This window comes from Rissa tridactyla, chromosome 2, assembly GCF_028500815.1.
Source record: "Rissa tridactyla isolate bRisTri1 chromosome 2, bRisTri1.patW.cur.20221130, whole genome shotgun sequence".
In the NCBI taxonomy this organism is placed as follows: domain Eukaryota; kingdom Metazoa; phylum Chordata; class Aves; order Charadriiformes; family Laridae; genus Rissa; species Rissa tridactyla.
In genome coordinates, this window is record NC_071467.1 from 4,277,977 (window position 1) to 4,350,065 (window position 72,089).

Here is a 72,089-nt window from a genome sequence, read left to right on the forward strand (position 1 = left end):
TTTTTTTTTTTTAAACTCTGTGTACTGCATGTTAAAATATATCCCACCCACGGAACAGGGCGGGAGGTTGAGTTTTCAGAAAAGAAAATAAAATGTGTTTTAATTTACAAATTCTTCGCAGTTCTCTTCAATCCCACTCTTCATGCCTTAATTTGACAGGTAACGTAGTGTTGCTAACAGTGAAGTCACCCAGAGTGCTCACTGTATAACTGAAGGCTTGATACTTGTTGTTAAAGAGAAGAAAGCGCTGTTACCCATACCTGCTAAAAATAATGAGATAAATGTGTGAAGTGTAACATAACTGATACTCGAGATGAGAACAGCTTTGCCTACCTACTTTACAACCTAAATAATGGAGAGAAAGGGAATAGCAGATGCCCCTTATCCATCCTTTTATAGAGATGGTGAAGGAAATGCAGCCATATGATATAGTTTTAATTGGATTTTCTCAATCCGTGTGTTCCAGTCAATAATTTTGGTGGGAGGAGAGGAAATCATCTCCTTAATGCTTTCATCGCTGTTAATCACAGCTCCTCTGTTTCTGCAGAGGCCAAAGACAAAAGAACTGGAAAGAAATTAGAAGCACCAGCACTTTCTGGGTTCAAGGAACAAATACCCTGGTGTTCTCCTTGCTCTACTGAACCTTTCTCCAAGTACTCTAGCAGCAGCAGGAAATTGAGGAAGCAGAAAAAGTACATAATTGCCATAAAGTGGGAATATCCAAAGGCATCTCACCAGAACTGGCACTTGAGGTTTATGCTCAGTGTGAAGATTGGATGGAGAGACCTGTCAATGAGCAACACTATTTCCCAAACTGAAAGCATCTGAATTCCTGAAATTCTCAAATGTATGTTAGTTTACAAGCACCTAACGTGTTTTCCCTGCATAAACCATATTATGTTGATTCATTGGTTCTGGAGAAACCATATGCTCTAAGCTTTTAGGATTTACTCAAGAATCACTTTTTACTATGAGATATGGACGATGAGTGCAGGGTGCTAAGGCTCAGCACCTTCTCTCTCTTTTTCTGTTCCCATGTGTCAGTTTTTGAAGCCGGAGTGTTACATCACATGCACCAGTACATTTACATGCCAATTGGTTTGCTTAACGAGGGGAACAGTTTGAATACAGAGCACAGAGCTGGTTGTCAGAAGCAACATGTTTCCCAAAGAGAGACGAAAATGAAATGTTATTTAGATACTAAGAGAAACAGCAGCAAAATGACATAGTTCTTCTGATATCTGACATTCATCAAAGGAATCAATGTACTTAATTGCTGGTATGAGAACTCCTTTGTTATATCATCTGCTATTGTGTGTTGGAAAGTACATAATGATTTAGAAAGGTAGGCTTTGTTCACTTCAGAAGAAAAAACATGCACGGACTTGCACTATATCCCATTAGCATCTTCATTCTGCCATTTCTGGCTAGGCAGACCCCCTCTTTCCCCTATAGAAGGTCTGCCTGAACAACCCTGCCTATCTGAAAGAGCTTGTCTACACTCAGAATCAGTCACTATCTAACCTGTTTTATTTATACTGCAAATATTTCCCCAGCCCAGAGGCCCAGTTCTGCTCATCATTTTGAGAAATGCATCCCACACTAATTTTATTGGCAGTTGCGCCTATACATTAGATCACACCCTAAACGTGCAGTGGATTTTAGGAAACAAAACACAACAAGGTGACCATGAATATATTCTTTTGGGAAGAATATATTCTTTTGAGTGACTGCCGTTTCTGTGGGAGGCGACCAAATGAGTTGGATAAAGATTCATTTGTGTGGACAAGCTATTGCAAAATAAGATACAGATTAAATTAAAATATAATAGGTGTTATGTAGCATTTCTTCTAATAAACAGTCCTGCACCATGTTGAGAGTTCAGATTCACCCCACTTAGCAGTAGAAACTTACCTGCCTAAGCAATGAAATCAAGCATCCGTTTGTCTCCCTGTGCCCTGTAGGGGAGAAATCAACGAAACATCTAAATCACCTTCTGCAGGAACCTCGTTCTCTCTACTGACTTTCAAAGGAGCATAGGGCAAATGTGCATCCCCTGCAGACCTCTCGATTAAGTGATTAATGTCTCCTTCCCCACATGTCCATTAGTCTAGGCAGAATAGGGTTGAATATGCAAACTCCAAGCTTTGATTACCTGGAAAACACCTAAAACTTCCTCGTATACACAATAAGAAACTCATCTTGAGGCCCTTCATGCAATTAGCTAATTCACCAATTTTTCTCAATGCACTTTAATAAGTAGATACTTATCACGAAACATGCATTGCAGGGGGATTGGACTAGATGAACTTTAAAGGTCCCTTCTAACCCAAACTACCCTATGACTCTATGATTCTATGATTCTATAGCTCAGGTGGTGGTTTGGGGATTTTTTCCCCCTTCTTCCTCCCCTAATTTTAATAAAAAGACCCCAAAAGCCTTCTGGGAAATGATATAATGACTTCAAAGTTCTCCATTTCTTAAACTGCTACTTTTGTTTGGTTTGTTTCCTTTTCGCAGTCACTGGCGTGGAGACTTCGACTTTCTACATGCCCATTGTAGGTCCTCATCTCTTCTGTTGTATCTCTTGCCCAGGTGCAAGAGGAGAGGCCAAGTGGCCTGCCATTTTGGGGTCATGAGCATGTCAATTTCCAAAATAACCCACATAGAAATGGCATTTATTTAAAAAGTGGGTGTTTGCCCCTTTGGTAAGAAGAGTTGAGCTCACTAAATGCCACATTAAATTACATAAGCTAGAGGGTAAGTTTAGACTATAATACATCGTCTCCTGTTCTATGGAAGAACAAATGGTGGGGTGAAAGAAATTGTCCTTGTGAGCTAAGGAGAGTTTCCTGGGATTTATGAGTCTGAGTCCATCACTGAAAGAACTTTACCTGGTGTTAGATGCGTATATCTGCCTACCCGGAGCCAAAAGGGAGGGCACAAATGAATAGCACTACATGCAACTTTAATGTGTATTGGCTTTGTCTCCTTAATGTATTTATGGTTTCTTCCCTTGCAGTATTTTTCATGGAGTTTTGTAGGTAATTAGGTGTCCTTCCATCTTTCAGTGCCTATGCTATCTCACTCCTTCCTTTTGCCCCATCAGCTCTGCAGCAGCAAACCCTAATGCCAGTTTAAACCACATTTGACAACGATGTAAATGTTTTGAAGTTATGATGATCCTATAAGTTTTGTGGAATTTCACAGCTGGACAAAAGGATGCATTAATTAATAAAACACATGCTTTTGGGACCTGATCTGCTTTGTATATAGAATCATAGAAATGTCTAAGTTGGAAGAGACCTTTAAGATCATCGAGTCCAACCGTTAACCTAACACTGCCAAAGCCACCACTAAACCGTGTCTCTTAGCACCACATCTACAGGTCTTTTAAATTCCTCCAGGGATGGTGATTCAACCACTTCCCTGCGCAGCCTGTTCCAATGTACTGAGATATTTGAAATCCATGAGATAGGTTTGGCCATAGAGCACTTATTTCTTGGGAGGTAGTACAAAAGGAGTCTAGACAATGAGATCATACATAAACATCTTCACAGAAGACATCTAAAGTTAAGTGACTGAATTCCACCCATTGAGCTTGAGCTACTTCCAGGGTAAAAGACAGTAAGAAAAGGCAGCACAGCTGCCCTGGGTTTCATAAGGCTTATGCCTGCACCCTCCTCTTCTCACTGGCCTACTGGGGTTTGATGCTTCCAGTTCCAGAAGCTACTGGTACTTCATGGTGAGACAAATCATCCCAGATCTCCACTGACTGCACTGAGTAGATCTCCATTAACTGTGATGGAAACTGAGACAGCCACATTTATGTGACAAACTTAGGCTGAATCATGCCCCTATGGCTCCAGTCAGTTGCCTAAAAAGAGGCTTTGTAGTGACATTTCAGACACCCCAATGTATCCAAGATCCCTGCAGTTGCTGTGCCAGTCTGATGTGATAAAGAAGCTGCACGAACCGAGCCCTGCTCAAACAGCAGCTGGAGGGAATCCCAGGAAATAATAAAAGGTACCAAAGGCTTATGTTTTGAAAAATTACTCTGGGAAGAGCAGAAGCAAATGACTCATGAACTTATGCCTTCACATGCTTTCCTTTCCCTTTTAGATTTTGTTTCTTCCCTAATGCTTGTCAGCTCACAGCAATGATCTGGTGGTGAGGTTTTCTCCCTCGCTCTTGCTTTATTCTTCTGCTCAGAATCAGGAGCGGATCTCCTGAGAACAAGAGTGCTATAGGTCTTTTTTTGCTCCACCTATTGCAAAATCTAACCATGACTTCACGAAGGAGCCTCCAAAAAGAAAGTACATGTTTCCTTATCCAATCAGACGAATTAAAAATGAAAAGTTTGAACGGTTCATTCAGACCCACCTCTAAATGTCTTTAATACAATTTTACATGTCCATTCAAGGAATTTAAAACACTCCATTTGGCTGAGTTGACTAGTCATGCAGCTACGGTGAGCGTCCAGGAGCAGATGCATGTGAAATCTGTTAGCATGAAACATTCATAGAATGTTTCGGGATATAGATCTTTTTTAAATAAAAAATAAAAAATTAAAGTGCCTTTATGAGCAGAAATAAAAGACAAAATTAATGAAATACATGGAACAAAACAAACTGTTTATTTTGTGTCAAATGATAGAAACAAGAAACAGCCTTTGAAGTTGGCACAATCACTTTTCTGCATGGTGGCATAGAGCAACAGACCCATTGAAATCGTGTGAAAAAGGCATCCCAATGGTAGTTAGACCTGCATATGTCAAATCTCATTTCTCCTACGGAACACGACTTTTCACACGACTAGCTTGGCAGAATAACCACCAAATCTAGCAGGGTAGGTGTCAAGAAGGTTCCCCTGAGACCAGCTAGGGAAAAGTCTTCTGTGAAGTGGGAGCAAGGGATTGGGATGGGATTATCAACCCTATAATTGGGGAACTCGGTTCTCTGAGACAAAAACTGCTGCAGTCCACTGATGTCTACTACAACTATATATTTGAATGTCAGTGGGGAATGATGTTCGTGGGCTGGATCCTCTGACTTGAGGTGTTTTCAGGCAGAATGAAGGTGACTTTTGACAGAAAAGACAGAAGGTTTTAAGAATTGACAAAATGTCATCTTTGCCTTCTTCTGAGGCATCCAGCCCTCCTTTATCAGGCTACAAAGAAGCTGAAAGGTCTTGTTCAACCACTCAAGGCTAGGACAGTTCCCAAAAGCCTTTTGCTTTTAGCTTTCATATATATTGTTTCCCATCCAACCAACCAAAGATCCGGCCATAGTGGACCATGTGTTTATAAGATTTGGGCTGGAACACCCAGGTTTACCATATCTGAAGTTGAATGTGAATACGATGAAAAGACTCCATCTGGTACATACTGCAACAGTGCAACGCTTCATGGCTCAGTCTGTGCTTGTATCTTGCAATTGATTTTTCACTGGTTCCTGGTGCCAGTTCAAGGTCTGAGTTCTGATTTTCAAGTGATTTAATAACACTTGTCCGGGGGACACCAAAAATTGAATTCTGTGCAGAATTCAAGCAACAGCTGTGATCCTCTGGGGCAAAATGGGTCATTTGGCGTAAGGTGAAGTCTGAGCATAAAGCATCCTTAGTTAACAGAATCAGCTTTGGGGTAATCTTCTAAAGGAGATCAAGTAATTTGGCACTCTTTAAGATTACATTTGGCATTGTCTAAGAAGCACCCTTAAAATTTTGTCCTCAAAAATTACTTCCCTTCAAAAACAAGGTGCAGGTTATGAGAGTTTTACGCCTTATCATAGTATTTCCTGACCAAGTGGGTATGTGAGCTTTGCCAAACTGAGTATGAGCCTAGAAATTATCAAAGGAGTCCCACAGAGAGTTTTGTACTTCAGTTTTCTTAAGCAAAAGAACAATCAGCACCTCAACCTGTTCTGCTTCACGCACAGGAGTACTATTCACTCCTCCAGGTTCATCCTTGCATGACCGCCACTTTCTGTTTAAAGAAGATTGGTGTCTTATGAAAGGAGCAAGTTTTTCTCCTGATGAAGAACTTATTCTCAAGAAAAGCTGGCTATGTCTCTGGGCCTCAGCCTACAGCCAGCATGGTACCTGCTGGTTTTGCCAACAAAGTCCTGAGAAAACGACCATAGCAAACTGTATTTGAGCATCTCCTGTGGTAATACTCAACTGGGCCATCTGCAACAGCACTTTACCATGTCTCTTGCCAAATGTCTCCTCCAAACATTTTTGTGGCATAACACAAAAGTGCCATCTGCTCCCTGCACAGAGCCTGAGGAAAAAGCAGCACAATTTGATTAAGCAAGAGATAACTGATCCTACATCAAAACAATTGCAGAGCTTCACTGCGATTGACAAGTTTCAAGGGACTATGCAGTAGAGTAACAGACTGAGGGGTTTTTGCCAGTTACACTAAGAAGTCATCCACTTTGAATGTGAAACCAAAAAGAAATACTACACCCCATCCAATGCCCAGCTTCTAGGACACAGATGCCAAGAATTAGCCACACCGCTTTCTATAATCCCTTTAGCACTTGACTCCTGATTGCCATTCACCAGCTTCATCTAGCACATTTAAAACACTAGTTATTTAAAGACATTTGAGGGCGGAAACAAAGATTTGAAGGACACTCTCCTCCGGTTCTCTGATGTTGATGGAAAAGTAGCATGGCATAAAAGGTAAAGGACCAGTCCGTCAGTGAGCAGTTCTGTGTTTAACTCTAGCTTATGTTGACCAATGAAGTTGGCCATTGATCTCCTCTTTGCTGCTCTTCCCACTCCAACTCTGTGCCTACTTTGTCTGTATAAATAAAGATGGTCTTCTGGACATGGAGGACTGATCTTGCCTAATCATGTGCATCCTTCTTTATACAGTAGTCTACAAGAGACACAACTACTCTACACAGTTATCCCTGTCTAATCATCAGGCCCCACCATATGCAAGTCATCTAATTTATTCTATATGTATTAAGCTAAAAATTCCACCCCCAAAAAAGTAGAATAGGCTAAATGTCAAATCGATCCAGACTATTCAGGCATTCCTCTGACCCAAATCACAATCAGAAATAGTAATTGATAAAAACAGAGCCCGCTTTCTCAGTGTGGGAAGAGAATTTCCAAGCCTTGGAGATTTACGTGGTTAAAACCTTTAACCATCTTTAGGTCGTGAAACTCTTTCATGATCACAGGTATAATATCTCTCAAATCCTGTGTTCTTCCTCCCTAGAAAACCTTCTTCTTTCAGTGTACATGCCTCAAACACAGGCTGCATGGAAAAAAATTAGGGATACTTTGCTCTTCAGCCAGCTCAGGGTATTTTCACTGGGGAGAGAAGGACGCACCCATCTATCAGGTGAGTGTCTTGTCTATCTGCACATCAGGATGACAGCCACTTTGTTATATTGATAGATTCTAACACAGGCTGGGAGTAGACTTACTTACTGGTACGATTCATTACACTTTAACGTATGATGCTCTCTAGCTGCTGTCTAGAAACATTGACTAAGTAGAAGTCCAGCATACTGATTTATTGGAGCTGGCAACTTGACTCCAATGAAGAATCCAATGCAGGGAACTTTTTGCCAATACACAGTAGCTTTGTTTACTCAATAGAAGATGTATCCATCTTTCAGTTGGCATTGATTGTTTTTACATTTTTTTCTACATGCCCAGGCTGTAAAGGGAAAAAAATAATTCCACCACAGAAAGTAATTTGTTTTGGCAGAGTAAAAAATGTTAAACCTCTTCACAGATAAACCAAACAGGGTAAGAAAAAGATAACTGTCCTCTTCTGTAGCATAAGGACTTTAATTTGAAGCACAGCTCACACAGTCGATTATTCCCCAGCTTACAATAGAAACATTCATTCAGACAGAAGCAAAATACCACCATTTTTCTTCCCTGAAAGGTTTTGAGTGTTGTAATGGAGGGACATGCAAAGGATGCCTGCTCTTCTAATGGCTTCACCTGTAGAGGGATTCACTTCCTTCAACATGAATCTTCACAAGTGCCACGGTCTAGGAAATGTATCTTACTGGAACATTAGAAAGGCTTATGGGGGATGGAAACCATGATCATGTACTGGCACACAAGTTGCCAAGTCAATCATGGAAGAAGGTATAAGGAGTCCATGAAAGACTTCATCTTTCAGATACCACTAGAGACAGCTAATATCTACGAGCCAGCTGGGGTAGGAGGAAGGGCCCAGGCATGAGGAACATCTAGTCTGCTTTTGGGCAGATAGTTTGTGCTCTCACATGACAGCCAGGTAGATTGCAGGGAACTGCCACAACCCTTTTCCTATCTATTGATGTTTAGTTCAGGTCAGGACTGTCCACACTTCATGTTTTAAAATCTTTAAAAACAATAAATAATCTATTAACCAATTCAGCTATTCCTCTGCAATATACTCAAAGAAAAATCAGGGATCTTTGGAAAGTAAACCAGAGACTGTCAGGAAATTTGAAACTTCAACAAAAAGTAGGAGAATGTTCTGTGATAGCCTCCCACAGAATTGTTTCCATTTTTCACTGAACTCTTCTGAATTACTATAGCACTCTATATCTGAAGAGCCTTAAGTGTTACACAGACAGTAAATAATACACCCAAGAACGCAGTAGGTTCAGTCAGGAGTTGTGTGTTATCTGTTCAAGAGCTGTTTGAGGCTGCACATTCAGTGACACTGGTAAGCTGAGTGGGGTTTTTAGTTTCCAGAGAAATAAAGTAAATCGTTGCTGCCCGGATTTTCTGGAAACTGGGTCATTTGTTTGCTTGCATTTATAAATGGAAGGTTAGATGCGAAGGCTGAAGAATCATTCAAGTACCAATTGACTACACAGAGCTGAAAAGGGAATAAGACTTGGCAGATCGTTTAAAAATCATTATTTTGGGCCAGAAATTTTAAATGTGTGTTTTACTCATATATCTATGAGTAGACTTCTGACATTTTATGGAAATTTCCTGGAAGAAAACATAGAAAATAATGTTCTGGGGGAAAGCCTTCCTGACATGGACCTGAGGGTCCTGGGAGACAAGCAGCTGCCTGTGAGTCAGCAGTGAGCCAGCCGCTGCAGCAGTGAAGGGAACTGGATCCATGGCTGCACCCACAGCAGCTTCAGAAGCAGAGAAAAGGGGCCTTAGCTGTTCCTTTCCTCTTCTAGCTGACTCTGCACCTGACCATGATTTTCATTGCTTGTATGGGACTGGGACAGAACGTGCTGTCCCTTTGGAGGAAGAGCTTAAAGGCATCTTTTGGCATTATTTTTTCAGGGCAGCTTTGCCATTTCCTCAGAATTGCACACCCTGAGCTGGGCTGAGGTAACAGAGGCCACTGACAGAGCGTTTCTTTGTGCTTATCTGCAACTTCTGCGACTTGAAAAGTCTAAGATAAGTCTCTTTTGTTTGTTAGTTCACGAAATACCGAAAGGACAATTTTCTGAACCTAATTCCTCAGGGAAGTTGGCTTTGAGCAGATTCACAGCGAGCGGCCAACAGGGGGGATTTTCAGCCTCACCCACGTTCTTGCAGTGCTTCTCAGGGCTCTTGAGCATTCCGGCTCTTACAACAACCAAGAGAAACTGTAGAAAGGCCTAATGCAGAGGTCGTAATTGATGTGGTGTAGAAGTCTGGGATGTAGAAATTTATAGCAACAATGCATCATTTATACCGTGAGGCATGGTGTTATGCTAAGCAGGCTACACATCTGCTGGGTCAAACTGGCTCGTAGTCACATCCCACCATGAAACACTAGGAGTCCAAGGGTTTAACTTTCTCTCCTCCGTTTGTTCCCAAGATCAGGATGGGAACGTGGAGAGGACACTTCCAGAAAAAGACAATCACAAAAAGAAACGGAAGATACAAGCTGAGGTTCTGCTGTCTTTCTTCATGCAGAGCAGCAAAGTTCTGTATAAGGCTTCAGTCTTGGTGGCAGATAGAAGACAAAGAAATAAAGTCTTATCTATAGACAGCTGTCAAACAGGGGAGTTTTCAGTGCAAAATCTGTCAACGAAAAATCATCAGACTCCAAAGGAGCTCATGTATTTTCTGGTAAACCATATTAAAGCAGCACCGTAATTCTAAATAAAGGATTCTCCAGCTCCACATTTCATTCTACATATATTTTGCTAATCTTTCTCTTCGCAAGTGAAAAACCCTCCCCGGGAACAAAGCAGAAAGAATCTCTTGGCATTCAACAAACCTTTAGAAACAGTAAATACTTGCTGCAAATTACACTTTCCACACGCTACCCCTCCTACACAGACAGCAATGAAGACTTAATGCCCCAGGAGTGCAAGGAGGCAGTTCCTCGTAAATGTTAAGTGCTGCCTATTGCTACCTTCCAAATGTCATTTCAAACAGTTGCGATTGAACGAGCAAGGTCTGTTGCATCCTTCCACCACCCGTTTTCCTACATCATCACACTCCGCACTGCATTCATACCCATGCGTAAACGTGCTGCGTTTCTGACAGCATTGTGGGGGTACTGATGGGACTCCACCTATGCATAAAAGTAGAGGGGAGAGTTCATGTGTCTGGAGAAGCTGCAGGGCAATTTCACATTTTTTTTTTGGTGGTGTAGGAGACAGACACTCTAAGGCTATTTTCTAAAACATTGTTGCGGATAGAGTGATGTGCTTCACTTGTAGAGAAAAGCAGCGATACATTTATTGATATAAAACAGGGATATTCAAACTAGAAGAAGGTAGATTTAGATTAGATATCAGGAAGAAATTTTTCACTCTGAGGGTGGTGAGACACTGGAACAGGTTCCCCAGAGGAGCTGTGGCTGCCCCATCCCTGGAGGTGTTCAAGGCCAGGCAGGATGGGGCTTGGAGCAGCCTGGTCTGGTGGGAGGTGTCCCTGCCCAGGGCAGGGGGTTGGAACTGGGTGATCTTTAAGGTCCCTTCCAACTCTAACTATTCTGTGATTCCATGATTTAACAAAGTTTGATAGCAAATGTGTTTTAACAGGATTCAATGACAAAGTACACTTGGTTATTTACTGCATGGAGGACAGGTTAGGACAGAGCTATCAGGGAGACCCTCCTGTTGAGTCGAGGTTCAGAAAGGACCCCCTTCCTTTCTAACCTCCTGCTCAGAGGAGTCTAGGTGCAGCTGGATCCAATCCTAGTCTCAGACTTGGTCAATGCTTTATGTCTAAAGGATTATATATGCACAATCAATCCTTTATATCACTTAGCTAAGATTTCAAAGTTTAGCATGCCATTTAGTCACTTACCGAGGATCTGTTGCAGCAAGGAATTTCTGAGTATCAAGGAGAACCTTCAGAGGTGTCCATGCTCAAGAGGAAGTCCTAGCGTGCAGCCTGCTGCTGTGCAGGAGAGCTCAAAGGGCTCTTGGGCTGTTCGCTATTTATGGGGGTAAGATGATTGACTTATAGTCATTTGCATATTAGCCACAGTACCGTGGTTTGGTGGGCGCATTGCTCAAGTTAGCTCTTGGCTATCGTATTGTTATCTGTCTCCCCGAAACCATGTTGAGCCAGATGGAGCCATCGCAACTAGATGCGCCCATTGTGGCCACCACGGGTGGTTATTGCTTGGGCAGCATCATGCGACATTAAGATCAAGTGGAGCACACCATCACAAACACATAGGATGAACTTTGACTAGAAGCACCCATTTTTTCCCCCCACTGCATGTAAAGACAGTGTAAGGAACCCGCTCGACGTTAGACAGGTGCACTGCAAAAATGTAAAACCTATCTTTAAAATTATAAAACTTGATTTTTTTCAGGAATATGAATTGTTAATTAAGTATTGACAATACTGCATTTTAATAAAAAAAAATCCATTAAAAGACATCTATGCTGTAGACAGATATTTGGGGGAATGGAAATGTGTAAGGCAATAACCATGAGGCTTATAGTCCCCACAAAGCATGGAACAGCTCAGTAACATCAAATCATCAAACACCAGAAGGAGCACAGCCCTGCTCGAACTTCAGCAGGAACCCTTTGCCTCTCTGCAAACACAGCCCAATCTTGTGCTCTGAGCACTATTAGAATTAGAAATGTTGGTTTTATGTAAATGTAATATAGTCCAGCTTAGCTTCCTCAGTACATTCAGACCAATAAAAGTATATCCTTAATAAATGCAGTAGAATTTTCAGATCTTTTTATTCTGAGAACTCTAGGTGAAAGTTTCCATATAAGCAATAAAACTACTGTAGAATAATGTAATGAAGATTATTTATTTAAAAAAAAAGCTCTCTTGGTGGCTTTTTAACCAACAAAAGAGGAGATTCTGATCAAGTATGGATACTTCTGGATAACTTACGTCTCTAGAAATTTCTAGTGAATGATGATTTTTTTTTTTTTACTGTGCTTTCTGAAGTGTTATATATTGTCTCTGAGTACTTTCAAACAGCTGCTTCATTCAGCTCAAGAGATTTTTGCACATTAGTGAAGGATGAGACTTACACATTTTTAAACTGTTTGGGGAACTTCCCTACATGAGCAGAAACTGCCATTCTGGGAAGACCAATGACCCATGCAGCCTGGTACTTGTCTCACAAACCACGTACAACACATAAAGGAATTTCTTATCATTCATTTGGATGTTTGTTATCAAATGGTGCCTAGCAGCATTTTTAATTGTATTTAAAAATCCATACAACTGTATTCACTACCTTCCTTGGCTAAAGGATTGTTGGTCTTCTTATGAGAAACTAATCATAAAGCTCAAGTTAAAAAATAAGAATAGAATAGCACAGCCCATTAAAATAGATTTAAAGGAGTTAAATTTTCCAGTTCTTCAAATATTTGCAATTGGCATGGTTCCACTACTCAGTCACGGTGATTTTTAGCAGCTGAGGGTCTAGGCATCATCCGAAAGAGAAAAGGAAGGCCACGGTGTGCTACGTATGCATAAATCCTATAGTAACCCTAGAACCAGAGGCACTATTTGGGATGGGTAAGGAGGGCTACAGCAGGGTGTGATGAGTAGAACAAGAGCACCTGGAATGTGAATCATAGAATTGCCAAGGTTGGAAGGGACCTCTCAGATCATCTAGTGCAACCATCAACCTAACTCTGACAAAGACCATCACTAAACCATATCCCTAAGCACTCGTCTTTTAAATACCTCCAGGGATGGTGCCTCAACCACTGCCCTGGGCAGCCTGTTCCAATGCTTGATAATCCTTTCAGTGTAAATTTTTTTCCTTAGATCCAGTCTAAAGCTCCCCTGGCACAACTTGAGGCTGTTTCCTCTTGTCCTAAAAGCTGTCAACGTACAATTCAGCATAACACTCAAAGCAATTAGATTTACAGCCAATATGCATGGGATCCCATAACTGACAGGAAAGTCAGTCGGCACCATTGCATTAATATTGCAGTGGTATGTAAACCTCCAAGCAGGATAGGGCTGGAGGAAGATACGACAAATATGTTCCTTGATCAGTATCATTTATTACAACCTGCACCCTAGACTCTTCTCTAAGAAGTGATCCTGACCTCGCCAGTTCCTCAAGAGCTCTCTTGGGAGCCTCCTCCACATCCCAACGATCAGTTTAAATAAAAGAGCAAATTTTAAAATAACAGCAACTCTCGAATGAAGCTCATACACAGTGATGGTAATAAACAATCTTGAACACCAAACCAAACTGTACCAAGAAACCCCAAACTCCTGTTGTGAAATGAACTCCTCTTTTTTACGTTAATTGCAGATCTCAGCAGGCACTGTGATGTAACACCCTGCAGGATACTTGTTAATAAACTCATATAGTTCCATTTTCATTTCTTTACCCATTAAATAGATGATCGCAATTTGAAAGAAAGAGAACAATTTTCAGCATAGAATGGTTTGTTATCGATTTGTCCCATCCTGGGTAGACTCCTTGTGGGGTTGGGGGCTAAGTTGATACCAAATTAACCAATTGTCATTTTGAACAGTGTTTGTTGTTCTCAGAAAGTTATTTCACGCCAGGAGGGGCGTGAATTTGCATTTTAATTCCTCATGGGTTACTGCAAGATTCTGGTCAGAAAGCATGCAGTTGTGTTTAGTGAAAACCTCATTAAAGATTAATCCAGCAAAGACCAGCCATAAACATTTACCAGTGAAATACTGTAAAAGTTAATGGTATCGGTAAACAGGGCGCTGGAACAAGCCAGGCTCCATGAGTTGTGGTGGTGGGGGAACAAATCCCAGCCTGGAGCAGCAGTTTGCAGTCGGTTGGCAGGACTTGCTTTGCATGTGGCATTCGGAAAGTGGGAATTGATCCCAGCGGGAAAGGCTGAAGTGGATTCTTTCTCTTGATTTGCTCAGGCAAATGATTGCTTACCCCAGCTGTTGTCAGGGAACGGCTCCCCGCAGAGAGAGGATCTAGTGCAAGCATCGAGCTGGCCCTTGGGAGGAATACGAGACACAGCCAAGTCAGCAGAGCAGCTTTGCTACGAATTTATGGTGGTTGATATCTTTCTCCAAGCAGCTATACCTGAAGAGGGAAAATTAATCCATCACCTGCATCCGGAGGGCAGATTGGAAAAGGCACTTAATAAATATAAACTAGAAAGCTGCCCAAATAATGATATTTGATGGCAGAGAATTCTCCTTCTTAGTGAGCAGAATCCCTTGTTGAATTTCAATTGAAATTGTTGCAGTCCCATTCATAAATAACATTTGTCTTTCCTTTCTGTTGCCACTGCTGTTGATAATTCATCGCATACTATTTATTATATGGTAACATTATGTACTCAATGGGACAGAAAGTCATATTTTCCCTTAGAAAACCAGCCTCAAGTGCAGACAATGTCATTATACGTATCCATACCAACAAGATGAATGCCAGTGCATTTATAATGCTTTATTAATCCGGAAAGAACTTTGTAATCTTTTAATACAACAGTTGTATTCCATTCAACTGCCCTAGAAAAAAAATCAAAGCTGAGAATGGTAAATAATTATCTAATCCATCAAGACTCTTCATATAATGAATATTGACTTTTTTTTTATTTTGGAATGTTTCAAAACAGTTCCTGACTCTTTCTCCTCCTACCCCATGACATCAAGTATAATATTAACAATGAAAAAATACCTTCAATTAACTTTACTAACATGTTAAAAGGCAACCCAAAAAGGTTGGGTTCAAACAGGGAAGGTTCAAAAGGACAGTAATCATTTTAGAGTGATACCATAAAAAGAATTTTAAAAAAATTAACTGCTACATATCAGAAAAAGCAAAGCAACATGAATTATGCACTTATGTAAATAAAGCTAATAGGCGATAACATTAATTAGTGGCAGAAAACTTTTGCTCATCATTCTGCAGATAGCAGGTATTAGTTTGTTAGGATTAATTTATATTTTAATTAGAAATTTACATATTTAGCAGCCTTGCCATGAACAATTAGCAACCCCAGTGCATTTAAGGATTTTCAATTTACACTAAACATACTGACTTTCAAAGGGTCACTTTGGAGCAATCTGTCTCGTTTCACAGTAATGGGGAGCTACACATTTCCTTCATACCCACCTGTTACCTTTGGATAAAAACTCCTAAGACGTAGTTTGTTAATACTGGAAACATGATTTGGCATCCTCTTCTAATTTAGTTCTCATAAAACATTTATGTAAAATATTAATTGATAGGGAAGGTCTCTATGGAGGCTGAGGAAGATAAAATTATTTGCGATGTAATGAATTTGGAGCGACAGTAAATCAGTCTTACGTGTGTTGTGTGAGTGGGAAAGTGACAGGAATGGTTGGATCCATGTGAAGTTAAGTTTTAGGTAAGAATAGTGAATCAGAGGTTAAATAAATTTCAAATAATTTTATAATGTGCTGGCAGATCAAACCCCAGCATGAGGTTTGATCTATATAGAAGCAATGAGAAGAGAAATCTGGGTTGGATGCTTCCATGACTTACTACAGGTAAACAGATGGAAAGATTCGCACGCTGCTCTCCATAACGCCAATGTGGACCAGAACTGCACCACAGACATGGTATAAGACATCTCCTAACCCACTAGATGTTTTCACATGATCACATCCATCAGAACCTGGCCCAAACAACTGTGCTGTCTGAGGTGGTGGTGGAATTTCACGTCGGAGGTGTTTCATTGTAAAAACTGGAAGAATTTTTTATTTCTGAGCAACCAGATGAGACTCAGTTCAGAAGGGCAGTGGCCTGGGGTATATACCCAGCTGACTTGTGCTCATTCCTCATCTTGCAACAAAAGGTTGGGCTTGAGGACCATACCTGGGAAGCAGAACTCCAGCAAAAGGCCTGTGCTGCACCTGAAACCTCATCCAGAGCTAGTGGGATGAGGAAACGGGAGTCCTTATCTGCAGCCTTCAGTTGTCATCATGCAACTACTGTTGCAAACAAGATAAAGAAATGGGGTGACTGATATCCTACGATGACTGGACACCAAGCTTGGCTAGGAGTACTCTTTCTGATACAGTATTTTTTTAATCAAGTAAAAATTTCCATCAGGACATGGTCATTTCCCGGAGTTCCCCTCTAAGACTGGTGCCGTGGGAACCATCGTGTGCCAGGAGCAGGGGTCAGCGGTTCAGTCCCACCAGCATCCCAGCTCCTGCATGAGGACATGCAGCCTGACACAAAGGCATGGCCTTCACAGCAACCCATGCAGTGTCTCGCATGATCCGAAGCAGGATGAGCCCAGAATTCATTGGAATTCCCTTTGATTCAGCTTCTCTAACTGGTTAAGATAATTGAATTCTCATTGAAATTACTGAAATGTGTTTATTTGAAAACTAGCAGTGAAAATTGATATTAACCTACCCTACAAGATTTCCCTGAGGCATAAAGAATATAACCAGAAGAGCCCTTAGATGGGAGGCTATCTAGTCCTGCCATCAGCTATAATGCTGGTGGGTTTTTTTTCCCCATTCCCAGTTCTGCTGATTTTTTTGGTACAGCCATGCCATGCTACGCGGGGCTTCTCTAATCTCTGTGTGCAAAGCTCACTGATAGAGTTTAGAGAAATTAAGCATAGAGGAGAACTCCAGAGATATTCTACTCCTGCTAGTACCTTCCCTTCCCTCGATATGTCCTTTCCCACGTCAACAGCAACTTTGCTCCTCAAAGCAGGGGGTGAGTGGTGTCTGTAACTAATAGCTGTAGCTGAAAACATCCCTCCTTTGAGAAAGTGAGGTTTTGCCAGCAATTAGGTAGCCAGCCCTTTGCTGGCTCACTGCCTTGCCGTGCAGGATGGAGCAGTTTTCACCTGATATTACCTTTCTCAGCATTTCACAAACTCCTCTGAATCCTTGAAATACCTCCTAGGCCGTTCCCGGCTAATTAAAGGAACACTAACTATCCTCCTGCACTTAGGCAGGCTCATCTGAGTGACCAATATTTCACTGACCAGCAAGAAGGTATTAAAATATAAGCTCTTAACTCTTGGCAGTTGGTGCACAGCCCTAATCCGCTACTGACACCTGTACCGTTTCTCAAGGTATTTGGTAACCTGGGGATAAAAATGGGCAGTGATGGACAGTCCAAGCATCGCTTCCACAGGCACTCCATTTTTTTTGCTGATCTTGCCAATAGAATGTTATTTTTTTCCTAAAGGCTGAATGAGATCTTTTTGTCCTAGTCAGAGTGTAGAGAATCGTCCCCTCTTTCAGTCCTCTCTTTTATAATTGAACCAATCCCATTATTCCCACCCATCCTCCTCAGTCATGGTTTTCTTTACCTCCATTCATTTGGCTATTTAGCCAAACATTTGTCTTTTTCCCTCTTTTTCTGTGCTACAATAGCAGCTTGAAGCCCCAGCCAAGACGAGGGACGTATTATGCTGGGTGCTCTGTGTTTGCGATTACACACATACAAGCACACACACTGTGGGAACGGTCCCTGTCCCCCAAGACTTGCATTTAACGCAGGAGGGATAAAAGGCCAGCGGATGCTCAGGGGGAGATTAATGTCACCCAGAATCTGTGTCACAGATGGAGAATGAACTCAGGTTTTGGGTAGCATCGAAGCCACACACAGCTATGTTTCCATTCACAGCCGTTAAGGGATTTGAAGAAAAGTGTCTGGCAGCCAGTGGCAAAAAAGCAAAACAGAAAGGGGGCAGAGGGAAGAGCCCTGCAATGCAGATGAACTTCTCTTACATCAAATTATTTCTTTTCAAAAGAGATACAGAGGAAAAAAAGACATTAATATCCTGTGAGTCCCTGCAGGTTCTTCACAAAAGCTGTCCTAGCCAGGACTGACTTGAAGCTGTGCAATTATTGATCATGATTCCGTCATATTTTTGCCTTGGAAGGAACCAGATTTAGGTCCATACAAATTATGCCTTGTATTTTTCCCCCGCTGTTACGACACTATCATTTCCCTGCCCTGGAAACCACCCATACCAGCCTAGCTGCATTTTTCATTCAAGCGAACTGAAAATATCCCAGACGCTGCCCCCTGTGCCACTAGCTCTTTTCAGAATATGATGATTTCCAGAAACAAATAAAGATAAAAATTCACAGATAGAAAACATTGCTATTTAAATAAAAAAAGAAAGAGATACAGACCCAAAGGTACCTTTTGTCCTGCATCTATTAACCATCTCCTTTAGCACTGTATGTTAATAGAGTATTTTCATACTTTTCAGACAAAGCAGAAAGATCTGCTTCATTTAAACCATCTTTCTACGAAAGGAAATGATTACTCCATTCATTTGGTACATCTGTGAGGTACGGTAATTCTCTGCTAAATATTGCATGTGGTGGAGGGTTCTGGATGTTTAAGCAACAAGCCGCACTTTGGGATGTGATTAATTCTCACACCCACCATGGCAATTCTTTATCAAGGCCAGCAGCAGCATTAGTTCCCCACATGGAGCTTCCATCCTTCCATTCCAAAACTCCAGACATAGGAGACATCCCACCATGTCTCTGTAATGCAAATGAGGTCATCACCCATAGGATCGTAGACCAAGTCCCCTGGGATACAAGAGAGATGGAGTCCGCTTGGGCACTGTGGGATGTGGAGTCCCATTGGGTCATTGTGTGAGATGGAAACCCAACGGACACGAGGGAGATGGAATCCCCTTGGGCACTGTGGGAGATGGAGTCTCTTTTGTGCATTGTGGGAGATGGAGTCTCATTGGGGAACTGTGGGAGTTCCCCAACTCCTACAATTCCCACTAGATTAGCACCAAATGCCAATGACAGTGAGATACCAACCGCCTGCGAGCACTTGGGTTTCAATATCTGCCTCTCGCTTGGTGAAACGCCGTGATCTCGAGCAAAGGATTGCAATGAGGGGCAAGAAGGAGGGCATGCTCTAAGCCCTGGGGAAGCATCTGTAGGAGACTTGTTTGTTCTGGGGTGCTCCTCCTGATTATAGGAGGCAGATCCCGATGTGGCCAGGTGGTGTTACTCACCTGCTTAGCTTCACTGTGAGTCAGTTTGGGAAAAGTTGATTTTTTTGGTCATCAAACCTTTTAGGATAAAAATTACCCCATTTATTCATCAAATCGTAGAATGGTTTAGGTTTGAAGCGACATTAAAGATCACACAGTTCCAACTACCCTGCCATGGGCAGGGACACCCCCTACTAGACCAGGTTGCTCAAAACCCCACCCAGCCTGGCTTTGGGATGGGGCATCCACAGCTTCTCTGGACAACCTGTTCCAGTGCCTCACCACCCTCACAGTGAAAAATTTCTTCCTGATATCTAATCTAAATCTACCCTCTTTCAGTTTAAAACCATTACCCCTCATCCTATCACTACATGCCCTTGTAAAAAGTCCCTCTCCAGCTTGCTTGTAGGCCCCTTTCAGATACTGGAAGGCTGCTACAAGGTCTCCCTGGAGCCTTCTCTTCTCCAGGCTGAACAGCCCCAACTCTCTCAGCCTGTCCTCATAGCAGAGCTGCTCCAGCCCTCGGATCATCTTTGTGGCCTCCTCTGGACCCGCTCATACAGGTCCATGTCCTTCTTGTGCTGAGGGCTTCAAAGCTGGACACAGTACTCCAGGTGGGGTTTCACCAGAGTGGATTAGCTAGGAGAAAGGTGGGTCACTACTCTTCTAGGGTGAAAGGTCATGCCTGGAGTGGTTCCTACCTCCAGTAAGGTGTTGGAAGAATTCTCATTCATTTCACTGGCAGAGGCATCAGTGTAAATATGCTGTCCTAAAAAAAATTGCACTGAACTGAGCCAAGCCATAGACAACCGCTGATCATCATTGATCAATGCTTAACAGCAGAAGCCCCTCCAAGAAAGGTGTGCACTGAGTCATAGAATTCATAGACTCATTTTGGTTAGAAAATACCTTTAAGACATCAAGTCCAACCATTAATCTAGCACTGACAAGTCCACCACTAAACCATGTCCCTCAGCAATACATCTACACGTCTTTTAAATACCTCCAGGGACGGTGACTCAACCACTTCCCTGGGCAGCCTGTTCCAACGCTTGACAACCCTTTTGGTGAAGAAATTTTTCCTAATACTCTTCCTAAACCTCCCCTGGCACAACTTGAGGCCATTTCCTCTTGTCCTATCACTTGTTACTTGGGAGAAGAGACCGACCCTCACCTGACCCGTGCTCTAGACCCTTCACTAGCTTCATTACCCTTCTCTAGACATGCTCCAGCACCTAGTCACAACAGCATAGTCTATCCTGAATTCTCCTACCTTGCAGAAGATGGTCAAAGCAACACAGTTCAGCCCTGGCCCAGCCTTCTGCAAAGCGGAAGGAAAGAATCAAACCGGGAATGTCAGGATAAGGAAGTTGTAGACTTGTATTTTCCTGATGTAATCAGCATCAAGGAGTACAAGACATCTGGGATCTGTGCTCAGAATTACATTGTGGACATATCTTAAACTAGGCAGTTTAAGATACAATTTCTCTAGACGTTGCAGACAAATACGAATTAAATGTCCTTATTCTATATAACTAGAATGTACTAAATACTAAAAAAATAAGTGTGAAAACCTGCGCTTTGTTGAACACAGAAACGTGTGTATGCTGAAGGAAGGAACCTGTAAAGAATTAACTTTCAGACAGAAATCCACACAGCAAATCAGAGAGACAGAAATTAGTCTTTGAAGTTCTGTTTTACTGACAACCTTTAACAAAATTAAAATATGTTTGTTCTTCATCCCTCCCTTCTAATGTCATTTCTATAATAAATGAACAAAAAAAAATTATTTATAAAATGTTCTTTTCTTCTTTTCAGCAGTTCTGCAGAATCAAGTTCTTCATCATAAATGCTGTTTCTGCTTTTATCTTCTTAATTCAACCAGAACATTACTTTGGGTACAGTTTTCTTTTACTAAAAAAGATTTCTTTTGTTTTTGTGGATCATATATGATTGAAAATATTTTGGTTTTAAATTTAAGAAAAAATAATATTATTTTGTAGGATCTTGAACAGCAAAGAAATAGGAACATCCCACATATTAGTTATTCTTGTCAGGACTTAATCTAGAAATATAATCCATCTGTGAAGCATCATGCATCCCTGGTGGTAAATATACATAAATGACCAATCAAACAAAACAATGACAGTGGAGGTTTTTCAACTGCTATTAAGAACAGCCTGAATTGCAACTTGTTTTCTTCCAAAATGCTAGAGCAATCTTCTACCACCGGAAGAAATTAACAGAGCAAATTACTGAGATACAGAGCATAATCCCGTCTGCATTGATGTCATTCAAATTTATTTGAATGGTCCTGATTTGAAGTTGCTTTAAAATCACCCATAGAGTCAAAGCAGGTTTTATATCTTCAGTATTCAGAAGGTATTTTCAGGCCAGAAACAGCCACTGTGACCATCTTGCCCTGGTAGGTGGGACATACGTCACATAACTTTTTCCAACCAGAATTAAGATGTTCTAAATAATCAGAATGACTCCTGCTACAGTGAAAGGAAGGGCACGTTAAAAGCATAATATCTTCAACCTTTCTTGGATGGTATGAATCACCTGATGTCAGAATCTGGGCTTCTATTTCCAAATTACTGTGTGACATTTTTCATTACAGTGATCTTTATTAAATGCTGTATTTTCTATCCACATGAAACACACTGTATTTTGAGGAACTATCATATATTTATTAATAATAAATATTAACAATGCTTTGAATTTCCTTTGGAAAACTTTATATTTGACTCACAAAGCATGTCATAAAAGAAAATTCATGAGATTGCACAAATATTTTCAAATCAGAAGAGCAATATGAGTTAAGTTCGAAGCTTGATACAGGGCTCAGCTTTGAATTTGGTGGTGCAGACACTTTACAAGTTGTTATTGATGGATTTTGGACTTAGTTGGAGAGACGATTCTCTACATTAAGCTTTTGCTTACACTAGTTACTTCAAATGTTAACCATCTACCTCCTCCGTTTAAGCAACCTTCATCCGAATGAATTATGCCAACACTCCCTGTGGGAATTTTCCATACGGAGCAATTTAAGAAAGGTCTGACAAACAGGGTATAGGAGTGGAAGCTAGGAGAGATATCAGGGAAAAATCTTGGTTTCACCGAAGTCTAGAAAATTGTTATTTTTTTTCACTGGGACCATGCTTTCAATTCTAGACACTCTCAGTTCAGCTACTGACTCACCATGTGACTTTGGACTAACCCCTGACCTCTCTGAGTCTCAGATCCCATATCTGTAAAAGGCCCTTTCAGTTAAGCATTTATATTGGATTTATATAGGATTTAGATTAACCCCACAAAACACCATTCTACAGTTGTTTCTCTCATGTTCTCCTATTTTCTGGCATATATTTGCATCCAGCTTCCCACAAAACCATTGCCTCTTCCCTGCACCTTCTATGCAGCTGTGTGGTGACTCATAGCCTTTACCTAACGCAACAAAATTCTTCATGTTTACTTCCAGATGTTGTCTCCACTACCCATTTACTTTACCGCATATCCTATAATCTATAGCATTATCCAATTCCCAACATTTCTCTCCACAGTGTGCTGCTGGGAGGTTTACTTGCAGATTTCAATTGGACAATAAAGAAAATCAATCAGAAAGGAAGCCAGCTTGCCAGACAGTAGCGTGTGAACAGCAGCTGTGGGAGAGCCTTGAATTTTTCTACTGCTGAGCTGAAATTATTGGGGTTGACAGTGGAAAAAGAACTTCACAGTGAAGAAAGCGTTCAGCTACCCCATTCTCAGCAGAACTTGGTTTTGTCATGACGTATAACTGGTTTTGTCATGTACAATTAGTGCTTTGAATGGAACAGTTTTGGCAACATCACAAAACACTTCTTCTGGCATCTGACTTTGCTGGATGTCAGGGTGCACTCAATGCATGCACTAACACTTTTGGAGAAGGTCTTCCCCTCTCTGGCCGTACTGCTTGGCAACAGACTCTGTTTACTGCCATCATGGTTAGACTTTCACATTGCATCTTCTGGCCAACCACATTAAGAACCAATGTGCAAAGCATCATAGAAGCATTTCCAGCTCACTACGGTGAGGCAATTTGTGGTTATAAGAAGTTTAGAAGGACCAAACTCCTGCGATTCTTCTAGATGCTGCTACAAACTGGAAAACCAACCAAGGATACCACTTCCTAACCCTCAGTCCGAACTAACTTAAGCTAAAAACATTTACTTGCACTGGTTCATTTACTGGTATGGAAGAAATTTATATACTCCAATATATCTTATAACACGTTAAACAATTTGCTACATATCTTGTTCGCACACTGGAAATACACGTGTGCACGCACATAAGCCATTAGTACTGTCACTACCAAAATTGTTGGCCCTACAAATATGTTTATGCTTAATTTGTGCTATTACAGAACACGATCACTCTTCAGATTATGTCCTGTGACTAAAGCTGGAACTTGGGTGAGGGAAATGTCCAAGCATCCTATTCCTTCTTGTTCTTTCCTGGGCCCGTTACCGCTCTTTGGGTTTAGCTTGGATACAGCCACATGCCTCCCTTTTCCCATTTTTATGCAGTCCCACTGAACTCATCAGTCGTCAGGGTGGGATAGATTAAATTAGAGATGCCTGAATGCGAGGCTGTTGTCTGGGCTCCCCTTGTAGTCCATGCAGCGTGCCATTCATCTCATCCTGAGGTAGATATCTGACCTAATTCAGATGAGTTTCCATCTAGACATGCTTGTTTGTCCTCACAAAGTCAAAAGACATGAGCTGGTTGAAGAAGCGTGCATTGTAAACATCTGAAAACAGGCAGGAGTCACACCTAAACCTGCACCACATACTAAGTGACAGCATAGAGGGCACGCAAGGTTATACAGCAAGAGGATAACTTCTGTTTTACTGGAGGTGAACACCATGTAGGGTGGGCTATCAGAAAACAGCACATGTTCCCATCTCAGCCACCAAGGCTCCCATTCCAACATATCAGCAATGAAGGTGGACTGCCAATGACATGCCTGACAGAGACTGATGAAGGCGTGGACACATTTTTGATGAAATTTGCTCCGGGCAACTACATGCTGTCTTTCTGTTCATGGCAGACCTACACAGTTTCTTTGTGCCAGCCCAATGGGCGGCAATGAGACCACGCTGTTTTCTGTCTCACTTTTTTGTTGTTTTTTTGCACAGTGTTGCCCAGGAAGTTTTATTTCAGATAAGGTCTTCACACATGAAAACTGGGTCTCAATCAGAGTCTTTCACATCAGTTATGCAGCCTCACTATGTAAATATTTTCTTCCATCCTGCCATTCGTCCTACTCAATGACAAGCTTTCAAAGTACGTCCAAGGGCTGAATTCCAATGTTTGAGTTTTGGAAAGGTGTCTGTTGCAGATGCTGCTTATTAAGTAGTTTACCAAGTCATTACCCCTTAGGATGCATCTTCTTGCTTACACTGGAACAGCTAGGGAGTAGAAGGGATCTCTGGGAATTTGGTTAATTAATCCAACTGCAAACAGTAATTAGACTTTATCGTAATCAACTAATTAATTCTTCCAACTCAGTAGTTAATGTAATGAGCAAAAGAAACACAACCAGCTCTTGCAAGACATGAACCCCAGCTTAGAAAATAAAGGAGCAAAGGCCATTTAAACCAATTAAGGGAGAGTATATGGACAGAGTTCCTCAGAGGGGAGGTGGTTGTGGGATACATGACACAGTTAAGCTGGTATTTTTCCTTTGCAGGATTCCTTTGGAACTGATTTCTAATCAACTTCAAATGTCTTCTACACTTTCCCAGTTACGTGCTAAGCCTGTCTTGTCCCCTCCTCCTCAGCTCCTCTTGAATAACTATCTTGGAAACAGTATTTTTTTTATTCTCAAAATAATTATACTAAACCGGCCCTGAGGAGGAGGAAGATGTTCTACTATGAATATATGAGTGCCTCCTCCTTGCATAAGGGCTTTACTGGAATATCAACAGGAGCACAGTGTTTTACTGTTGTGCCAGGGGAGGTTTAGATTGGATATTAGGAAAAATTTCTACACCGAAAGGGTTGTCAACCATTGGAACAGGCTGCCGGGGGAAGTGGTGGAATCTTCATCCCTGGAGGTATTTAAAAGATGGGCAGACATGGTACTTAAGGACATGGTTTAGTGTTGGTTTTTGTAAGAGTTAGGTTGATGGTTGGACTTGATGATCTGAAAGGTCCCTTCCAACCTAGGCAATTCTGTGATTTACTGATGCATTTACCTATATGCTGTCATGCAGACAGCATGCTGTCATGCTGGCCAATTCCGGTGCTGGTGGCAGGAGAAAAAGACATCAGCATCATGCTTCACCAGGGTTCAGTGAGACCAGGCTGGGTAGTGCTATGCAAAGACTTGTTCAGAAACTTAAACTTGCTTCATTAGGGCTAGTTCAGGCACTTTCCAGTGTGGACATGTCTAAAAAGAGTGGATGCATTTAATCATGTCAACACAGGAGGTCACTTTTACTAAGCAAAAGAACCACAGCAGCTGTGGATGTATTAGCATTTGTAGATTGATGCAGTCAGTCCCATGATTCACAGTGGTCGTGGCACCTATCCAAATGTGATTATATTGTCACTGTGTGAGCAAGGCGAGTTCCTTCTCTGCAGATGCCATATTTGGGAATTATCAAAATGGGGTTTTTTAATGTATGTTGGGACAGGAAAAATTACTGAGTGTAAATAGATTAGCAAGGCTTTTTACACTGTCTCCCATAAAATCTTCATAGACAAGGGGATGAAGCATGGATTGGATAAGTGGATGCTGAGGTGGACTGAAAACCAACTGAACTGTTGAGCACGAAGGTATGAAATCCAGCTGGAAGCCAGTCAGCAACATTGCATGCCAGGGATCGATACTGGGGACAATACACTTTAGTATCTTCATTAATGACACAGATGGTGGGGCAAGTGGACCCACAGCAAGTTTGCAGATGCTACAGAATTGGGAGGAGTGGTTGTTATACCAGATGGGTGTGCTGCCATTCAGAGGGACCTTGACAGTCTGGAGGAATGGATCAACAAAAACCTAAGGAATCTTTTGCACCTGGGGAGGAATAATCCCATGCACCAGTATAGGCTGGGCCCAACCTCTAGAAAGCAGTTCTGCGGAGAATGACCTGGGGATCCTGGTGGACAACAAGTTGACCATGATCATGACAGCAACGTGCCCTTGCAGCAAAGAAGGTCAGTGGCGTCCTGGGCTATGTTAGGAAGAATATTGCCAGCAGTTCAAGGGAAGTGAACCTGCCCCTCTACAGGTCCTTCAACCTAATAAAAAGCAGAGGGGAAGAGGTTAATAGGACTACAAACCCTACCCTTCCCATCAGCGTTATCCAGTGTGCCATACGTCCTCCAGTTCATGTCATATGCTCTGTAACTCCCACAGGTCAGGATTGTGGGATCCAGGGAGTGTCGTTGATGCAGCTGCCATGAGAACTATTTCAGGGTAAACCAACCCCAAAGCTTTGCTGATAAAAGCGATCTTCTAGGCCTATGCCATCAAACAAAAAGATACTTGTCTTGCCCAACTCTAAGTGTCAAGCAAAACGTTTGGAAGCTGTTTGAGTCAAAACTTTTCAGTCCGCACTCTCAGCAGGTAAGGCTCCTGCATTCAGTCATTAGCAGTGTTCAGCTAATGAGAAATAACTTGTTAAGCTGAGGTAACCCAACTCCTTTCACAGGTCCACACATTGCCCAGCTGCCTCCACACTAGTAGGGTTTTACTCTGGCTAGTGACACAACTGCTATTAAAAAGCATTATATCTTTGTCAGACAGAAAAACTATTAAAATGTTTCTGTACAGGACTTATTTACCCACTGTGTCATTGCATGCCCTTCAATTAACTCAGTGAATTTCTGACCAGCGTCAAACCCTACCCACTTATCTCTTCCCTTTAGCAAGTTCTTGTCCTCTCTGAGATCTGTCCCAACCTCCCGGCCAACTCTTGGTGTCTCTGAGGTCTGGATGTCTGCAGGTCTTCAGCTTTATGCTGAGATTTCCTAACCTGCTGCACCGTGTGTTCAACCGCTTTTTGCCAAGAGTGGGTTCAGTGGCAGTCCAAAGGAAAGATCAGGCTCTTCTTTTTTCAGAGGGCCCATCTGCCAGCCTCTTTTCAATCAACATAACAAACTCAGACATACAAAAATGACGTTTCCACCACAATACACTAAAAAAGTCCTTCCTGCTCTCTCTGTCTCCCCAAAAAATTATCTCAACTCTCCCTGCCTCTCAGATCTCTGATACATTTTTGCTGAAGTCTTTTATGGCGTTACTACCTTCAAGGTCATGAAGCCATCAGAAAATGGCCTATGCCCTGACCTTGTTAGGTTACAAGCATAGATGACACACAGCGATCCACCCTTCCTCGCTACTACATGCTACTGCTCCTCAGCTGAGCAGCACCATCAGGCCCCAGATACATCAGCCCAGGCCAGGTTTATTGTGCCACCACACCTTTGTGGGCACTTCAGTCAAATAAGTCAGGCTGTGAGCTCAATGACCGAAGTCCGGATATCTGCACCCCTCTGCCTCCTGCCATCTGGAAAGCGTGATGGTCCCTGGCAGCAGGTGGCTGCATCCCACATCACTGCAGCAAGATTTATCTCAACTTCTCTGTCACAGTCTTATATCATCTGGCAGCTGTGTAGGTGGCTAAAGGGACAGAAGCAAAAAAGCAATAAAGAAATAGCTTCCTATAGTACTTAACTATTTTACATTTGAGAATGAGATGAGAGAATGGCTCAATTTTGCTTTCCCTCTGAGAAAGGGCTGTAAGTCAGCTAGCGACGCTGTGCAGGAGAAAATAAAAGTGTTACCTCAAACAGCAACACTGCTGTGAATATTCAGTAACTAATGGCACTATTCAGTAGGCACTGTGTGAGCCTGTGCAGGGCGGGGAGCAGAGAGAGGAGGTAATACGGGGTAGGTAATCATGCATGATGTTTACAGATGAGGGACATTTAGAGAGATACAGTGGTGATGGATGAAGTATAAAGGAAGAGAGAGAGAGAGGGAGAAAGAGTGACGCGCATCTCTCGCTCTGCCATTTCATTTGAGAGAAGGGATAGACACGTAGAAATCATGGAAGCATTACTGAACAGCAAAGAGAGGAATTTAAAATGATGAAAGTTTGGCAACAAGGAACCATAAGCGGGTAGAAAAGGAGGTGGGAAGAAGAGGGTCACTTGTAGCCTCTCCATCTGTCTGCCTAGGCATTGTTAGTGATAATTTAGCACTGAATTATCAAAAATTAGGGCTGGCAGGACATCAAGAAATCATGTAGCAGCCTAATTCCCTGTCCCTAGGTCATTCTTTCCAGATGTTTACCCATCCCGTTTATAAAGCCTTCTGGGATAGACTCCTCATTTAACCCCAGTACTTTATTCCAGTATTTCCCAGTTCTTACAGTCAGAATTTTGTTTCACAGTGCCTAATCCAAAACTCCCTTGTTGCAGTAACACTTCTTGTTTCATGACCTGCTCATGAGGAACAAGGAAATCAGATTATTCCCTCCTTTCTTTCAACTTTTGCACTGTAGTACTGTTATATTTTTCCTATGCTAGATGATACCTCTTCTCTCAGGTTTTCATCCTAAATCATGGCCATGAATCCTCTTGCTGACCTCATCCTTCACATAGCTTTTCTTTCAATATTGTCATTCTGTCCTTCCTGAGGAATATACTAACTGCCACTCACTAAAGTGTCTCACATTTTTATTAGCTGGGAGTACACCAAATACTAGACTTTCCTGTGCCTTGGTTTCTGTCTGCAAAACACAGGCTATGCTCTGGTGAGACCCCACCTGGAATACTGTGTCCAACTCTGGAGTCCTCAGCACAAGAAGGACATGGACGTGTTGGAGTGGGTCCAGAGGAGGCCACGAAGATGATCTGAGGGCTGGAGAACCTATGCTATGAAGACAGGTTGAGAGAGTTGGGGTTGTTCAGCCTGGAGAAGAGAAGGCTCCGGGGAGACCTTATAGCAGCCTTCCAGTACCTGAAGGGAGCCTACAAGGAAGTTGGAGAGGGACTTTTACAAGGGCATGTAGTGATAGGACGAGGGGTAATGGTTTTAAACTGAAAGAGGGGAGATTTAGATTAAATATTAGGAAGAAATTTTTCACTATGGGGGTGGTGAGACACTGGAAGATGTTGCCCAGAGAAGCTGTGGATGCCCCTTCCCTGGAGGTGTTCAAGGCCAGGCTGGATGGGGCTTTGAGCAACCTGGTCTAGTGGGAGGTGTCCCTGCCCACAGCAGGGGGTTGGAACTGTGTGATCTTTAAGGTGCCTTCCAACCCAAACCATTCTATGATTTTATGATTTTCCCCAAAACATCTTTCAGCCATGCAACTCGCTTTCCTTATACCCAATCAAAGCCAAGATTATAAAAGACCAACTCTAGGGTAGACCCATACAGTCTGGTCTGATTGCCCACAGACAAGCACCTAGTGCCATTTGAGAAGACACTAACAAAACCCTTCTAGCTGTAAGCTCCTGGGCCAAAATATCATGGTGATCCTGTACGCCATGTGTCAGATCAGTTGACCCTGAATAAAAGTCTAAGAAACACTGAGGTTTCGAAAATGCCACTCGGTTCCTCTATTTAAGTAACTGAAGTGCACCCACAATTTGAGAGTATAACACCCAAGGTGTCAGTATATTGGTGCTGTAACGTGCACTATGCACCCCGGCACCCCTTATAGCTCCTGCAGATCGAGTCAATAATCTCAGCAGAGCCTGGAGATGGATTCAGCTGCCTACATGGAGGCTTTGAGATGCCCTGGATTATCGTGTTCAGCCTCTAGCTGCCACTCAGAAGATATGACTCTTCCATTAATCCTGTTTCATTTCTACCAGCCCCATCCAGAGCTATGGAATAATTTAGGGGACTGCTAATTGTGCTAGATATCTACATGTAGACACATCAATACAGCTAAAATGAAACACACGCTGACCTTCATAATAGAAACCCAAGAGAAACCATGAATTTTCTACCCAGGAAGGTTATTCCTTAGATGCCTGTTAGGAATTTTTATGTTCTCCCTTTGAAATACATGAGCTGTGTGCCATAGCTGGCAAGTAGGGATACAACAGGACTTTTCTAAGGCCAGGCAAGAAATACTGACAGAGCAGAGAACTGAGTGGAAGTCCTTGTAGAACAACACCATGAGCATTGGGGCAGCTTTTTCCACATCTCTCTGTACATAAACACTGCTCATTTCTCCCTGTAATGCTCATGCTGCATAATTCTTTTACGCTGGGATGTCATGGGACAATAGTTTGTCCTTTACTTTATATATGTGAGGCACCTGACACAATGGGATTAAATTTAGTAGATGCCTCGTCCAGAGAACAAACAGCTGTTATAAAAGATCTCGCTTCTAGACAAACCCTCTGCTGCTCTGCATTGAAGCATATTCTTCAGTTCGTGTTTTGGCTCCCAGTTCCCCTCCCTCTTGACTTTCTCCATCATGTTAGTATTTTGCTCTTTCCTTGATAAATCAGGAAACTTTCCCATTGCATTGCACTGAGCCCTTATCAAGGGGCTTTATAAATAATAATAATGACCATGCAAAAGATGCAATTCAGTTAACAGTATAATGACTACAGGGATTAGCACTGCTGTATATTTTTTATGAGCATAATATGTCGTTTTAATTCTGTTGCTGTAATGAAAATAACAAATTAACAGAAGCATTATGCAAATTATACATTAAAAATGTCATGTTTATTAGTCTATCTTAGCAAAAGAGAAGCTACAGCAATAGCACTGTTAACTGCTTAATAACCACGTTTTTAAAACAGAGAAGAAACTCAATTCAGCATGGTTTGGCTTTAGGGTCATTTTCAGTGACTTCAGTGGCAATGTTTGCAAGCTCGGAGCAAAGCGTATGCTTAAATACATTTCTAGAGAACAAGGTGTTAGAATCAGTTTCAGTTCAAGGATATTTCTTTATCTCAATTACTAATCTTTGGAACAAATTCCCCACAAAGCATTCTACTCTTTACTCCTGCAAAATAGTTGTGTACAGCTTTTACCAGGAGTTCCTTCCAGTCTTGCCATTAATTCAGAAATAGCTATGAATATCTATCCAAGCATCAACTTTATTATGTTTTCTGCAGAAGACAGTTCTGCCCTGCTCTCTTTGACATTAAGGGACATGGGGAATTTCTTTTCCAGCGTACCCTGATCTTAATTTTCCTCCTAACCAGGAGGCGGTTTATTGAAGAAACAGCAGTGATTTTTTGCTAACAGCCTTCAATGATTAACACTCAGTCATAAGAATTTCTTTGTCCTTGTATAAAGAACTTGTTACTCACAGGACAAGAAAGGGATTAACAATAATCAGGAGATTCACACTTTGCTTTTCTTTATTAAATGCCAACTCAGTAATATAATACAGTTATGCGATTTCCATAATATACCATATTATTGAAATTCATCAGACCTAATCTAAAGGGAAAAGGAAGTTCATTTTCTGTATCAGACACAGATTGAAAAAACGATAGTGCTAGGAACTGTAGATTTTTTGCAAGAGAAACAAGTCTTTTTATTTTGGATTTACAATCAAAGAGCAGAGAGATGCTGGGAAACCACAGGCCTGGAGTGATTAAAAGGGACAGTGTCTTGTCCCAGATGGGACAGATGGACAAGTGAGGGTAAGTACCTGCATTCCCAGGCTTTCACAGCACTACCTCCCTGCCTGAATCACATCACCTTCTATGCTGGTGGCTGTGTAAACGCCGTATCTGCTTGAGTCCCCATTTGGCATCACTGTGGACCTACGAGCTGTGTGTCCACACCCAAGGAGAGCAGATGCTCTGAGCTCAAAGACTAATTTAAAAAACAGCAATAAATATAATTAAAAAGAAAGGGGGGAAAGGGAAATAGCCACCAGGCAAGTTCAAACACAAGCCAAACTAATCACAAGTTGAAAGAAATACGTTTATTTCACAGTTACTGTATTGGAATAAATATGTGAAGTCATTTTCACAGGAGTTTAAAACCCAATAACAATAACTGTGAAGCTCATAGAAACTTGAGATTTCCATTCTGTGGAAATTATGACATCTTCAGAATAGATTTGTTATACTGAAATGAAACAAAGCCAATTTTTGACATTTCTCACAAAATTTAATTGCCTGAAACATTCCTTAATTGTTTCAGCTCAATCAAGGCATTCCATTTTGCTTTGATGCATTGGAATATTTCTAGCTCATTTCATCACTGAAATTCAACCTATATAGAGAGAAAAACATTCTTTTTAAAATTAGGTTTTGGTTATGCTTCTTAAATTAAAATGTAAAATCAAATGAACATACATTGGTATTCTAAACAGGCAATTGGTATTCTAACTGTACTGGTAATTAGAAGTTAAACTGGTTATCGCTGGCAATCTGAACTCATGGTAACCATTTGTCCCGAGCTTCCTAACTGGTAATTGCAGAACCAAGCAATGTGTGTTTATCAGAAATCTGTGTGGCCAGTCTATTTGAATGATTAATTCTAGTTCATGTAACACAGTCAGGAGACCACATTTAGGTCAGCAACCCAAGTCCCATGTAGGGCTCAAGCTGCTGAGGAAATGGTTGCATGTAATAGAACTCCATTAAATTAAAGCCACCAGCTAACAAGAGGAGTCATATAGGATTGGTTGAGACAATTAAGTCAGAAATAGTAATGCCCAAAGTTTTCTGAAATAAGAAACCGAACTGTTGCATTATTTCTAGGATGCTCAATTTTTCATGCTTTAAAGAAAAATGTTGTCAAAATCATCACTTTTCAAAAAACTTTGACATTTAACAGCAAAAGATGCATCTAGAAGAATATTCTGTATGTGAATTTTAAAGACATTTGTTGTCCAGGGGTGGGATTCAGCTTTGTATTTCAGCACTTAAATGATACTGCATAGTGGTGTCTATTACACGTGCACCAGTGGCAGACACCAAAGGAGACAAGTAAGAATTCAGTTCTTCCAGAAATGGATGCATATGATGAGAGTCAACGACCTAAACATAAGTGTTTCTTGCCATCCAAGACACCCCAAGTAGCCAAGGTATCCTCCTTCTGACTGGGAAGCCTCTCTGGATTTGGTCTTGTGACCACCCCACCTCTGCTGCCTTCACATCAGTGCTAACAGCCCAGGGTTGTACAGTGCAAACCCTTGTCACATCCATCAGGAGCGGGGGTGCATTGCACTCAATATACTTGCCAGGTAACTAGAACAGAGCTTCTCTCTTAGGTACCTTTCAAAATATACCAACAGAAAAAGTGTATATTGGGTCCCCAGTCAGAGCCCCCCAGTCCCATAGGGACATTAGCTTTGAAGTTCCCATCTCAGGCACATCTCTGAAGAGAATACTCCTGACGAGTACTTCTGCAAGCCAGGACCAAGCCACGACCATGCAATCCTCATGAAGTTCAACAAGGCCAAGTGCAAGGTCCTGCACCTGGGTCATGGCAATCCCAAGCCCAAATACAGGCTGGGTGGAGAATGGATTGAGAGCAGACCTGAGGCAAAGCACTTGGGGCTGGTGGTGGATGAGAAGCTCAACATGAGCCAGCAATGTGCGCTCACAGCCCAGAAAGCCAACCATATCCTGGGCTGCAACTAAAAGAACCATCACCAGCAGGGCAAGGGAGGGGATTCTACCTACCCCTTTACTCTGCTCTGGTGAGACCCCACCTGCAGTACTGCGTACAGCTGTGGAGCCCTCAGCACAGGAAGGACACGGACCTGTTGGAGCAAGTCCAGAGGAGGGCCACGGAGATGCTCAGAGGGCTGGAGCATCTCTGCTATGAGGATCAGAGAAGTTGTGGATGCCCCATCCCTGGAGGTATTCAAGGCCAGGTTGGATGGGGCTTTAAGCTACCTGGTCTAGTGGGAGGTGTCCCTGCCCAGGGCAGGGGGTTGGAACTGTGTGATCTTTAAGGTCCCTTCCAGCTCTAACCATTCTATGATTCTGTGATTCTATGAATAAATGGGGTAGAAGTTCTACCAAACTTTCTCACCATTTATTGTTGGTCATAAGCTCAAGGTGATTTAACAGCATCAGACTACTGGGGGGAAAAAGGGCAGGGGGGAAGAGAGAGAGAAAAATAAAGACATATTTCTGCTCTACCAGTAGTGATCAGGGCTTTAGGAAACATGGCATGCGTGGGAGGAAAACAGGAACTGGCTTTCTTTGCCAGAGAAGGAAAATTGAAGGAGAAAGAGAATACATCACTCTGACTGAGGTGAAAAACATGGTTTTGAACTGAAATAAGAGAATCTAGACTTGGCACTGGCTAAAAAAATAAACAAAAAGAAAACCAAAAAACCCACGCACCTACCCCTACCCCCCAAAAAAGCCACCTTTCTAATAGGAGCATAAATAAAGTCTGGGATAGATAGCACAGGGATGGGACATTGTCCATACATGTCCAAAAACATTGCATGTTCTCAAAAACAGCCCAAATATCCATCATGGAATAGTACAGAATAATTGATTCTGTGCATTTGCTCAGTCCCTTCCAGCTCTGTTTTCTGTGATTGTCTGGAAGACATAGGAAGGGAAAAGCATGAATAAGTATTCAGAACATGCTAATTTTACAGTGGCTAGTTTTGATTAAGAAGCAAACAGCTAAAGGTCTGTCTTAGAAAGGTTCCCACCCAGGGAACCGCTTTCTCCTGGATACCCCGATTCCTTGGGTGGCTTATTATGTCCCTGGGATTTTTTACACTGCATCCTGGGGGGAAACATGTGAAGATCAAATCATTCCTGCCCACCATTTCTGCTGTTGATATCTCCCACAAAGCTTCATTTGATGCTTGTGATCTCTGGGAAGGCGAAAAGAAAGAAATCCAATCCTGATGAGTCTCAGGTTGCCAACTTCGTTGCTGAACCAATGCATTATTCATGCATTTGTGACAGAGAGCAGTGAGCCTAATGTGCAGAAATTAGCTTGGAGAACTGTCGGGTTACTGCCGGGGACTGGGACATGCTCTGCTGTGGCTGCACAGCTCTTTGTGTGCTGGTTGCTGATGCTGTGCCAATACTCCTGTGGAAAATGCAACCCCACCATGTGAAGACTATTAGTGTCTTTTGTTTGCATTGCTTTTTGGTTTGCAGATCCTGTCGTCGCTTCACATTTGTGGTACTTACCAGTTGCTCTTGGAAAATCTTAATGAGATGAAAAAATGTTAGCCAATTTCTCTCCAAAAACTCCTGGTAACGCAAATATTTCACATTGCCCCTTACGTTGTTAGAATCAAAAAGACTGAGTCATAACAGGCAGCAAGTATTTTATTTTAACTAGCTGTGAAAATAAAGACATGTATTTGGTACCATGATTTACCACCACCAAGAAATTGTGGATACCACAAGAACAAACCACAGAGTCATCAGTCCACAGACACTGAAGAGACTGAAAGACTCATCTCACCCTGATATTGCCAATGTGCAGGAATAAGTCAGAATTCTTTTAACAAAACAAAGAGTGGTTTATTAAACGAATAACAAATCCTTGCAGTTAGGCACCAGAAACACGTAGCAGGGATGGACCTTCTTCAAATTGCTGAGGAGGGTTATGATGAGGAAGGTATTCTGCAGCTTTAACCAGTCACGGCTTGGGGGAACATTAATCATTTAATCTTTCAGCTTTTAAACAAATGCTGTTATTAAAAAGAAAAAAAAATTAAAAAAAACCAAACAGAATATAAATTTTATTTCAAAAATGCTAAAAAAAGTCTTCAACTTTTTCTGAAATTGAACCTTTTACAAATATAGGTGCTTAGTGGTGTTATCAAAAAAGCCTTTCACACCCTTCCATTTACCAAAAGCATTCACCCAAAATAACAGGTATGTGGGGGAATTTACTATTTGACTCAAAGTGAGCTATCCAAGCCTCATCTGCACCCCTCTGGGCTGTTGCAGAATATCTGGAAGATACACTGCTTTGCCGAATGAAGATATTATCCTAGAGTGACTTTTCCTTCAACACTTAGATTCACAGCACATCAACAAAGCTGGGCAAAGTGAGCATTTTAAAAGCCATGGTATTTGCACCATAACGATGAGCAAAGAAGTCTCCTGTCCTGCCATGAAGTTGACTGAGGCTGCTAATTTCAGCCAGGTAGCTATGAAATCAGCAAGTGGCACAACAGCAGGATGACCCAAAGTCTACATGGGCCCAAGAGACATGCAAGGAAGATGGGGTAAGCACCGCAAATGAGCTGGACAGATGGTCTTCATTTCATCTGAAGCATCATCATGTGTGTAGTACCCAGACCATCTTCAAGCATAGAATCACAGAATTAGAATCATTTATATTGGAAAAGACCCTTGGGATGATCTAGTCCAACCATCAACCCCACTCTACAAAGTTCTCCCTTACACCATATCCCCTAACACCACATCTAAATGACTCAAACACATCCAGGGATGGTGACTCCACCACCTCCCTGGGCAGCCTATTCCAGTGTCTGACCACTCTTTCTGTGAAGAATTTTTTCCTAATGTCCAGCCTAATCCTACCCTGTTGCAGCTTGAACCCATTCCCTCTTGTTCTGTCGCTAATTACCTGAGAGAAGAGACCAGCATCAACCTCTCTACAATGTCCTTTCAAGTAGTTGTAGAGGGTGATGAGGTTTCCCCTCAGCCTCCTCTTCCTCAAACTAAACAGTCCCAGCTCCTTCAATCGCTCCTCATAAGATTTATTCTCCAGGCCCTTCACCAGCTTCGTTGCCCTCCTCTGCACTCGCTCCAGCACCTCGAGATCTCTCTCGTATTGAGGTGCCCAGAACTGGACACAAGACTCAAGGTGTGGCCTCACCAGTGCCGAGTACAGGGGGACGATCACCTCCCAGCTTCTGCTGGTCACACTATTTCTAATACAAGCCAGGATGCCATTGGCTTTCTTGGCCACCTGGGCACACTGCTGGCTCATCTTCAGCCGCTTGTCAATTAGAACCCCCAGGTCCTTTTCTGCCAGGCACCTCTCCAGCCACACTTCCCCAAGCCTTTAACGATGCATGGGGTTGTTGTGGCCCAAGTGCAGGACCTGGCACTTGGCCTTGTTGAAGCTCATTCCATTAGCGTTGGCCCATCAATCCAATCTATCCAAGTCTCTCTGTAGAGCCTCCCTATCCTCATGCAGATCAACACTCCCGCTTAACTTGGTGTCATCTGCAAACTTACTGATGATACACTCTATGTCCTTATCAAGGTCGTCAATAAAGATGTTAAACAGAAATGGTCCCAACACTGAGTCCTGAGGAACACCACTTGTGACCAGCTGCCATCTGGATTTAACTCCATTGACCACCACTGTTTGGGACGTCCAGCCAGCCAGTGCCTGATACAATAGATGATATGCTCATCCAGGCCATGAGACGCCAGTTTTTCCATGAGAATTCTATGGGGGACAGTGTCAAATGCTTTTCAAAAATCTAGGTAGATAATATCCACAGCCTCTCCCTCGTCCTATAATTGGGTCATCTTGTCATAGAAGGAGATGAGGTTCGTCAGGCAGGACCTGCCTTTAATAAACCCATGCTGACTAGGCCTGATCCCCTGCTTGTACATTATATGAGTTGTAATGGCACTCAAGATGATCTGCTCCATGACCTTCCCTGCTACCGAGGTCAGACTGACAGGCCTATAGTTTTCTGGATCCTCCTTTCTGACTTTTTTGTAGATGGGCGCTACATTTGCTACCCTCCAGTCCATTGGGACCTCCCCAGTTAGCCAAGACTTCAGGTAAATAATGGAAAGTGGCTTGGCGAGCACGTCTGCCAACTCTTTCAGCACTCTTGGATGTAACCCATCTGGTCCCGTAGACTTGTGCGCATCCAAGCGGCGTAGCAGGTCACTGATCACTTCCTCTTTCATTGTGATGACCTCGTTCAGCTTCCCCTCCCTGTCTCCTAGCTCACGAGGCTGGGTGCCCAGGGAACAGCTAGTTCCACCGCTAAAGGCTGAGGCAAAGTAGGCATTGAGCACCTCAGCCTTTTCCTCATCCTTTGTGACTATGTTTCCCTCTGCATCCAGTAAGGGAGGGAGATTTTCCCTAATCCTCCTTTGGTTGTTAATCAATTTATGGAAATATTTTTTTGTTATCCTTAACAGCTGTAGCTAGGTTGAGCTCTAGCTGCGCTTTGACTCTCCTAATTTTCTCCCTGCATAGCTTCACTACATCTTTATAGTCTTCATGAGAGACCGACCTGCCCCCTCTTCCAGAGGTCATAGACTCTCCTTTTGTTCTTGTGGTCCAGCCAAAGGTCCCTATTTAGCCAGGCCGGTCTCCTTCCCCGCCTACTTGTTTTTCGGCACACGGGGACAGCCTCCTCCTGTGCCTTTAAGACTTCTCTCTTGAAGTATGTCCAGCCTTCCTGGGCTCCTATATCCTTCAGGGCAGCCTCCCAAGGGATTTTGTCCAGCAGTCTTCTAAACAGGTCAAAGTTTGCCCTCTGGAAGTCTAAGGTGGCAGTTTTACTAACCCCTCTCCTTCTTTCCCCAAGAATCAGAAATTCGATCATCTCATGATCACTGTGCCCTAGACGGCCACCAACCTTTACTTCCCCCACAAGTTCTTCCCTGTTCACAAGAAGCAGGTCCAGGAGGGCACCTTCCCTGGTCGGCTCACTTACCAGTTCTTCTGCTGCTCTTCCATCTATCATTGAAACATCAAGTATTTCCAGCCTCTGAATGACCTGTTTTTCTGCTTCAAGCAGTTGGCTGGACACTTAAAGAAGGACTTTGGACAAAACGTCCTCCCCATTTCTCAGTCTCCAGACATGCAAGGGTTGACATGGACCCCTTCAAGAAGGGCCTGAGGTTTGTTCACATGATCATGTATCTGAACTCACTGTCACCTTGTGATGGCCTTATAGACGAGGAAACTGGTTCGAATGGTTTGTGTTGGCCACATCCAATTAACTACACTGAAACTCAGGGAAGTTATGAAGACAGTAGCAAGTATGGCCAGCCTGTGCTTTTTCAATGATGATATAATGCATCAGACTAAACCCACTTTCTTCCCAATGGCACACGCATAGCATTAATGCACCAGGCTGGTGAAAAGAATTATGTTTTTTTCTGTAAATGTTGAACTGTAGTGGACTGGAGCATGTAAAACAATTCTGCACTGGTACAACTTGGAGCTTTATAAGCAGGGAGTCAGAAATAAACCTTCCTGATATCTATGGCAGTTGTCAGGACATTCTGGAAAGCAGAGCCATCTGCAATAGGAAAGCAACAACAGCAGCAATCTCATGAGCCCACCCATGATTTCACTGCAGTTTGTGTTCACTGAGAAGCTTTAACATTTTCCTGAGAAACCTCACGTCCCAAATGAGATTGAAACACATGGAAGGGCCTCCAAGAGCTAGCCTGAGCTTTGGCCAAGCACTATAAACCTGTTACAAAAAGATGTGCTGAGAGATAAACTATGTGGTGAAATTTCATGTTAAAAGAGGTAAGCATCTCTTCCCATCACATCTGCCAGGGTACCAACCAAAAAATCATCAGAAGCATATTTATACCATTTTTCCCTATACAAACATAAACCAACGGTAATATTTCTTCAGCCAGCATAATTTTGACCTACTGTATTGACTTCCACTAAAACTGTTTGAAGACCTTCCCCATAATTCATAAGCATTGAGCCAGAAGATGCTGCCGTTGTTTTACAGGAAGTTTTCTTAAACTACATATAGTGCCACTTGAATCATTAATTTCCTGTGGAGTAAAGTGATAGTCTAACTTGCAATTCTCTGCAATATATTTCGCCATGCTGTAGCTGTAAAAACTAACAAGAACTTTGATTGTGGAAATCAGAATATATTAGGGTGACATGTTAAGATTATTTTCCCTTTGTTTCGTTCCAGTGTCCCTAATGCAAGAAGGAGCCATGCAAACCATACAAAGATCACAATAAGATATAATGGTGCAAAATTAACCTTTGCAAGAAAAACAGAAAGAGCTTGATCTCTTTAGTGTAACAAAAAGAAAGTTAAAGAGTCTAAAAGAGACTGAATTTCTATGAAGGGAAAAAATATGGTATGACAGATGCTTTAAGCTTAGCAGAACACTGAGTAAGAATTTAGAAGTGGTTGTACCAGGCAGCCACATGATCATTTGATTTCCTATGTCTCTTTTTAGTAGCTGCCAGTAGTGGATGGGTAGGGAAGAGTATCTACCAAATAGCTAGAAGATTAACGTTGGCAAGTTCAGAGAGAAATAAAGTTGACTTTTAATTGCAAGGGTAGTGAAGCATCAAAACTTACTAAAGTTACAGTGGATTCTCCATTATTGGGCAGGGGTAGGTGCTTTCCTTAAATTTTAAGGTACTGTTCAAACGATAAAGAATTCCAGGAAAACCACTGGTTTCTCTCCTATGGGAAATCAAATGAAGTAATTTCAGTTTTTCCCTCTGGCTGTATGGTGTGTGAATCTGCCACTGATACAAACTCCAGACTGGTCAGGATCAGTTAGCCTTTGTGCTGCTGTCTCTTCCATCCCACTTGCAAGAAGGAAGGGAGGAAGAGTGCCGTGAGATGTTTGGACATTCCTGAACAAAGACAGTTCATGCTTTCTCCAGAGACAGGCAAATAAAAACAAATTAACAGAAACAGATGGCATATTATAGCATCAAGCCTAGGACTGCAAAATCTGAGAAAACAAATGCAAGCAAGCAGAGAAGTCCATGTTTCCAAAACTGGAAGAATCATCTACTTCATCTCCTACCCGCACAAGTTCATTCTCAATAGCATAGCAGACTTATTCAGAGCTGGTATATTTATTGCCAGGTACCTTATATCATGTGCGGAGATTTCACTCAGCCCAAAAATGAAGATAATAATTTCAAATCACAACTCTCTAATTCACGTTAATTTGTCTGGTTTGTGTCATAATAACATTAATCCCGATGAGCTAATGTATAGTATTACGATGATCACCATCTTTATGCTTTTTTTTGCTACTTTTTTTGCTACTCAGTGCTCAGTAAATTCAGTCTTTGCCATCAAAGCACATTTTAAATAAACAATCCCATGTTTATAAGGCTCTTTGAACACCATATCAGGCATTAAATGGGGTTGTTACTAAGGTGGGATCTAATAATTCTGGTGATGAAGCTGAGAATCTCCACATAGCAGCAAGCTGAAAGTAGAAAGAATTTAATAAATGTCACTGTGGCTTAGCTCACAGCGGAGCAGGACAGCTGGCTTTGACAGAGAGAGTCCAGTGTTATTATACCCGTGAAAGTGAGAGCAAAAACAAGCCCAGTGTGTATTGCTGATGTGCGGGAAAGTCATGTTCATAGTCAACTTCCCTACATACATCCAGCATTTGGAGAGCCCTCTTACCTCCCCATCATCACATTCCTCTAGGAGATGGGGGATTAGCATCCTCATTAGAGCGATGAAGGAGGAGGAGTGGATGTTGGAAGATATATTACTTCACAGTATGACAAAGTCGCTATGAGGTTAGCAGGATCCGCTGGAGATTGTCTAGTCCAACCGCCTGCTCAAAGCAGGGTCAGCTAGAGGAGGGTGCTCATGGCCATGTCCTGACTTTGCATTTGCATGTCTTAAGAGTGAAGACTCCAAAATCTCTCTGGGTAACAAGCTCCAGTGTTTGACCATCCTCCCTGTAAATAAGGGGTTTTCCTTATATTTATAGGAATTTATCTTTGTGTACATTGCCTCTTGTCCTGGTCACTGGACACCACTGAGAAGAGTCTGGATCTATCTTCTTTACTCCCCCACACTGAGTATTTACACATATTGATAAGAGGTTGGCCTTTTTTGTAGCAAGGACACATTGCTGGCTCATGTGCAACTTCTTGTCTACCAGGACCTCCAGGTCTTTCTTTGCAAAGCTGCTTTCCAGCCAACCAGCCTTCAGCTCGTTCCATGGATTTATTCTTCCTCCCCAACTGTAGCCCTCCTGCCACCTTTGCTTGCCTTCCTGCATGTGGAAATGGACAGTTATTGACCTTGGAGGACGTGATCCTTGCAAGTCATTCAGCAGGTACTCCAGACACTTACAATCAGTAGGGACGTCCATAACAGGAAGGGCAGCCAGGCCACTGTGCCTGCACAGGCAGGTGACCAGAAGAAAGTCTGAACTCTTCCGAAAGCTGCCCGTTTGCATCATCACTGCAGTACATTTGACAGGATATGTCAACATTTTTAAAAATGCAGACTGCTCATGTCCGGCCAGCTTAGAGCTCAGGCAGAATGAGATGGGATGTCTTGACATCTGTTGGTGTGATTTTATGTCAGCCAAAATCAGGACCAAGATGCTTTATCCCATGTTCCAATTATGTCAGACTCTGCAAAGTGATGTACCTTCTCTGCTACTTAGAAGGGTGCAAGTGTTGGCTAGGATGCGAGTCCAGCTCTTCACTCCTCAATGTCTGGGCTGCTATGTGTATTCCATTTCTAGAACAGCTGATGGGTCCAGAGAAATATTCTCCAAACTAAGAAAAGCCAGAACAAGTTCATCACACACTGCTGTTTAACACCAATTTTCCTGTCTTTACAACTTGAAAATTAGATCATTATTTTTTATCCAGGGCATGACATCTACCCTTGCTCAAGTCCTGGCATTAAGAGTTAAGTTCTATCCCTCCAAAATATTTGCAGTTCCAGTCTTAGATCCTAAAATGCAAAATAATGGGCAGCCTTCCAGATCTCGCTGCCACGCTGGGCCAGGCATAGGCAGCAAACCCTCCTTTCACTGGCCCAGCACAACGAACTCACATTGCAAATCCTTTAAAGGAAGATCTCCCAAAACCTCTCAGATGATTCTGGTTAAGATGTTCCTGTTGCTGCGTGACAAAGTGAGAATGAAAATCATGGGTTTCTTCTTCATGCCCTCAGGACCTAACGTTAACTAAGTTCTTTTCTTAAACTAACTGCTTCCCACTTGACATTTTTCTGTAGCTTTGGCTCTAAAAGTCTATTTGCACCGTCTGTTCTGTTTTCCTGAAGGGAAATCACCATCTGCATTTGCCGTTGTTTCATGATTAGCTACAAGTAGTACCACACACTGCTTTTTTAGGCGTTTGCTCTGGATACATTCACCTGTTTTAGTTGTTTGACTCATTATAGAACTTCTAATTAACCCAAAACTTTCTGTTCTAAAGAGCCTGTTTTCTCCCAGTGGCTCTGGTTTCCAGCCATGACACCATTCAGCCATAGGGTGCCACTATCAGGAGTGACTGTGCAAAGCACGTTGAGGTCTATCGTGTTGGCAAAAGCCAAGGCCCAGATCACAACTGCCTGTTTGCAAAAGATACGGTTGATTATCCTTGACTCATATTTGTTAACTGCTTTTGGCACTACAAAAACAGAAAAAACACATACGGGGGGAAAAAGAAAAAAAACCAAACATGGGAGATTTCCATGCTGAGAAAACAATATTTCAAAACCATAATTCACAGTAATACTTATGTGACTGGGTTTAGTATCTCTGCAGAAGAAGGGGGAAGCAAGACCTGCTTAATGAAAGAGGAAGGCTCTGCTCAAGAGCAATGCCCTGGAAAATTATTTTTAAAAAAAAGCACCAAATTAACACTGACCCTGATTTTTCTTTTTCTTTTCTGGCACAATACCCCTGCTTTTTAAGATATTCCTTCTGGATGAGGCTATTAATATACGATATAAAACTCTTTTTCCACAGAAGGTACAGAAAATGCTGGCCAAGTTCTCCCTTCAAATAGTGAGAATTCTGTATTGGTGGCATAGGAAAAGATTTCAGTGGGGAAGTAAAAAAAAACTTTATTAAATGTAGAAAAATGTCCTGTGAGGAGCAGGGAGTTGGACTTGATGGTTCTTATTAGTCCCTTCCAACTCAAGATGTTCTATGATTCTATGATTTTATGAACAAACAGTTTAGTAAGGTCACCACAAGATCTTCAATGCTTGTTAACACATTTTGCGAGTTCTGCACTCACCACCCTTGGCCCAAAGATAAGGGGTACCTTGTCAGCTAAGCGCAGCAAGACTCTCAAATCCCAACTCTCAAAACCAAGTGCAGACTTAGACAGAGCTCCAGAGCTTTCTTGCAGAGGAAGCCCCAGTGCATTCAATATATTTGCATGGTTATAAACTCTGTTACATATCACAAGCCAGACAACATGGATACTTTCACCTGACAGAGAGAAAAAGTATCTAGCCGATGGAAATGGGTGCATTAACCTTGATCACCCATCTCTATATATATCCCTGGCAGTGCTACTTGTGCAACAATACCATTAATTGCACTTATTACTGAGGGCAGAAGTTTGAGGTGAGCCACCTGACACGTATGCTTTGTAAGGCATGTGGCTATGGAGTTGGTGACAAGAGCTATCTTCACCCAGATGGGATGACAGCGTAGGCAGCTGAGTCCTCCTCCACAGCAGTGGCGAGGACTACAGGGATTTTTCCCCTACACAGCTACTGTTGCTTCTCTCCTCCTATTGTTTGCTTCTCCTCCATTCCAGGGTCAAAAACTAGCTCAGTAATAGACTTTCCATTTGTGTATTCATTACTTGGGTGAATAGAATTGTGGTATATTGCTGCTTAGACAGCAACAGACAGTTTTATGTTGACAACCAGCAGTCCAAAGACCACAGCTCCCTTTAAAAATAGCATCCCCCTTTATGAATCATTATTTTGCATTCGGTAGTTGGTTCCTATCTTGTAGTGACTATATTCACCATGCAGACAGCACATGGTTATCTGGTATACCTGGAGCTGTGGCAGCCTACAAATTGCCTCTGCACTACATTACTGAAGTAGAAGCATCCTAGATGCGCTAGGCATGACCTCCAAAAAAACAACGCCCGTGTCCTCTCTCTGGCACAAGCCCTTTGTGATTAACTTGTACAACTTCCCTTTTCTTATCTGCAGGTTTTGTCATGGGGTGCAATTCAATTGCTGAAATGTAAGCAGCTAGTGCCATCTGAGACACTTTGGTATGCGAGATATCTGCACAGGACTGATGGCTATGGCAGAAAACCTACTAACGATGCAAACCCTTCTGCAGAAGCACCTGGAGGCCAAGAGAGATACTCAAAAACATCTCAAATGGCATGAGACAGCTGTGTATTGAGCATGTAATAATCATTTCACAGAATCACAGGGTTGGAAGGGACCTCTGGAGATCATCTGGTCCAACCCCCCTGCCAGAGAAGGGTCACACAGAGCAGGTTGCACAGGCACGTGTCCAAGTGGGTTTGGAACATCTCCAGAGAAGGAGACTCCACCACCTCTCTGGGCAGCCTGTGCCAGGGCTCTGCCACCCTCAAAGGAAAGAAGTTCCTCCTCACATTGTGATGGAACTTCCTATGCTCAAGTTTGTGCCTGTTACCTCTTGTCCTGTCACTGGGCACCACTGAAAAGAGCCTGGCCCCATCCTCCTGACACCCACCCTTTAAGTATTTATAAGCATATTTAAGTATTTATAAGTTTTTTACAGTCAACCAGGCACAGTCTTCATGGAAAAATGGGACCCTGCCAACCATACGTGTGCATTAACAGAGAAAATATTGCTTCGGATTTTACCTTGCATTTTATTCTCAGAGACACTTTATCAGGTTTGTATGCTCCCCTACAAACTGAAAGGACGTGAGTCAAAATAATCAGAGGCATCAGGAATCCTGACCTTGACATCAAAGGACCCACAGTGTGTTTGATCACAGCTTGTCAAAACTGTCTCCATTATAACGCTTCTCTTCGCAGCAGAAAATCAGAGCACAGGGAAACCGGATGGAAATAACAAAATAAAAATATGGGTAAACACATAGAGGAAATGAAAAAAATAAGGAAAATAGATGAGGTTTTATGTCACCTAATATCTTTTTTTAATATCCAAATCTTGTCTCCCTGGGAAGAACATAAGTCACCGCCATGGTTTATATTTCTCTAAGAGAAGTTATTAATCTGTTTAAACTACTCCAGACTGTAATTATCACCCTTTACTGTGAAACTAAAACTTGAGAATTTTTGATCTTTGCTATTTTTTACTGAAGCTGTCTCTGACTCAATAGTAATCTCATAAGAAAAACTGTAATCAATATCTTATTATGGAATTTTTTTGAAGTAAATTGGCTTTTATTCCACAGAAACCTATACATTTTCTTGTTTTAGTGAGCTTTTTCTCTCTGACTATCTAGTCCCTTTTCATTTAATTTCAAATCAAAACCCAGATCGAATAATTTATTTTTAAAGGAGGCAAAACAAATGGAATTTTTAGATGAAGAGGAATGTCTATACAGTGGAAGCAACGGGGACCCAAGAGACCTGAATGCTCCCTCCTGACTGTGACATGAGCCATCTGTGAAGGCAGCCTGCACTTCAAGCTGTAGTCCCCTCTTCTTTTGCAGTGATGGTTATTCTGTGCCTCTTACTGAAAAAAAAAATTGGTACATTTCACTGCAGCTCAAATATCGCTCAAAAAAAAAGGATCAGGCACAAGAAATGAACTGTGGAGCAATACTGAACTTTTGTCTGCCTTGATTCCTGTAAACAACAATCCAGACAGGGAGAGCTCACAGCCCCTGTCCCTAAACCCTTACAAAGTCAGAAAAATTCAAATTCCAGAGCAGACCTCTTGCTATCAACCTAGCTTTCCTGAGTCTTTATTTTCAATTAGCATAAAAGTAATAATTTTCCCTTTCTCTCCTATATTCAGTTAAAGTCGGATGGAAAGAACTGCAATATGCAGCTAAAATGAATGACCAACATTTAGGAATGAACCTGTAGCAAAGCAAAAGTCAATAAGGAGTTATTATTATAACTGAAGGGCAGTAAGATTACAGTAAGGATACTTAAAAATCTTTGAAGAAGTCTTTATCACAACCTTCATTAAATAAAAAATACATGCAGCCAGAAAGAGTGAAGAAATTATGTTCAGACTATCATGTAATGTGTTAAAACAATAGAAATTAAATTGGGAAGCTTCCAGCAACAACACAAGACCGAATTGCAGCGTGATGGATAGGTTCTGAGATATGAAACACATTGGAATAAAAGATGTAAAATGATAAAATGACAACAAGAAACCGTTCAGAACCATTAATATGCTTGATGGAAAAAGGAAATGGGAAAAGTAGCAGATTGAAACTGCAGAGGAGGAGGCATCTTAACGGTCATGTTGATGCTCTCTCAATTTGATGCTCAAGTTCACATGGTCTGTAAGTCGCTGTGCATTCCGGGCCTTCTCTGAGGTACACATATTTGGCCAGGGAAATCAAAAGCAGAAAAGTCAATGTTCATTTTGTGTACCCCATGTCTTTGCTTATGGACCAGACTGAGCCAGACCTTACTTCCACCGTGGCTTCCACTAACCTCATTCTTCCAACTCACAGCACCCACAAGCACCAAGAAAGCCAAACTCACTACGGCATAGCCCTCCTGGGTCATATGACACAAGCCCATCTTCATCTTCCATCAAAATTAACTTTCTCTGCAGAGGTTTTCCCAGTATTTCCCACGTCACCACCTGAGCAGGCTGATAAATTCAGCACCTTGCCTTAGTTTCTCATTCTACTCCCTAGGTGAGGTAGGCAGAAGCGAAGCCCTTCCCTGCTATGCCCTCCACAAGCTCACAACTCGATCGGTTATTTCTGTAAGGGGTTTACAACCTGCATGAGGCTTTTACAAATCCTTTATTTTTTTCACAGGGGTAAATGATATTTATGGTGTGTTTATCAGCTGTGGGGAAAAAGGGACTAAAAACTTATGATACCCTTCCCACCCTGCAGTGTCTGGGACATTTTCAGTGTCTGGAAATGCTCAGCACTTCAGAGGAAGGCGCTCTGGAGGGATCTCAGTGCAGCAACCAACATTTGCTTAACGTTCTGTTAATATTTAAACAACAAATCTGTCAACAGATTAATTGTCACTGTCCCTTTCCACCAGTTTTATGGGTACTTCAAACCACTAGCAGTCTATTCCTAAAAGGAAGCATGTAGCATTTAAATATGTATGCATATGAGATAATAGGAATATTAAGCATCCTGAAGAAAAGCCGTAATTGCTATCATGCTGTTCCTGTGCTGAATTCCCAATGCTTCCTGCTTTCTCTAGAGAGGTGTTGACAAAAAGAGGTCATCAAAAATATTTAGAAATTACTTGGGAAATTCTTCCCATGGCACAGATGCCATTTATATGAAGAGCCAAGCATGAACTGGAATGAGCAAGACAGGAGAGAAGATGCTAGATAATGTAAGAAGACATTTTCTTACATCCTGCCCTCTTCTCTTGCTGGAATGCATGTGAGTTGCATTAAATCACAAGCAATTAATTGGAGTACTCTACCCTATCCAAGTCACCATCACTTGAAGAGGGATTCATTTCAACTTACTTACCACCCTATACTTAGGCATCTATTAAAATCTGTTGATTGGGCTCCTTCAGGAGCCAGTGGTGACAGAAGTTGCAGAAAAAATGCAGTTCTTGGGATTCCTATTTTAGGATGCAGTGGATCATTCTCTGAAGATTCACAGAATCACAGAATTGTAGGGATTGGAAGGGACCTCTGGAGATCGTCTAGTCCAACCCCCTGCCAAAGCAGGGTCACCCAGAGCAGGTTGCACAGGAACGCATCCAGGCGGGTTTGGAATGTCTCCAGAGAAAGAGACTCCACCACCTCTCTGGGCAGCCTGTGCCAGGGCTCTGCCACCCTCAAAGGAAAGAAGTTTCACCTCATGTTGAGATGGAACTTCCTGTGTTCCAGTTTGTGCCCATTACCTCTTGTCCTGTCACCAGGCACCACTGAAAAGAGTCTGGCCCCATCCTCCTGACACCCACCCTTTAGCTATTGACAAGTATCAATGAGATCCCCTCTCAGTCTTCTCTTCTCCGGGCCAAACAGACCCAGGTGTCTCTGCCTTTCCTAATCAGAGAGGTGCTCCAGTCACGGAATCTTCAGAGTTGGAAGGGACCTCTAGAGATCATCTAGTCCAACTCCCCTGCTAGAGCAGGGTTGCCTAAAGCACATCCCTCAGGGCTGCATCCAGGCGGGTCTTGAAAATCTCCTGAGAAGGGGACTCCACAACCTCCCTGGGCAGCCTGTTCCAGTGCTCTGTCACCCTCACCGTAAAGAAGTTTTTCCGTGTATTTGAACGGAACTTCCTATGTTCTAGCTTGTGCCCATTGCCCCTTGTCCTGTCGCTGGGAACCATTGAAAAGAGCCTGGCTCCGTCCTCCTTAAACCCACCCTTTAGGTACTTGTAAACATTAATCAGGTCCCCCCTCAACCTTCTCTTGTCCAGGCTAAAGAGTCCCAGCTCTTTCAGCCTTTCCTCGTAAGGGAGGTGCTCCAGTCCCACAATCATCTTGGTTGCCCTTCGCTGGACTCGCTCCAGTAGTTCCCTGTCCCTCTTGAACTGGGGAGCCCAGAACTGGACACAGTACTCCAGTTGTGGCCTCACCAGTGCAGAGTAGAGGGGGAGAATGACCTCCCTCGACCTACTGGCCACAGTCTTCCCTATGCAGCCCAGGATGCCATTGGCCTTCTTGGTGACAAGGGCACACTGCTGGCTCATGGATAATTTGCTGTCTACCAGGACCCCCAGGTCCTTCTCCTCAGAGCTGCTTCCCAGCATGTCCGCCCCTAACCTATACTGGTGTTTGGCATTCTTCCTTCCCAGGTGCAGGACCCTACACTTGCTTTTGTTGAACCTCATTAGGTTCTTCTCTGCCCAGCTCTCCAGCCTGTCCAGGTCACGCTGGATGGCAGCACGGCCCTCCGGAGTGTCGGCTACCCCTCCCAGCTTGGTATCATCAGCAAACTTGCTGAGGATACACTCTGTCCCCTCATCTAGGTCATTAATGAATATATTGAACAAAATTGGTCCAAGTATTGACCCCTGAGGGACACCACTCGTTACAGGCCTCCAACTGGACTCTGTGCCGCTGATCACAACCCTCTGAGTTCTGTCACTCAGCCAGCTCTCGATCCACCTCACTGTCACCTCGTCTAGCCCATACTTCGTCAGCTTCCCAATGAGGATGTTATGGGAGACAGTGTCAAAAGCCTTGCTAAGGTCAAGGTAGATGACATCTACGGCTCTCCCCTCATCCAGCCAACCCGTTATAACATCATAGAAAGCTATCAGATTGGTCAGGCATGATTTGCCCTTGGTAAATCCATGCTGACCACTTCCAATAACTTCCTGTTCCTCTATGTGTTTGGAGACGACATCCAGAATGAGTCGCTCCATTACCTTCCCAGGGACAGAGGTAAGACTAACCGGCCTGTAGTTCCCTGGGTCCTCCTTCTTGCCTTTTTTGAAGATTGGAGTGACGTTAGCCTTCCTCCAGTCCTCAGGCACCTCTCCTGTTCCCCATGACTTTTCAAAGATGATGGAGAGTGGTCTAGCGATAACATCTGCCAGCTCTCTCAGCACTCGCGGGTGCATCCCGTCAGGGCCCATGGATTTATGAATGTCCAGCTTGGCCAAGTGGTCTCTGACCCGGTCCTCCTCAACTAAGGGAAAATCTTCCTCTCTCCAGACCTTCCCCCTTGACTCCAGGGTATGGGATGCGTGAGGGACGGCTTTATCAGTGAAGACCGAAGAAAAGAAGGCATTCAGTAACTCTGCCTTCTCTGTGTCTTCCACCACTAGGGCACCCGTCTCATTCATCAGTGGACCTATATTTTCCCTAGTTTTCCTTTTTCTGTTGATACACTGGAAAAATCTCTTTTTGTTATCTTTAACTGCAGTGGCCAAGCTGTGTTCTGATTGAGCTTTGGCCCTTCTAATCTTCCCCCTGCATAGCTTTGTTATATCTTGATAATCCTCATAAGTTGCTAAGCCCCTTTTCCAGAGAATGTAAGCCTTCTTTTTTTTCCTGAGGTCCAGCCAAAGCTCTCTATTTAGCCAGGCTGGCCTTCTTCCCCGTCGGCTCGTCTTTCGGGACATGGGGATGGCCTTCACCTGTGCTTCTAAGAGCACCTGCTTGAAGTATGACCAGCTTTCCTGGGCACCTTTGCTCTTCAAAACTGCCTCCCAAGGGACACTCTCAACCATGCTCCTAAACAGGCTAAAGTCTGCCCTTCGGAAATCCAAGGTGGCAGTTTTGCTGGCTCCCCGCCTCGCTTCACCAAGAATTGAAAACTCTATCATTTCATGGTCACTCTGTCCAAGATGACCTCCAACCTTTACATCCCCCACAAGACCTTCTCTGTTAACAAACAGTAGGTCCAGTAGGGCACTTCCCCTAGTAGGTTCCTTCACCAGCTGTGTTAGGAAGTTGTCTTCCACACACTCCAGGAACCTCCGGGACTGTTCCCTCTCTGCTGTGTAGTATTCCCAGCGGACATCCGGGAAGTTGAAATCCCCCACAAGAACAAGGGCAGATGATCGTGAGACCTCTGTCAGCCGCTTATAGAATACTTCATCAGTTTCTACATCCTGATTAGGGGGTCTATAACAAACTCCCATCACGATATCTGCCTTGTTGGCCTTCCCCTTGATTTTTATCCATACACACTCAACACTGTCATTCACAGCGTTGAGTTCCAGACATTCAAAACCGCCCCTAACATAGAGGGCCACCCCACCACCTCTCTTCCCTTGCCTATCCCTTCTGAAAAGCTGGTAGCCATCAATTACAGCACTCCACTTGTGTGTGTCTTCCCACCACGTTTCCGTGATGGCAACCACATCATAGTTCCCCTGCTGCACGATGGCCTCCAGCTCATCCTGCTTATTCCCCATGCTGCGTGCATTAGTGTAGATGCACTTCAGTTGGGTTAATTGTCCTACCACTTTCTTGGGGGGACAGGCCCTGATTTGCACCTGATCATTCTCGGACACTACTGTAGTTACCAGTGACCAGTCCCTTGGTCATCTTTGTCGCCCTCCATTAGACTCTCTCCAGTGGTTCCCTGTCTTTCTTGAACTGGGGGGCCCAGAAATGGGGGGCCCAGAACTGGACACAGTACTGGAGATTTGGCCTCACCAGGGCAGAGCAGAGTGGGAGGATGACCTCCCTCGACTCTCCTATGCTTTTTCCACTCACTATTGAGGGAACCTAGACAGTTAGATTTGACCTGATGCTTAAAAGCTGAAGGTAGGTGAGAGGAATTTTATCTCCGGCATATGGCACCACGCAAACCCCACTTACATACTCAATGGCTTTCCCACCCCTGCTTTGACAGGCACATCACAGTTAATTATGGGAAGAATTCAATGAAGTGGGCATAGATTAATGCCTGGGCTTGCTCAGACATGTGATCAGTGCCCATGGGTCCAGGAAAAATTTGCAAGAGTGAGAGAGACTACCAGTGCATAATCCGCTTGCTCCACTCCATTAGCCAAGCACGTACCAGTTTCAAGAGCCGTGAGGCAGCCTTATTTGCTCTGCAGAGAGATAAGAGACACAAAAGAGTAGGAAAGGGAGGAAAATGGTCAAAGAAAAAGAAGCTGCAGCCCCTAATTGGTCCTTCACAACATAGATTTACTTTGTTCTCATTCCCTGCTGAATTAATTAGCTTGCACTTAGCACCATTCTTTGGTGAAATGCTCAGTGGTGAAATAAATTGCAGCAATTTATTCTAGAACTCATAAAATACTGTTTTATTTCCACCTTTTGACTATTCAATCCATGAAAGCAGCTACACTTCCAAAGAGAAATAGTTCTCTTCCAGGCCTACAGAGTTTTTTTTAGGAGCAACTCATACAAATACGCGTGTGTGCGTATGTGAACCTGCATGTCAATGTAAGGGACATAACAATTGCATGGTGTCCCTATTCCACTCCAAAGAGCTTAGGGACAAAATAAAATCAAGACCCTCAAAGTTTTCCGTCAGCCCTTCAAATTTTTCTGCTGGAGCCTTTCTCATTGGCACTGCAAATTAGACAGGGTTAATCAAGCCTTCTTGTGCTCCATCACATCTCCTTCCTCAGCCAGAGGGTGAATAAATGAGACACGGTTACATTTGCTGTTTATAAAGATTCATAGCTCTTAATTTTAATTTTAATTTTAAGCAATCAAGTGATACTTGTGTTCATTCAGCAGCTGTTCAGTGTCTCTTTGGTGAGGCAGGTATCTGCCCATTTGGGAGCTAAGACCATATTTCTGCAACATATAAAGAAAAAGGAATTTGATATTTACCATTGAGAAAACTTTTAAAAGTTTACGTAGTTACCCTACCAAGCCATCACTCCTTATTTAATGAGTATTTTCTGGCTGCTTCTTAGGTCTGTGTCTTCACTGAGGATTTCTGTAATTAACATTACATTTAAAACTCAACACGATTATTTGGCTTTACATCTGGTGCCTTAACTGAAAACCGAATTTTTTTAAAAAAGCCAGTTTTTGACATATTTGCTGCTTACTTTTATTTCCCTTGTTGGATCATTATTGAATACACTCCTTTCTCCTCTAGTACAATGTTCCAAATGCTAGTAGCTTCGGTTGAGTGTTTGAACTTCAGAAATGGGAAGTATCTGAGCTTCCAAAAGAGTCTTTGATCCTCTAGGAGCTCATTAAAGTTCCTCCTGAATACAGCACTCAATTTCTGCAATCACTTTCTCAATTACTCCATCCTAACGTCACTTGTTAGTAAACGTGTGAGATGTCATGACCACTGGAGATGGTTATTTAGAATAAGAGACTACTACCGTTTTTAACAAAGGAGGTACTTAGATAGAGCTTTGATAAGTATCTGCTATATGGCTGCAAATAGACTGCCTCTGCGTCACGTGTAAATTATTTAGGGACAAAAGAGACAAATTATCTCGTAGAGCCCCACTTGGCTAGAAAGCTGGCATCATTCTCCCTTTGCTAAAGAGTCTTTCCAACGGAATATTACTTCAGGATAATATTTTTTTTGTTGTTGAAATGACCATTAAAATACACTTTCATTACAATTTTTCTTCTCTCTACACAGGGAATGAGAATATCGTTGATATGGGGATTTCTGTCTTCAAAGGAAAGATAGCAGTGTTGATGAAGAGATATAAATGCCAAGGATAACCAGGCACGGTTATAATTAACATCTTCAGTATGTCTGTTCTCATTTCTTTCTAAACAGTGTTACAGCTTTAAATATTAGCAGAATTCAGCCTTAAATTTACAGCTTCAAGGCTTAAAAAGACACAACTTCTCCTAAATTGGGTAAGAGCTTAAAATACAATTCTAAATCATGTATTTAATTACATTGCAATCTCTTTGTATACACAGTATATTCCAGTTTGCATAATCAATAGAAAAGATAGAGAAAGTATCAAGGTCAATTTCAAAATCTCAAATAGACCAGTTAATTTGCCCAACACAAGCAGCAAAGCCAAAACGGTGCTCCTCAAATGTCAGCTACAGCAATGAACTTCTGGAGAACCATTTTACCCTCAGAACACATTTCAGTTGAATTTGGCAAGTTTTAGTTAAGAGAGAAATGAGAGGAAATGCTCTGTTTGCAGGATTTATAGAATCATAGAATCATAGAATCTTCATGGTTGGAAAGGACCTTTGAGATCATTGACTCCAACCATACACACACACACAAAAAAACCAAACCAAAACAAAACAAAAACACAAAAAACCCAACCTACAATCTCTGCCACTAAAGCATGCCCTGAAGTGCCACATCTAGACATTTCTTAAACACCTCTAGGGATGGTGACTCAACCACCTCCCTGGGCAGGCTGTTCCAGTGCCTGACCACTCTTTCAGTAAAGTCATTCTTCCTAATATCTAATCCAAACCTCCCCTGCCGCAGCTTCAGACCATTGCCTCTGGTCCTGTCATTATTCACCTGGGAGAAGAGGCCAACATCCACCTCTCTCCAACCTCCTTTCAGGTAGTTGTAGAGGGCAATGAGGTCTCCCCTCAGCCTCCTCTTCTCCAAGCTAAACATGCCCAGCTCCCTCAGCCTCTCCTCATATGACCTGGTCTCCAGACCCCTCACCAGCCTGGTAGCTCTCCTCTGGACACGCTCCAGCACTTCAATGTCCCTCTTGTACAGAGGGGCCCAGAACTGAACACAGTACTCGAGGTGAGGCCTCACCAGTGCCGAGTACAGAGGCACGATCACTTCCCTGCTCCTGCTGGCCACGCTATTCCTGATACAAGCCAGAATGCTGTTGGCCGTCTTGGCCACCTGGGCACACTGTTGGCTCATGTTAAGCTGGCCGTCCACCAGCACCCCAGGTCCTTGCACTCCCAGGTTCTTTATGAAGAAGAACAGGGTGGAACCATGTCCTCTAAACACGGAATGAGACCCTGTTGTTTGCTGCACTCTGCAAGCACAGGACACAAAGATGATCTTTGCCTTGGTGATCGTAGAGGTTTTCCAAAGAGGTTGTGGAGTCTCCATCCATGGAGATACTTGAAACCCAGCTGGACACAGGCCTGTGCAATCTGCTCTAGCTGTCCCAGCTTGAGCTGGGGGTTGGACTAGAAGATCTCCAGAGGTCCATTCCTATTTCATCCATACTGTGATTCTGTGATGTTATGAATAGTTACCCCAGTACAACACAGAAAACAACTCTTTAAAATAATTTAATGGGTTATATTTGTATCACCAAATTTCTTCTTATTTCACCACGGCAGATGTGATGGGCATGCCTCACCCCCTTTGTTGAAGGGCTAGACCTCTTACGTTAAACCACACTCTTGGAGTCATTGTGTCCATGTGTAGTTGTACAGCTGCTGTACAATAAAAACATACTCATACCTGGTACTTATGGTTTAGGTGACAAACTAAACCATAACTCAAAAATCAGCAAGTGATTAAAATGAACCCAACCATGATATCTTCAGTGCCCATACCTGAGGAGAATGTACGTGAGAGAGCATGGAGCATATGTCTCATGCTCTAAAAATACCTGTCTTGCACCGACATATAAGAAAAAAAAAAAACAGGAATCAGTTCTAAGAGAGTAAAACCAAGAAAGCAATATTAAATACCCTTAAGAAGATTTTTAAGAAAGTTTAAATATATGGATGGGGTAATTCTAGGGAGATCTTCAAAGGCAAATTTCGCAGAACTGGAAGGAGATTTGCAGAATGTTGCTTTTCCAGGACAAAGAGTTATTCTAGTACAAACAGGTAGGACGAAGCGAGACAAAGAAATAAAAGTTAAATAACAAAAGAATTAACCTTAATTTACCCTAATTAACCTGGAGATAAATTGGTTGCTGCCACTATATTCTGCTATCTCATTATGGTTTTTATAAGTTATTTTTATCGGCCAATCCATCTTCACTTCGAATTTCTTTCTTAAGTCCTCATTACTATTCCACAGCTCAATAGCTTTTTTTTCCACTGGACATGTTAAATGGTGGAAAAATAAAATGGATCAATACAGTGACTCAATTAATTCCTCATCTTAAATTCTAATAAAATCAATTTGGAGAAGCGGCGTATCGTTAAGCTTACATCATAATGCAGTAATTAGAAACAACTTTCATCTTGCCAATTCCTTTGAAGATTTTAATGGCAATCAATTAAACATGCCTTGCTTCTCCATTAAAGACTTTCAAAATGGAAATTGGATGAGAAGTTAAAGATAAGCTGGCTGATTACACAATCTTACCACCTACCCCCATTTCAGATATCCCCCCCAAAATGTGCAAATTCACCATTAAAAAGTTAGCATAAACTAAATCCCCTTCCCATAGTAACCAACAGTAAGTTTTCAGTTAATATATCATGTTTTAATAGGCGGAGTGGTGCAGCGTTTTGTGATTTGCATATTTACCAAGTAGAAATTCTGGTGTGGCTCACTGTGATCCAATCTTTTTTTAGATTTACACCCAGCCGCTTTTAGGGGTTTAGCTACATCTATATTAAAAGGATGCAATTTAAGATTCACTGTCTGATATTGAAATTAAAAAGTCTCTGCAGATCTTAGAGAGCAGTGGATATTTTTTTATATGCTCTTTCATTAATGGTAATAATTGGAGCTTAGTTATGATCCCCCTATACTATGTGCTGCACAAAAAAATGGAAATAGACTGCACCAGGTTCAAGTCATCTGCAGTCTAGGCAGAAACCACCAGGTACCTTTGTTAATTCTTCTCCTGCTCGGGGGTTTGTGCCCAGACGGAATTTGCATTCATAAAGAAAACATGCACGCCTCTTCAATGGCTGAACATCCAATTAGCTACACCAGCTCTCCCCTGCATCTCTCTGAAATCAGAGAAGTCCCAACTTTCTTGATTGCTTGTGCTTTGCCTTATTAAACTGCAGCAGCATCTTTCTGACACTGGGATGTCAGCACACGCTGTTCCTCGTGATGTCCCAGCGGGGCTGCATGGACCATGCATCTCCACACCATCCTCCCTGTATTATCAACCCATCCTGCCTGACCCACCACTTGGGGGGTTTTTTCAGCTTTGCCACGTTGCTCATATCTTGTATATTAAAACTTGCGCAAGAAACCATCATAAGCAGATCAGAAATATTGCCATAGAAATAATCATGGGATGATATATCTTTTGGATTAATTCCACAAGCTGAATACAATTTATTCTGCAGGTGTCTGCATTGTCTGTTTTTGTTATTTTTATTCATTTGTTTAACTGTATGTCCTTTCTACAGTCAAAGAAAGGAAAGGAGAAAGTAAAAAAAAACTCTTCTAAGAATTGAACAACTTGTTCTTTAGCCCATGTCATCGAAATTTTATAGACAAAACTATTTCTGGATATGTCAGTAAAAGAGACTTCATTGTGCCTACATTTGCAGTCAGTCTGAGTATCGACGAAAATATGAAATATTATAATTAGAGTTCATTGTTATAATTAGAGTTAATAACTTTTTCTTTCATTATAAGTTAGCTTTTTGTTGAAAATGTAAAATAAACTTTTGCCTAACAATTTTAAAAATTCTTTCTTGAACATCTTATCAAATATTAGCATGTGGAAATTCTATTTTTAAGTTTTCCTGAACTTTCTTGCATTTTGAACAGAAAGTAAAGAAAAAGTTAGAAAACTCTTTTAAGAAGTTTTTAAGAAAGAGGGATGTAATGCAGTAATACCTGAAGGAAAAAAAAAAACAAAGAAAAATAAAAAAAGGAAAAAAAAAAAAGAGGAACAAGAGCCAAAGAAAAAGAGAAAAAGAACAAAAAAGGAAAATAGGAAAATTTTATTTTTCAAGAAACAACATCTTCAGAGAAAGCAGATTAAAAATTGCAGATTAAAAGCAGAAAAAAAGAGAAAGCAGATTAGAAGACTAAAATTACATCATTTCCAAATAAAATTACATTCTTTAGTCAAAAGATTGTGTGATTTGGTTTCATTTCATTAAGAGGTCTAAAAGGTACGTGTCTACATGTGAACTAGCTCTGAAGGTGCTTTTAGAGTCAATGGAAAAAAATGGTACATCGTAGGGTATAATTCCAATGTTAAAAATCAGTCAGATGGGTAACGCCTGTTCCTCTGCAGTGCCTATAAGGTGAGCTCGGTGAGTCTGACAATGATTAAAAATGCAGGCACCATCTAAGGTCGGTGAAATTAATCCCATCTCTGGGTCCTCAATCCTATCAATGTCACAAGAAAACTTGTTCAGAGCCAAAAGTAGTCCAGAGAGAAACACCCAAGAGCCCAGAGACTTCAGCAGAGTTGAGGCAAGATGGTCTAGTGGGAGGTGTCCCTGCCCATGGCAGGGGGGTTGGAACTAGATGATCTTTAAGGTCCCTTCCAACCCAAACCATTCTAAGATTCTATGACAAGATATCCACAACAGGAGCAGATCGAAGCCATAAATGAGGATGAGACAGTGGATATGTGGGTTACAGTTGGGTTTGTGAAAATCAATGCAGAGGTTTTCCTGGCTGTACTATATTACAACTCTCAGTTCATTGTTCAGAAATGGTATTGTCATCAACTTAACCTGGACTTCATTTGGAGTGTATCAATACCCCTAGTTTTCCCACTGAAAGTTCAAATAGTGGAAAAATTACCTTTTATATTGCTTGAGCAGTGGTCTTTGCTCTCAAGAGAATATTATATTTTTCCTACATAATATTGCTCCAGACATCCGCAGGTTTAAAGGAGAGCATGTTGTACAAGGGTGATGTAGATACTTCACAAACTAATTCCACACGAGTGCCAATGCCTGGACTTCTCTTGGCCTTGAACAAGTTTTCTTGTGACATTGATACGGGGGCATTACACCCACAGGAAGGCAACAAAATGCAAATTAGAGGGAACTCTTCTGCAAACCAGCTGCTAGCTGGAAGATGAAGCCTAAGCACCCACCAATGGAAGAGACTGGATTATCCACCTATGGAGGAGTTCAGCCTTATGGAATTGAGACATTTTCAAAATAGAAAATGTGGGACATACTATGTGACTCCCAGACATTTCCCATAAAGGCTTAGCAGCTGCATCCTCCTGGACACTGTTTATGCTACAACTATGTTAAATAAAAATGCAGTGGCACTGGTAATTATAGTCTATTACAACAAAGGTCGAAGAGAACTCCTACATAACTATAGAAAGAAAGAGCACTGCTTTAAAAATGACCACTCCCATGGCAGGTCCGTCGCTGAGTTAGTATTTTCAAGACAGAGGATAGATAGCTGTTTGCTCAGAAACTTCTGGAAAAATCAATTAGACTGGGTTAGCAACTGAAATTGTTTCAATTAACCCTGGTCCACGATCTGCAGACGGTCAGCAATGGCAGGGTGTATTTGTCAGCTGTGAAGGCGTAGAGAAACTATTTGCAGAAGTCGGAGCACAAATCAGGTCCTGGATGTAGAGCCCCCAACATTCACAAACAGTTTTCTGCTTGACCACTAAATCCAATTTAAACTTGTCCAGCGCACTGAGCTGAGTGTGAATTCCCTCTTGAAACAACTTTGTATGTCCTTTCTTAAAGCTAAGCCCAGCTAACGCTTTTTTCGGCAGAGCACAACACCTCTAGCCATGTGAAAAGGGTTGAGATAGCCCAGCTGTCTCCCGTGCTCCAGCATGATGAAGCTGTTTAAGAAATGACATCATTTGACTGCTTTGTCATCCCTGCATGCAGTGATTTCTCCTCCCTGCTCAGTAGCAATATCCCTCTGAGATGCCGGGGGTCAGCACACATCAAATTTGTGGTTGCTTTTCAGCACTGACATCAAGGCTTGGCATCAAGTGCAAAGCATATTAACATGCTAATGGATGATGTCTGTCACCTTGCTACATTTGCAGTGATTTCCAAGAGGCTCGAGGAGACCAAATGACACAGCAGGGAGGCAGCTTTTCTCATGCCAGCCACTTCACATGAGAGTTTCATTGCATTTTGTTGAATACTGTGATTGCCCACATCCCTCTTCCAGAATTAGCTAATGAACAGATTCACCAGATATATCATAGAATCGTAGAATGTGTTGGGTTGGAAGGGACCTCTAAAGATCATCTAGTCCAACCCCCCTGCAGTAAGCAGGGACATCTTCAACTAGACCAGGTTGCTCAGAGACTCATCAAGCCTGACCTTGAACACCTCCAGGGATGGGGCCTCTACCACCTCTCTGGGTAACCTGTTCCAGTGTCTCACCCCCCTCATTGTAAAGAAATTCTTCCTATATAAATAATGTGGCACTTCAGACAGCAAACAAGGGGATTTTCTGGCCTGGAGGATTCACACTGAACATTGCATTGGCAGTTTATCTGGACACCATTTAACACTGACGGGAAGGAAGGGCCAGGTAAAAAATACTGTGCATTTGCAGAGAAAAGAATTGGAGACCTGATATACTGTATTTCGTGCATCTATTCAAGAAGTGTGATCTAAGTGACCTTAATGGTACCATGAGTCATTACAGAGACCATGAGAGAAGGCAAGATAAGGCTGATTCAAAACATTAAGCCATAAATATCTGAGCAATGCTTACCTTTCAAATATCCACCATGGGATATTCACCAGACCAGAATTTCATGCCAGCATCCCTTAAGGATTTTGTAATGGGGCTCCTGGGCTATTGGCTGTCCTTTTGTTATGCTCTGGAGAGAAATCAAGCATGAAGGATTATTCGAAACTAAAAAGAAATACCAGTATTTCCTGCTGTGTGCTTTAAATTCCCACTGAGTATCAGAGTACAATGCAAGCACTCTGCAAGTCTGTAGCTTTCCCAAACGGGTATCTGAGATCCCACTAGTAAAGAAGTGCAACGTGTCCTGTACCATTCGTTAGCAGCACAAGGCACCTCAAATTTTGAAACAGAAGTTTTACAGGCAATTAATCGTCTAATGTTTATAAGTCCCACAGGTGTTGTTTTACACCATTAATCTAAAGGCATACGACAGTCTCTGCTTACAAGATGAATTTTCATCTATGTAATGACCACGCAAAAGTCTTTATTGAGAAAAAAAAAAAGATCTTTTAGCGTGATTCCGTTTTTAGATAAATAGACAAAGCTCTTAAAAAAGACCACATCGCATAAATACGTTGTCCACTTCTAGCCACGGCAAGATACTGATCTTTTTGAAGAAGCAACAATAGAAGCAAAACGGAGAATGGAAAACATCTCAAGAAGAAAAAAACGGAATGGATTTCTTGAGAGAGAAGTGCAAAATTGTTAAAGCATTTAACTTTACAAACCAATTAGGAAAAGAAAGCATAAACCTACAGAAATTATTAAAACATTAACAGAGCAGCTGCAAAATTTCCATCAGCAGAGCTGCTTAGGGAAAGGCTAGACTGGCATGGTTTCAATCCAAGTCAATACCCTCTTGAGGAAGTGGCTTGACCAGAAATCTTTTCTAGCCCAGCATTTCTACAGCATTCTCTTCTTCATCTCCTCTACGTCAATTAAAATAGCTGAAGGCACACAACGAGAATTTTGCACGCCTGATTTCCAGCAGAGCGAGGACTTTCTCCACGTCAGAACTGCAGGAGGCAGCAGAGGATGTTTTCTGTGGCTCCCTTTGCTGTAGAGAACAGTGCCCAGATCCAACAAGCCATTCGGAGCAGAACGACTGCCAGCTCCACAGCCTGGACAGGGCACTGTAGCTTAGCCCTCCAGTCATCCAAACCTCATCTTCTGTAACCATGGACTTGTGGGTAAGATGCCACACAGTCACATTTATATAAGGAAATGTGTTGTATGCAGGCAGTAAAGTGAGATTTTTGCTCTTCTGTCTGCGTATGAGTCTAGGTATAAAGATCAGATTTATTTTGGTGGGTTTTTTTTAAATGGAACAAATAATGTCCTTCATGTTATTTTCTGCATATGGAGGCATTCTGAAAGGGAATGACTTAGATAAAAGTTATCCAGAAGGTACTGAACTTTAAAAATGTTAAATATTAGAAATTACTTTCCTTTATGCCTCCCATACTGATACTCTTCGAGCAGCGTCCCTTCTGCTGTCTTTTCCCTGCCCCAGAAGCTATGCTGCCATTAAGAAGGGGCTTTATAGGTGACTTGGTTGTCCCTTTGGCCAGGTTTACTGTGTTAGAACTTGATCTGAGAGGCTTACACTCGAAACCAGGGGTGTGATGAATTTCAGGTGGTTAATCAGGTCCTGGAATTAAAAGCCAATACTGTGTTCAAGCTCCTTTTTCTCATCAGTGGTGGTGTGTATGTGTCCCACCTCATCTATAACATAGTTTATTTAGAAAATAAACCATCTTATACAACAGTTCATTAATATAATTAAATTGTCTTCATTGATATGAAGGCATGTTTGTGTGTGATTTACCTGCTTATGAAGCCTTGGTAGACTTGCACAAGGATTTGGCTGAGGCTAAGCAGAACAAATGGCTTTATTTGTCCCTGATAGGCAGTTTTCTTCCTTTACTCTCATACCTTCTCCTCGCTTACTGGTTTTAGATGCTGCTGCACATTCTTTATCCCCAAGGCTGAGAGCTCTGCTATTATTTATTCATACAGATCCCCACCAAACGGAGCCCTGATCCTTTCATGAGAATCCCTGGTGCTGCAGCAATGCAAATTCATCATTCAGGGCCCAAGAACTCCCCTCCTGCTGGGCAGCGTTGCTGTTGGCCACTCTGCCATTAGCATTCATAATTTCCAGGAGTGATTTAGTACAGCAGTAAAAGCTTGGGAATGAGAAGCAGGCACAGAAAAAGCTCTGGTGCGCGGAGGGGCAACTTGCTGCACAACAGTGTTTGCAATGAGCGTCTCAGCTGAGAGCTCTGCTCCCTCGTCATCAAAACTCAGAGTCGCCTTCAGAGCCCAGTCTTCTAACCTTTGATGGGCTGAGGACTGGCCCAACCGCTGTGGCAGTCACTATTTTCTTCAGAGAAAAAGAAATACAGCTGGGAAGAAAGCCCCGAAAGTGGGAAGTGGTCCGCTTCCATCACAATGCAAACATCTCTGAAGTTTCTGCCCATGGGGCTACAACGTGCCTTCGACCCTGGTGGCAATCAAGACTCCAGAAGAAATCTTCGTAGTTCTCCCAAAACTGCAAGGCCTCGAGGAGAGTAGGAATAGAGTATGAAGTATGAAGGAATAGAGTTCCTGCCTTCTCCTTCCTGCTGTCGCCATGCTGGTGCGTGCTCTCCTGCGGCTAGCGCACAGAGTTTGGGACTGGGATCGGAAGCTGCCATTGACTTCTTCCGTAATTATTTATATATCACTCCAAGCATACAGATTAACAAAAATATAGATTTTTGTCAGCGCCTACTTCACAAACCGAAACAGCCACAGGAACTTCACTGTTTCCCGAGATGAGAGAGACATCTAATTGTGCATGCTGAGTCTGCGCGTTTCAATTACTCTTGTAATTGAAAACATCTTATCATGTCTTTACTAAAGAATCAACATCTCCCCGTGTCTGACCCCAAATTTCCCTCTCCTTTCTTTAATCAGTGCTGTTGGCAGAAATATTCTTGATTTTCTCCATGAGTCCTGATATTGATTTGAATCAAGTGCTGGTGTCTGAGGAGGATCTGAATGTGGAGAATGAAAATCAGTACCAGATAGGAACTACCTCCCTTTTCTACCCAACATGGAAATGCAAGAGATTGAAACAGTGAAGGAATCGGGAGAATGAAGTTTGTATTTTTCTATAATGCAGAGACTAAAACCCTAAAAACCCTAAAAACTGCACGATTTTTCTATCATGCAGTTTCCAGAAGGCATTCAATCTCATCTTTCTAACCATCTTTGCCAGAAAAAAAGTTCTACTTAGATTAGAGCGATGCAATTATGCTAAATTGTGCAGAGGTAAATGAGACTCATTCATGCATGAGGGTCTTAGAAGAAGAAAATGGGGCAGATTTTGTGGTTTCCATGGAATTAGCCTTCCTGTCAATCAATTGGATCTGAAAAGCTGGGCTGAGCAGTCTTTCTGGATTTTATTATTATATCATCAGGAAATTGTAGTGACTTGAGAGGCTATCCGCAAGCCAAAAACACTTTTACAGTTCTCAGACATTTTTGCAGCCTTTCGACAAAATTTAGGGATTAAAAGCGCCTGCCTTTTGGTGCACTATACATTTTCTGAGTTTTGTTGTAAATGCTGCCAATTGATTAACTGAGTTGCTTTTATTTATTTTTGTCTTCAAGAGCTGTCAGAAGTCCAGGCTTTTTACCACCATCACTACCTGCAGTTTCTTTGAGAGTTAATAGGTAGAAAAGTGAAGACATCTTATATGCGACTAGCTGCTAGCGGTCCAGGGATAAAACGCTAATGGGTCCCTTGAGAAGCAGAGTATGACGAATAGTGCTGTACCGCAGCAAGCAGAAGAAAACCCCGTAAAAGGAAGGGAAGCTGTAAAATGACCGAATGCAGTTATGGCAGAAAAGAACTGTTGAAGGCAACGCTGGTAGGACGCTAGAGATTGGGACTAGATGAGGAGGAAAAGAAAGATGAAGGAGTGGAAAGGTCATTTTTCTGAGTGCTTGCCTCTCTTGTCTATGTTGTTATTTTCTTTAAATGAATCTCTATGTAAACGAAAAAGATCCTTGAATTATTTATTTGGGGGAGGAAGGGGTTCTACCCTGTGTGTGCATAAACACACGTACTCAAGCACAAAAGCATGGATTAACACTTTTATTCCAGGCTGTGCTGGGGCATCAGGAGAAGGTAAACAAGTGGGGAAACAGCATGAGGAGGTCCTGGCAGCAGAAGATCCCATAACCTTTCTCTGGACAGAGCAATAACACTGGTACGTCTGTTTGTAGGAAGCGCCTAGGAAAGCCAAGGGCAGGGCTGAGCAAAATCTCTGCCTCTCAGGTTTCCACGGAGCTGGAAGTCAATTGAAATAACCTGTCAGTGTTAGTTTACATACTTCCAAGAATGCAAAAAGTGCTGAATTTGTGAGAGCTGGAATGCCTAGAGAAGCCATGAGAGATCTGCAATCTCAGCAAACACAAGCACAGGTCAACCCTCTCAACTCGGCTCTGGGACTTGCCTCTGGAGAACAGCCTGGGAGAGGTGGCAAGTCATTTATACTCTGTGATTTCCTCTGCCAACCAGCACTTCATAGCCCGGGAAGGAATACTGTTTTATGGACATGAAAGCACAACACAGGTATCAGCACAAGGTTGTATCTTAGAGAGAAATTATCTGGTGGCCTAGAGGTATGCCAGGCATCTCCCTGTCCAATCCTCATCAAATCTCAAGTGGAAGTCAGGGCAGACTTTCTCTACCTCTAATTACAACTGGTCCCTTTCCTTGTCTCCTTGCCTGCATGTGGCTCAGCTCAGACTGATAATGTGGGCTCTCCCCTGTCTTCCCTCCACGCTTTAGGTGTCATAGGCTTTTTCTGTTCTTTGAAGCCACTAAATCTAAGCAGGAATGGTTGTTTTGCAAGTTCTGATGTGTCTGTTAGTTCTGTGTAGGCTCACAGCTTCCAGACTCCTCTGAACCCTTGTCACAGAAACAAATAACACTCCCCATGACTTTCATCCATGGTATTTTGCAAAGGAAAGCAAATGTTTTGCATAAAAACAGACTTTTTGTCCCTGGAAACCTGAAAAGGGGAAAAATTGTCTAATTAAGAGTGAGGTGAAGCTATGTTCATTCATTTTTTAAGCTTAATGAAGTCCATGGGAATGAGGAACTACGGAAAGGCAAAGTGTTGTCATAACTGAATGTAAAACTACCAGGAAAACAGAGAGGTGAGACACAGGTTCGAGTTACTGCAGCTCCACAAGCTGTGGGTCACTCACTGACAAAAAACGAAGAAAGTTTAAGTTGACACAATTCACCTCCCATTTATAATAAGCCAAAAGAAGGTGTTGTGACCAATAATCACATAGCCAATGAAGGGTGAAGTCACTTTGCCATGGTAACTCTACTTTCTGATGGAGCCTCCAAGATGATAATTTTAGAAAATTATTTAAAATACTGACACAATGAAAATTGGTCCTATCGTGGCTTCCTCAAAGTCGTAAAGAAAAGGTAACAATATCAGGCAGATAATCCAAGCCCCCTGCCTACTTTTTTGCTTCTCTTAAGGACCATGCTGGTACCCAACAGAAAAATTTGATGCAAAATGAGCTGCCTAAGTACTGCTACTACTTCAGACCCTATTCACCTAAGCTGTTTTATTTTCCTGACAAACTGCAAATGCTTTCTGCCTTCCTCAGCGTCTTAATGCATCACTTATTTGTTGCAGCAGAGTTTCTGTGGGACAGGTCCGTTTGGTTGGTTGTACCACTGAGATCAGAGATTGTTTTAGATGAATAGAGCCTGTCACTTTTAAAGTAACAGCTGTTACTCACAAAATTGGACATTTTCCAGCTAACCACCGTAATGAACGGAAGAGTAAATAGAGTCCATTTAGCAGAGACAAGAAACTCAGCGCTGCTAGAGAGCCACGACTGTCACAGGTGACAGCTGTCCTCTGAGCAGGAAGTAAGGTCAGGTAGCAGAAGTGTCCTCCCATCTGCTGCTTCTTCAATGGTAATTGTCAGCCTTGTGCTTTACATTGGTGATTGCCTCAGGTAAATCAAGCCTTGACGTTCCTTGTCTGAAGTAAGCTCACGGAAATAAGAGCACAGACTTTTGCAAGCTGTTTATCCAAGCAGCCAGGAACTGGAGAAGCTCACCCAGGGAAAGCTGAAAACCCTCACCAGAAGAGCTTTCAAAAATCGATTAAATGAACTCCTATGAGGTGACAGCTCTCTTTGTTAACCTTTCCGTGGAACAAGGAGGCAGCTTCAACACCCTCTGTATCCTGCGACATCAAATGACCTGACAAAAAATGTAGATATATTGAAACAGTTAATAAATCAATGGGCCAGTCTTATTCTTCTCTGAGGAGCTTATGTTCAAAGGTCACAAATTAGCTGAGACACAGGGATTTGGTGTCACATTAACTCTTGTAAATATAACAGTTAATATAAATATAAATACATCTGCCTTTACAGTGGTCTTGCTGGGAAAAATTCGTTTACCTACACTTGTGTATCTCATGCCACAAGATACTTGAGCCATCTGGGGCTGGCAGACAGGATAAAAGACTTCTGCAATGCCAATACCCTTCCGGCAAGGTGGGAGCAGTTTGAGGCTTGCCAAAATATCCCAGAGCATTTACAATCACAGGAGGTATTCGTTATTCAGCCACTGAGGATTACCCTCAAGGCAGCCCAAGTGGCAAGCTAAGCAAAGGCAACGGACATTGAAATGACGAACATGGACAACTGCTTTGCATTGACACAGTTGTGTCCCTACTTTACTAGCTAGGTGTCACTGACTGAAAAAGCATCTAAGTGATATGCTTTTACATGTCAAAATTTAAGAAGGCCATTTGCAGTCATATAAATTCTACCCTATACACAACAGGGCAACACAGTTTCCCTTGATCTAAACTAACACAAAGAGCCAGCAGCTTCGCCCTTGGAGAGTTACATCGGGTGGAAGAGTTTGCAGCCTGCAGGAGAACTCCATCCAGCCAAGTTTCCTACAGGGATGTCTTACTGGTCTAAGTCTTGCTACTGGAATCATCATTGGGACAACACCTCTGTGAATGAAAGATACAGCATGATAAAAGAAGATTTTCTGTAAGTCCTGAGACATTTATTTTGATTTGTGAAGAGCCCTACACGCCCTGTTGTCCCCTCTCTTGGCTTGGCTGCTTCACAGTTCTGAGTTGTCCGCTGTGACCACTATGTAGAAGTGCTTTACTCTACATGCTATATTGCAAGGTGTGATGAAGGGCCCAGGAATGTCCTTCCCAAATCTTTCTGTATTTATTCCCCCTATGCTTTTCTTAGTGACATTTACTAATACATCTGTGCTAAGACTTATAGCCAGGATGTGTCTTGAACTTAACGACGAGGAGGCTAACAAATTTTGGAAGAAAGTGTATGTGAGAGAGAGAAAACGTTTTTTGCCTCCTGACGCAGCTACCAGCTAGAATAGAAATTAATAGAAAAGAATCAAATAGAAAATAATTAAATCATATCTAATCTAATTGAATGAATAGAATAGAATAGAATAGAATAGAATAGAATAGAATAGAATAGAATAGAATAGGATATTTCACTTGGAAGGGAACTACAGCGATCATCTAGTCCAAGCTGGTTAATAAAACTGGTTAACACAAAACATCGTATTGGTTTCAGTCCAACAGCCCCATATCATGGATGAGGAAGTGAGAGTCAACAGCATGTCCAAAAGTGACACGATCAAACAACCGAAGGCGTCTCTAAGTCAATGGCTCAACTACAGAGCCATCACTAAAGCAGGTCTAACAAAACCTTCCTGCAACTATATCTTTTTTATTCTTCATGAAGAGCTTCCTATATCCCAGAATAGCAGTGCCTACTACAGAGCCCGTCCTTGGGCAGAAACTTGTCCCATGCTGGATTTCCAAAACTTCAGGTACCAGTATGTCCTGTTAAAGATTGCACATAAGAAACATTCATGAGCTCCATTTTAAAAGGACACACCAGCCTCAAGCCTCAAGCCTCAATGTTCAGGTCTGGGTTTTGTTTTTAAAAGAATTGACTGAAAGACAGCGTCAGTGGGGAGGGGAGTCCTCATGCATTTCTTTGGATTTTATTTCGCAGTCAACGCAGAGCCAAAAAAGCCTAGTTATTCTCATACCTACCACATATACACATCCAAGTGAATCAGGTCCAGCAAATGTATAGAATTTCATCTTCTAAGGGCTGATATCTCTTCTACTGAACAGTAAGCCTTTACCAAAAGGTCCCTAAGATCAGATATTAACTTCAAAAAGGTTGACGGTGGCAGAATTTTCTCACGGGCAGGCACTGAGATAGGCATCTCAGAAGGCTGCTTGCATCTGATCTTAAAAGCACCCTCTGGCAAACAAACCCCTTTCTCTCGTTGCGTGGGGGTTCGTTTGACTGCCTCCCAGCAGAGGTCAGAACTGATGTGTGAAGGGTGCACCCGCATCATATATCCAAAGCATGATATACTTCTTCAGCTCACTGCATGCAAGTGCCTGAGCACTCTTTCACTCACAGAGCAGATTCCCTTTTGCCACACACGAAAGCATTATTAGCTGAAACTCAGCCCTGTTTGAAACACGGTGAAATGGATTCCCAGGTCTCTTTTTTCTTCTCCTTTCTCAGTGACTGAGCTATCCTGCCAGGTAATTTAGAGGGAAAACGCACTGCAAACGAAGGGAGCAAAACAAATGATTTTCCGTTCACTTCACACCGCTTCCCATTTCTCAATTTAAAACGTACCCAGGGTGCGCCGCCAAGTTGCAGCTCTCAGTGTGATCTTACAGCCACATCTGCTGGGGAAGGCTTTGAAAAGATGAACCCTGACCAAAACTCTTGTTCTACCACCAGCACCTCCACAACCAGCGACCAGCTCGTCACTTGCTGAGAATGTGTTGGCTGTAAGTCTTTACCAGTGACATACCATACTCTTTGGAGGTCTTTCTATCAAGTAATAGGCAGTGTCCTATCAGGTAAATATATGGGTGGCTGTAAGAGCTCCAAAGCCGTGAGGAATGCACCATACTACAGGTGGAAATTCCTGTTTTATTGCACGTGGCAGTAAGGGTTGTCTCTGATGCACCACCACAGAGCTACCAGTTTCCCAAGACAACACACCTTGGCCACTGCTTCCGCCGCCAGGTAAAGGAAAATGAAACAATATCATGTTGGAGATGGCCCTGTCAGCATGGTGGCTCTGCTAACAGCAAAGAGAGACAGCAAGGAGAAGTCTGCCCTTCTTGCTGCCATTGTCTTGCTGGTTCCTGTGCTGTAATGGTGAGTGATGACTCCACACTAGTGTCCACACAGTCATTCCTGTTTCACTGTGCAATGGTAAGCAGCTCGGTGGAAAAGTGAGGAAAGGGAGCAGCGTGGGTGGGAAATGAGGGAGGAGGATTTGGAGAGAGGAAGAATGCTAATGTGCAGCTGGAGGGGGATGCAATCAGAATAAAACAATGATTGGGAAAAAAAACAAAGGGGGGGGAAAAAACAAAAAGCATATGCTTTCATTATTTAACCAAAGAATCCTGAGGACACTGATAATCGTATTGGCTGGTGCTCGTCAGGTCAGTGTCCAGCAGGAGCTGGACCCTTTCATAAAGACCATCAGCAGCGTTGCCATCTGCACTGTTTCCATTGAATATGTAACCAGAAATTTAACCTGGTTTAAAATTGTTATCTGTGGGCCTCAATGATGACTTGAGCACACAGGTGGGAGCTGTGGGGACAGTGTGGGTGTGCTCCATCCATCCATACTTCCATGCCTTCATCTTTCTGTCCCTCCATCCTTTCATTCCTCTATCTCTCTACCCCTTAATGCCTCCTGGCTTCCCCAGGGTCACTAGAGAAGAAAGCAATAGTGACAAGTCTTGTTGGGCATGCTCTCTGTTGTGACTTGGTGGAGGAACCCTTCCTTAGTCTCATCAGATACTTCTTCCACTGTTGTACTTTATTCTGTAGTGGAGACGATAAGGCAGAGAAACAGAGTAAGAATAGGACATAGGCTTCCAATCAACCCATGGATCAAGTTCAAAACAAACTCAAGATTCATCGTGCAGCTGGGAGGTCTTTGCCACAGGACATCATAGGTGCTGACAAATGGTGAGTATTCATTGGCACGTTCATGCCAAGAGAGCCACTGATTTTACAAAATACAGAGGTCAGGAAATCTCTGACCACCAGATACCAGATGAGTAATTTAGGGAAATATATGCTTACCTTGTTCTTATACCTGGCGTCACCCTGGACCACTGTCAGAAACAGGACACTAGGCTACACAGCTAATACAGCCTTTCTGATGTCCTTCTGTTAACCTAGGACCTGCTACATCTTTCATGTAAGCAATATCCCTGCCCTCCTTTCAGTGCACACACAACCTTTCACTCCAACAGACAGCTTTTGGTCTTTCAGCATGTCCCACCTCTTCCCACCAATACGATCCCAACCCTCAGACCACTCTTTGCAATATTAACCCAGCGTTCAGCTTCCAGCATCATTTTAATCATTCAAAGGCTCCAGGGACAACAACGCCAGACCCCAGTAAGTCCCAGTAATGCCCTAGTCCCTTCTGCCTCGGGACCCACATCGAGAATCTCAGATTCCCAAAGTCAGATCTGGGAGATGGCAGGAAAGTGTGAAAGCAAGGAGACATGATTTGGGAAGGGAAAAGTAAGCTAAATAAATCTACAAAATCAACAAGATGTCTTATCTTCTGCTACTTCAAAGTCTGGGTTGCTTTTTTCCCCTAGCTTACGCTTTTTTTCCCTAGTTGCCAGTGCCAACACATACTCTCAAGAAGATGCTTCTAAAGCTTTGCTTGCTTTGTAAAATGCTATTTTTGTTGTGAGGTGTAATGAGTACCTAAGAAATCTCTTGTAGCCCTGTCAAAGACAGAAATCTATC